Source organism: Sitophilus oryzae, unplaced genomic scaffold (genome assembly GCF_002938485.1).
Source record: "Sitophilus oryzae breed Bouriz unplaced genomic scaffold, Soryzae_2.0 scaffold_1387_pilon_pilon, whole genome shotgun sequence".
Lineage (NCBI taxonomy): Eukaryota > Metazoa > Arthropoda > Insecta > Coleoptera > Curculionidae > Sitophilus > Sitophilus oryzae.
Window position 1 is genome coordinate 622,594 of NW_022146045.1, and position 72,089 is coordinate 694,682.

General features: G+C 30.3%; 3 protein-coding genes across 3 annotated transcripts; all 3 read left to right on the plus strand.

The window, feature by feature from the left end:
• The first annotated feature begins 7,629 nt into the window (after nucleotides 1–7,629).
• On the plus strand, nucleotides 7,630–12,753 carry LOC115875477 (cuticle protein CP14.6-like). Its single transcript, XM_030890945.1, has 3 exons — nucleotides 7,630–7,704; nucleotides 9,513–9,667; nucleotides 12,362–12,753. The coding sequence occupies exons 1-3, from the start codon at nucleotides 7,630–7,632 to the stop codon at nucleotides 12,615–12,617; spliced, it is 486 nt and encodes a 161-aa protein (XP_030746805.1). The 3' UTR covers nucleotides 12,618–12,753.
• A 1,394-nt stretch (nucleotides 12,754–14,147) lies between these two features.
• On the plus strand, nucleotides 14,148–35,943 carry LOC115875452 (endocuticle structural glycoprotein SgAbd-1-like). The gene is made up of 3 exons (XM_030890915.1): nucleotides 14,148–14,333; nucleotides 27,345–27,628; nucleotides 34,776–35,943. Exons 1-3 carry the CDS (start codon nucleotides 14,322–14,324, stop codon nucleotides 35,029–35,031), a joined length of 552 nt encoding a protein of 183 aa, XP_030746775.1. The 5' UTR covers nucleotides 14,148–14,321; the 3' UTR covers nucleotides 35,032–35,943.
• A 2,960-nt stretch (nucleotides 35,944–38,903) lies between these two features.
• Nucleotides 38,904–48,779, plus strand: LOC115875453. The gene is made up of 11 exons (XM_030890916.1): nucleotides 38,904–39,238; nucleotides 39,860–41,726; nucleotides 42,908–43,035; nucleotides 43,755–43,964; nucleotides 44,018–44,062; nucleotides 44,528–44,742; nucleotides 44,987–45,451; nucleotides 45,701–45,765; nucleotides 47,475–47,707; nucleotides 47,760–47,946; nucleotides 48,527–48,779. The coding sequence occupies exons 1-11, from the start codon at nucleotides 39,053–39,055 to the stop codon at nucleotides 48,733–48,735; spliced, it is 3,810 nt and encodes a 1,269-aa protein (XP_030746776.1). The 5' UTR covers nucleotides 38,904–39,052; the 3' UTR covers nucleotides 48,736–48,779.
• The last annotated feature ends 23,310 nt before the right edge of the window (nucleotides 48,780–72,089 follow it).

Consider the following 72,089-nt stretch of genomic DNA (forward strand, 5'->3'; position numbering starts at 1 on the left):
ATTTTTAAGCTTTCCATTGATATTAGTCATAATATATTTTTTTTTCAAAAAAGTACTGAGTTATAGCCAATTCTTGTGTTTTTTGACTGATTTCACTTATATAAATAATAGCTTATATCGCTGCAAGGCGTCATTTTTAAGACGTTTTTTATGAAGTCATAGCCAACTATGATTTCCATTTAAAAAAAAGCATATGTTTGTGTCAAACGTCAAAAGTTACAGGCTATAGAATAAAAAACGTCTCATTAGGGATGTGATTATCTACAACTTTTATCTGAAAACTTTTTGTCTAAAATAGATTATAATGGAATTAGGGACAATTTTTAAAATAGCCAAAATTTGTTTTTTTTTCAAATATCTAGTAACTATCTATCCAACTTTTTCAAAAAAAAGGCGAGTATGTTTATTCCCACGAAACTGCAGTTCTTTTCCCATTGAAACATTGACTCTCTAGCTTCACTGGTTTCCAACATACCCATTACGAACATCGTAGAAAATTCACCCTGTATATTAAACATTATTAAAAAGAATTATTTTGTTAAGCTTTATACAGAAACCAACACTTAAATTCTATATTCCTAATAGTTTTAGTTATTCTAAAGTAAACTACCTAGTCATTATCTTTATATATATTTTTTAAATAATTTTGCAAAAATATTTACTTTGACATGGTGTCGCAAACCAAACGTAATGATTAAAACTCGAAAAACACAAGAGACACATCACTGTTAAAATAATTCCAAGGTTCTGCTCCCATTTCATCACAACTCTCTTTCCTGGCGTATTTCAAATGATACTTATATTCAGAAAAAGATGGCAACATACTAAAATTATAAATGGTATTCATTGTCTGAAAACGAAGACAGGAAAGAAAGTTTGAGTTCGAGTTTCGGTTCTTTCCGAAAATCTTCAGAACAATTCACGTGGGCACACACGTGAAGAGGTATTTTTAAACGATCTGTCCCCCTACTCTATAGTTTCTTTACACTTTAGTTTCGGAGATATAAATTTAATTGGACCTTTTAAAAAAATGATTTTTTTTCAACAACTATTTGAGACAGAGTTTGCCTAAAATTATTTTTATAACTACTACTACTACAACTGGGTAAATGAATTTGTAGATATATTACGACATTTCTTGGAACTTTAGTTTCGGAGATATAAATTTAATCGGACCTTTTAAAAAATTATTTATTTTTTCAGAAACTATTTGAGACAGACTTTACCAAAAATGCTTTTTATAACTACTACTGGGTAAATGAATTTGTAGATATAGTACGACATTTTTTGAAACTTTAGTTTCGGGAGATATAAATTTAATCGGACCTTTTAAAAAAATTAATTTTTTTATTTAAGTAATAATAATAATATTAATTATAATTTAACTAAATTTTCATTAATAATATTTTAGTTGAATCTACAGTTACACATTTGCTAAAATAAGGTTTTATCGTTGGTTTTATTAAAAACATTTTTTACAACAAATTATAAATTTTAAAATTATAAGAGGCATCATTATTAAGCAGAAAATATTCTATTCAAGGATGATTAAAGAAACAAAAAAAATAATACCACTTCTGATATATAATTTTGCTCATTATAACAATTCTACATATACAAATCACTCATTACTTGTTTTACTAAACCATTACATTATCATTAACACTAAGAATGTATTGCCATATAGTAATTCGTTAACAATCATGTTATTTCATTAAGTCGTTTCATGTTTGTGATGTTATCTGTTTTATTATTATTGTTATTTCTTCATCAAATTTTATTTTATGAAATAAAGATTTATTTTTTGTAATAAAACACCGTTGTATTTCTTTTAATCGAATCGTAAAGTTTCAACTAAAAATCTTTGAATAAAGGATTAGCTATAGAACATAACATACTAAGCATTTCATTTATTATAAGGTTTTTATACCTTTTGACATATAATGTAATTACCTCGTTGAATTAATAGAAAATACTCAAGCATCAGAGTAATTTCACAACTAAATTTCGTGACCTATTGATCTATGAAAACTATTTACTTATTATATTTATGCCTAAACTGACAATAGCCTTTTCATATGTTACTCGATTTGGTAAAATTTCTAATTTACCGGTAATTACGGTCATAAGCAATTTGATCATTCATCTACAGGCAAATTTCAGAGAGATACATCAAAATTTTTATTTCGTAGGTAGTACAGTTTATATAACAGAATTTTATTAAGTTCAAGCCTATATAGAGTTTGTTTAAGTATATATTAATTTATCTATTTATTTCAGCAGGTTGAATAATATAAAAATAACATTAAACCATACCCGTAATTAAAGTATATGTAAAGGTAATTAAAAAATTGTTTATTTCGGAGATAGGGGGTGTAGAAGTTTCAGTTTATTTCGTTTTTTCCAAATAATTTATGAACTATAGTCGATATTTGAATGGAAATTGGTGTCTGGGGGTGTTTTAATATGAGAAATTTGATTTCGATGTCAATATGAATCCTACTTGTAGGGGGTGCCACCTACAGGTTCTTTAACTGTTTTGAAAGTTAATTTCAAACATTAAAAACATTTCAAATTTATTTTTTCAGTCTAATAACTCAATGATGACATGTATTGACTATTTTTATTCCAAATATTTTATAAACCATTACTTGTAACGATTTTTACCAAGAGACTTTTTAAGTAATGGCGGAAATGTATGTTTTTACACTCAGTAATTTTATACAGGTACGGACGAAAAGTTATTACTCCTCAAAACAGATAACAAACACATAGGTGGCGCCTCCTTACGAGTAGAAGTCATATTGACAGTGAAATAAAAAATAAAAGCATACACGTCAAAAAACTCCCACACACAAATTTGCATCCCAATTTAGACTAGATCAGATATTATTTGGAAAATCCCGAAATAATTACTTACTAATTTTTATCTGCAGAATATGCTGCCGAAGTTTCCCGCATAAAGTTCGGACCACCCTGTATATAAATAATATAAATATGTATAATAATCTTTTATAAAAAATATAAATATTTTCAGATTTGCATTAAGTAACATTAATGTAAAAAAATTACACTGCTTGTCACTTGTTGTTTCAAATATTTTGAGGGTTTTAACTAAAATACATGTATAGAGCATGTATTTAAAATTTAAAATTCTCAAAATTCTTGTATAAAAAAATATTCTCAAAAAAGATTTATAGCATAATAAAATTAATTTTATTATGCTCTATTATTTCCAAATAAAGCATACATTCTCTAACAAGTCTTAGTGCCAATTACTTATGATCATCCTATCTTAACAAAATATCAAGTATCAAATAAAGTAGTAGGTAGTTGGCTACTAGCTAGTAACAAAGTAGCGATAAATTTAATGATAAGTATAGTATTTATTGTTAGAATTGATGTTATTGAAATTGATGTTATTTATTGTTAGGGTGGATGTTTAGCCAATTTTCCTGTTTTTATTTGTGCTAATAATATTATGACCAAACCAATTTTTTGACGCCTTAACAAAATCTATTTTAAGTTATATCTATATAATTTTGCAAAATATTACCAAAATATTTCTAAATTGTAATATGTTGAAAGCACATCCAATTTCTTTACAGATTGTCCCCTGCAGATATTAGTCCCGAAGTCTAACATTTCCTTATTTTCTTGTCTGTATATTTTAAGTCTGTATATTTATTTAAATTTATAAAACTGTAATTTAAATTAAGAAAGTTTGATGTATTGGTATAATTTATTCGAAGTACGAGGGACGGTCAAATATAGCACAACAGAATTTTTATTTAATAAATTTATTTACAAATGGCATTTCTAATATCTCCATCTGTATACCTATACAATAATATAATTTTTAGCAGAGAGGAGGAATTAGGAAAACATTCTTCATCTAACGTGCTATGTTTGTTTCCTTCTTATTCAATTTAAAATTTTTCAGCAATTTTTATGGGGCGGTTCAAACTTATTTATTATCTTTTCTTTTACTCCATTTAACATAATATTTGTCTCCAAACATTACAAAAATATTAATTTTCGCGACGTAATTAACAAAAGAAAAAAATAATTTTAACACTTATAGATATAAAAGTAAAGCACTTTTATCGTTGAGGTTTTTTCGCAAAAAAAAAACAGATGGTAAAAATCGTTCATTTGCTTTTAAATGTTCCTGTATATTTTAAAAAAAGTTTTAGAATGGCCTGTTCAGCGTTTTTAAATGTTTTGGCCTGTTCAACAGTTTTTAAATTTTCAAACTTGAATAACTCGGTTATTTTGGACTTATTTGAAAAACAGTAAAGAGAAAATCTGTTTCTTTTGTCGAGCCATGAAAATATTTGCACTTATTTAAGACTCACCCTGTATAATTACCTTACAAAGTATTACTTTTACATCTTTTTATATTATTTGCAACGTTTGAGAAATTGCTTAAAAATTATTTGTGACCTTTGAAAAAAATAGCGTGTATTAGAGTAAAAATGACTTTTTGAGCTTCGCCCGTAATATCGTCCATCAGACGTACAGCCTCGCCACAAAGAGTATCATTTTTACTTCTAATAAAACAGTATACTGTTCCCATGAATATGAAAATCGAAAGGAGAAGATTAATTCTATTTTAGTTTTACCATTAATGAAATACATCCATCCAAAAGACACGATTGACAACTGAATATCTTAAATGAAAACTTAAAGAGAATTAAAAAAACCTTTCAAGTACGATTAGTTCTAAAAATGTCTGCTGCTCATCGGCGATTTTATCGTCTTATTTTTGCATCTTTGCATCTTTTTCAATTGTAGCTTATCTGCCTAAGCAAGGCCATTTTTTAGGTACTAATATATTTCAAAGAGACGATAATCAACCCTGACAAACTCATAATTATGTTTGACTCTGCTTGATTGAGTTTTACACCTTTGTTACAAAATACACCCTTTTATATTCATTTTGATTTTATACCAAGATATCATGCACTATTCTGTTCTTTGCAACGAGAAAAAAAACGAAAATGGTTTATATTCGATTAGCCCTCGTAGATAGATGTAATTCTATGTTAATTTTGATTTAAACGATTGTATTTACATATTAAAGAGTTTAAAACACTTCAGTCTTTCACAATAATGTAAATTCCATCTTGTAAGTATTATTGTTTCATTTTAGATTTTAATGTAATAGTTGGGAGAAATCCTTTTATATAATTTTTTTAGTTAGTTTATATTTTTAAGAATATATTTTTAATCAGTAATTTTATTGCTACTTTATTACAAAATAGTAGCTAACTAGCTACTACTTTATTTAAGATTTAAGACGTGTTATTTTGTGATGATACCAGCATACCTACCATTATTTTCTGTATATGTTACGGTTAAGGTCTGATATTCGGTTAATATCGACATTACCCGGTTAATCTCGAGAATAACACACAACAAAACAACCAAAAACAAAATCAAACCCAAACATTAACCTGTTAATGTCGACATTAACCGTAACATATACATGGTTAATTTTGAGGTTGGATATATGGCTAATTTTCACTAAAATACATTTATAGAGCATAATATATCAATAAAAGCGATCAAAACAAAATCAAACCAATAAAAGTGCCTAAAAACAACAAAATATTGCGCATGGCAGATTTGTATATAAACCCATCCATAGTTAACTTAAATTAATTAAAAACATTTTTTAGTAAAAAATATGATGTTTTTTCGACCTCTGTCAAAATCCTCCTTGAATCGTTGTAAAATACTATAAAAATCATTAAGCAAAATATACGTGTGTCCGTAAAGTAACGGATAAATTCATTTAAAATTCAACTGTTTTTTTTTTGAAAAACGCTCGGACACGTCAATCTTAGTTTTTAGTGGCGCGATTTTTAAACTAATTTGCTATTATACAGGTTGACCCAAAAAAAGATATCACGTGACACTTCAATTTTTTAAATGGACTGCCCCGTATATTTTGATGAATATGTATATGTGGGGTGTATATAAGTGTCGCGTGATATCTCATCAAAACTGTTCCTTGTCATTTGAGGAAGTGTAATTAACCAGAATTAACTGAAATTTTTAAAGATTTCTACCGCACCGACCCACAGTGCTTCGTCCCATGGACAAAAATCGAAAAAAAGTTAAAATTTACTAATATCTGAATATATAATTTTATACTTATAGCAATGTTCAACCATCCTGTATATTATTTTTCATAAACAGCGTTTTTTGTTAGCAAATATTTTCACTAAAAATAAATTTTGCGATCATTATCTTATCAGTGAAAAGAATAACATTCATAGTAGTTCTGTATATTATGGAGTTAAACGGTACGTACTTAATTGAAAGCCACTATGGATATTGTTAAACAAGGTATGTGCTTTAAATTTATTTCTAAACAAGTTCGTGATTGTTTAGTTTTTATTTATTTTTTAAGATGATTCTTAAGTGGGTATAAAAATTTTACGTTTTCAAACTACAAAAAGGCATTTAAAAAAAACATATCAAAACATATCGTATTTATTGAATATATGTGTTTTCATATTCATACACTTTTAATTTTTGTATAGTTCACCTGCGTCTGCTTGCGACGAACTTTATTTTATAATACTTTTCAGATGGAGTAAAATTGATAAGCAATGCCGATCTGGTTAATACTTGGCTTGATCATAAGGACAAGAACTCAAAATTATTTGTATTTCAAAAAATGTGTTCTTTATTGGATATTGATGAACCTTCCAGTCAAATGAGACACCACTTGTGCCTGAAAAAGCCCACTATGTTGGAGCGAAACGTCGCTTAAAAATTTTCCAACTTTCAATTTATTATAAAACCTCATACCCAAGAAAAGGAAAAAATAACACATGGATGTGGTCTATTAAAGAGGTAACTATTAATATCCGAACCCCTCATACCAGCAAGAAGAACAGTAACAACGCGAAAAATTAACTTATTAGAAAATGATGTACAGAAATATCTTATATATGAGGATACTTCATCTACCTGTGATTTGGATACTATAAATTTGGAAGATTCTGTCAGCAGTGATTCTTCTGAATCAGAGTAGTTACGATCTATGCATTTTGTTGTCCTAAAGTAAATTTATAGTATCTTAAGTTTTTTTTAATTAAATATAACATTAATGTTTCTTTTTCATTAAAGAAAAACATTTTTATCTTATATTAGGCTTATACTGTAGGAATCATGTTCTAATGTTATTTCAATTCTTTTTTATCACAGGGATTTATTTAATACTTACACCGTTTTCATACTATAAATTATTATTTCCTTAGATGGAACACAGCTCCAACATTTTTATTATTTATAAGATTTTTTTCATAAACGTGGGACTAAGAACATCATCATTTAGTACAATGAGAGTAATCATCATTTGTGTCAAATAAACCTAGTTTGAATAAATTGCCTACTATAAAAGAGAAGTTTTGCATTTTTGTCCTCTAGAGCCATATGTTCGAAGCACTGTGCGACCGCCCCAAATTACTAGATCATTCATCTAAAATCTTATTGACATTGTAGGAGTATAGGTTATTCGGAATCTCTAGCCACGCTTTTTCGATTAAACCCGTTATCATACATAATATGAAGACGACTAAACGAACTGCATATAATTATGTAAAGGTGAACATGATTGTATATATATATTTTAAGGTAACCGAGGATAATCTGCCAGTGGTTCTTTCAACATCTCCAATGAAGGCGGTGAGTTTTTAGATCGTTAAATTCGTGTGCGGTGTTCAGTGTGTGATATAATCGTCGGTAGCGGATTTGGGATTACAGAAACCTTACACCTTAAGTTGTTACAGTCAAAAAAGCGGTTATAATTATAGTTTTAATTAGTTAATTATCAATCTGTATGTATTAAAAAATCAGTGAATATATTTTTTCAACATGTGGGTTTGTAAAAATTATCGATTTTGAATTAGTTTCACAATTAATAAATTAGTTTTAAATTTCTTATTAACACTTGCTTATCTAAAAATATATCTACATTTTAAGTTGAGGAATATTTTGTGCTACAGCAAAAAAAAATAGAAACGTCAACCTCCCTAGCTACTGTTGATGGTTTTATTGTTTATGATGGATTTAATTGTTTATCAAATTATATTTTACCATTTTTTACCTATCTCTTTAAGTTTCCGTAGAAAATGCATTTTCTTGTAATTTAGAACTTATTTATCAATATACCCATGGACTATTGACATTTTAGATTATTTTTAAAGATGTACCAAATTTTTAAAGAGTACAGATACTAATATTGTCGATATAATTCGTTTTGCTAAAAACGATAATATTACTAGTCTGTACATTTTGTACATTTGTTGCTTTAAAAACAATCTAAAATGTCAATATTCCATGGATATATTGATAAATGAGGTCTAAATTATAAGAAAATGCATTTTCTACGAAAACTTGAAGGAATAGATAAAAAATGGTATAATATAATTTCATAGACAATTTAATTGTGCATCTGATTCTCCTAAAATATACAGGGCATTCCATTTAAATTAAAGAAGTTATTGCCGTTTGAATCTAATAATTATTTTAAATAAATTTTTAGACACTCTGTATAAGGTAGTATTATTTTTATTATTGCAACACAATAACTGATCAATAAATAAACTTCATTAAATATTTAGTATTAAAAACATTGATACCCTTGGAGAAATGAAGCTTTAAAATTTTTACTGCAATTTCACAAAATTGAAAATATTTCAAAAACGATAAGGTTTAAGTATAATAAACCTTAATCATGTTCTTCAAGATTTTTTTTTAAATAAGTGCCTTTCATTGTAGTGGATTAATGTAGTTTTTCAAAAAAAAAATTATTTAGTAAAATAAATTGGGTAGTAAGAGTAAGCAAGTAAATATATTTATATTTTTCTATTTTCTAAGGCATAAGCAATATTCACTACCTTGAATATAATACAATGTGATAGAATAAACTTTTAATTCTTTACTATGAAAAGAATTTTAAAAATTGTCTGTTCTTATACACGGGATGTCATCAGATTTCTGGAAAAAGCTTTATATCAGATTTTTTTTTTGGTAAAATAAACATTTAATAATAGTTTTACTTATAACTATGTAGAACAGGATGTGATTAAAACTTAAATATTTCAATATTTGATTTTGAAAGTGTACCCTATTGCTTAAAAATGCTATTTTAAATATCAATCTAGAGTCTCATGATTGTGTTAAAACTACTAATTTTTAATCAAGGGGCCTTTGAAAACTAGGTTTGATTGTTTAATGTTTCACGTAAGTTTTCCTAGCCGGGTAAAACAGGCCCAAATCGTATTTTTAATCATAATTCACTTTTTTCAACTGGAACGAGAATGGCTCATTTGAGCATTCTATTAAGAATAATTTGGTAACAATACTTGGTGTGTGTGTGTTTTGAGTAAAATTGTAGTTATAAACACAGCTAGACACTCTAAATTGGAATTTAAAATATTATTTTTTGTGAAATTGTAGACAAGTAGTTTCAGGTTGCTTACTTTTTACAGGTACTTTGTTTCACGTTATTAGTCCTTATAGGACTATCCAATGCCAGGCCACAATTTCTTCAAAAGGCTGCAAATCAGCTACGTGAGTTGGATAGACAGGCCTCCGTATTAAGAAGTTTTGCTGATATAGAATTTCCTTCAGGATACCGCTATGCGTAAGTATTTTTTTTTGCTGAATGTTACTATACTTCCTAAGCCAACTGAACGCCGTTTTTTTTTTCGATCATACGATACTTAATCATTAATGATTTCTTCTTGTAAGTTTAGTTTAATAATAATTCAAAGAATTACTGTATTATTAACTCGAATTTTTAAAAATCTTTAACATATAAAAATATCTTTAACATATAAAAAAAATCTTTGACATACAAGGTGTCCCATTTTGATTGCAATTGGCTTTATTTCCCTTTTTAATAATTCTTGAGGATCTTGTGGTTTGTGTACTCCAAAGATGCAGAAAAAATTCTCTCCTACTTCTTTTAATTATAAATTATTTAACGATCAACAATTTATAATAGACGAATCCCCTAAAAAACTAAAGTGTTCTTTAATAGTGGTATTTAGACATTTTAAAGGTTTTTTCTTTGTTCTTTGTGTTTTTTTGTTTCTGACGACTGGAGGAGATATACCTCCTGAAACATTAAGCATTTTATATCGGTTAGAAAACTTTGTTTTACTCTATGGTTTTACTAGTAAAATTCCACTGATAAATTGGTCTCCGTTAGATCAATGCAGTCGTGTTTACCAAAAATAACTCTTTTATTTTGTGGATTTTCTTCTAGTCTGATGCATGAAAAAGCTTGGAAAAACTGCAACATTCTCTTCTTATTAATAAACGAAAAATAAAGAAATTGTAACTAAAATGTTAAACTATGATTACATGATTAGACTTCATAGACTACAGCAGTGGTATTGAAATGTAAACAAGCGGCTTTGCTTATTGTTTGCCTCTATTAGGTTCTACTAATAAGTAATAAAAATATTATTACATTGTGCAATTATGCAACTGCATTATACCAAAGTTTATAGAATATGATATATATCAGTTGACCCACTCTTCGCCCGTATCAAAATTTCTCCCGCCGCTCCCCGCCTGTTTTGTAGACTTGGGTCAGTCTACATCCGTTGCTCGACGTGTACATAGCGTTCCATGTTTATTTTAGTTTTGTTTTCGGCCCGACGCATAGGGTGAACCAAAAATAGTGTTTTAGTTGTTTTGTTCAAATTGTGAATAAAATGTCTATTCTTATATAGAAATTTAATTCTACGCTGTGTTTGTCATAACCATTGCACGCAGGCCGCTATCTCCCGTTCGGGACTTAATATCTAACCGACACTTTTCGACAAGTCGGAATTAACTATCTCTGCGCTGTGGTTGTCATTTTGTGGATTTGTCCAACCTCACCTGATGATGGAGTAGGGCTCCGAAACCGGTAGTGAGAGCAGGTTGATCCACATTATGACAAACACAGCGTAGAATTAAATTTCTATATAAGCAGTTAAGTGGCAAGAATCCTTATATAATTTTATTATAATTGTGCTATATATATACCGGGTGCGTCTCAAAACTGGCTCACCCTAATAACTTTTTTATTTTTTCAGCTAAAAAACGAGATTTGGTATGTTAGTATATGACATAAATTAGGATTGATTGACGTTTTCAGTTGTTATCGGTCACTTCCTGTTTCACCGGAAATGACTACAACTTTTGATTTTTAAATGGCACCCTCCGTATTTTTCTTACTTTATTCGATAGAAAATGACTTTCTGAATCGAATGACATATCATATGTCAACTTTTGGCATATTTGCTCAAAAACAAATCGTATTTTAAATTTCAATCTAGAGTACCATGGCTGTGTTAAAAGCACTAATTTTTAATCAAGGAGCCTTGGAAAAATAGATTTGATCGTCTAATGTTTTTAGTGTCTTGTCCTGGCCGGTTGAAAGATGATCATATCGTAATTTTAATAATATCTCATTTTTTTCAAATGGAACGAGGGTGGCTCATTAACATATTTGGAAAAAGCATTTTTTTTTCGAATAATTTGATACCGCGCACTTGGTATTTCAAGTCAAATTGTCGTTATGAACCGTATGTTATAATTTCATATAAACCATATGCGAAAATGTCAAAAGTTGACATATGATATGTAATTCTATTCAGAGTGTCATTTTCTATCGAATAAAGTAAAAAAAATACCGATGGTGCCATTTAAAAATCAAAAGTTGTAGTCATTTCCGGATAAACCGGAAGTGACCGAAAACAATTGAATGCGTCAATCAATCCTAATTCATGTCATATACTAACATACCAAATCTCGTTTTTTTATCTGAAAAAATAAAAAAGATATAGGGGGTGAGCCACTTTCGAGACGCACCCGGTATATAGAAAATTATGAAAGCGACTTTTATGCTGCAAATTCATTTTCAACATGTAAATGCCATGATAAATTGTCGTTATATTTATTGTCGTGATACACACACAGATTTAAATTTAAAATGCATTTTTTTAAGAAATAATTTCAAAAGTTGACATGTGATTATATAATTCTATTCAGAATATAATTTCCTAATAGATAAAGTAAAAAATGCCGACGGTACTATTTAAAAATCAAAATTTATAAGCATTTCCGGTAAAACAGGAAGTGACCAAAAGTAATTGAAAACGTCAGTGAATTCTAACTTTATCCTATACTAACATTCCAAAACTTGTTTGTGATCTAAAAAAATAAAAAAGTTATAGGTAAGAACCACTTTTGAAAAACACTCGTTATAGTGGTAACCTGAAAGATTACGTTAAAAAAACAGAAATTTTAAGTGATATAAAAGTTAACGATATCTTTACAGCTACGACACCAGCAACAATATCCACGCTGCTGAAATCGGCGAGCTGAAAAATCCAGACACCGAAAAGGAAGCCCAAGTTGTCGAAGGTCAATACTCCTACGTTGGTGATGATGGAAAAGAATACAAGGTACACTACACCGCTGACGAAGATGGTTTCCATCCCACTGGAGAGCACTTACACGGAGCTGGTACTAAGAAGAAATTGGGAATTCCATCGGCAGCTTTGGCATCTTTAGCTGGAGGTGGTTTGGGCTAAAAGGGAGTTATAAATAGCTAAAGAAAGTTTTGTTTAAACTGTAATATACGAAAATCTCACTGCCAATATCGCAATCCAAATATTTAAATTAACTGTTTTATAGTTTAATAAATTGTAAATATATTTAGTAAAAAAACGAGTTTTATGTAAAAATAATTGTCTTTTTAAAACAGACAAAAAAAACTCAATCTTATATAAAGTATTTTAAGTTAACGTTTTATTTTTTGCTGCCAGGGCTAATAATGACGGGGCCTACTTTGTTCATAATATAATATGATTATACAGGGTAAGTCTGAAATAAATGCAAATATTTTCTGTCCTGGTCGATCTCGATAAAAGTAACATATTTTCTCTTTACCATTGTTCAAATAAGCCTAAAGTAACCGAGTTATTTTACTTTGAAAATTAAAAAAATGCTTTTTGCTTAAATTTTGAGAATCGATCTTTTTCTGGGTTTTCATTCTTGTAAATTATCAAAAAATTATGTTTTTTAACTAAAAATTTAAAAAAAATCCAAAGAATTGTTCAAAAAATTACAATTACATTACATTACATTACAAACACCCTGTACATTGCTTTTCAGAATTAATTCTTGCGCTGACTTTTAAGCCAAAGAAATAAATATTACTGAAAAATTTGATTGCTTACTTTAATGTATACAGGGGTGTCAAAAATTGCTGGTCCATTTTAATCACAAACAATACAGGGTGTTTCATTTGAAATATCGAAGTTTTTATATAAAATAAATCCTTAAAATAGATCATCAATTTTGTATTTCTATGAAAACATTTCCAAAGCACCTTTTTCCGTAGAATTTAATGGTTTAAGTATATATTTTTTTAAATTAATAATTTAAGAGTTATCAACAGACAAATTGATTTTTTATTTGAAAATTGAGCTCCAGACACCGATATTAGTTTTCATCTATCTCCTATAGAAATGGGTGTTTCCATTTAAAAGCGTCGAATTTGACCCACCCTGTACAGGGTGTGAATAATCTATTCATTAAAGCATGCATACTTAAATATCTTTAAATATTTCTTAATTAAATAAATATTTTAACAACCAAGGATTTACATTTAACCTTAATAATATATGCCTTTTTTGTACCCAAGAATCCAAAAATGAAATAAAATACCGCGTGTTCTATAAAACAAATATAACTTTGGTATGAATCTTAGTTCTGAAACACCCTGCATATTTCAAAATAATTTTAAATTGAGCTTATTGCTTCCCCACATATTGCCATAAAACATTTTTTTTCTACATCTTTCCGTTTTCGTATAATCAACCGACGCGAATGAGGTTCGCCACCCTGTATGTTTAAAAATATTTAAATGTTTTTTAAAAAAATGTAAAATAATTACATAAAATGCACCTGAACATAAATAAAATGACTCACATTAAAAGTGTAATTTACAGAACTGCAGTAGTACGAAACCGCAAAAATACCAATATATTAATAAACAATCGAAACCGGATCAAAATCGCGCCAGTCGGTAGTACCGACAGTTCATTGATAAATATCATGGCGAACTAATTTGCCCAGACCCCCTTATCGATGCCGGGGATCTATAGCATCATGGTACCGGGAAAAAATGCCCGGATTAAATCGATAGAACGTCTGACACCTGCGGAAGGTATATAAGATAAATCAGTACCAAAAAGAACAGTTGTCAGCTGGTATTTCAACATCGTTCTCCGATGATGAAGGCGGTGAGTCGAAACGTTTTTTAAATAGCGTACTCGCATCCATAGTAATTATGATGCGGATGGTTCATAGTGCGTAGTGCATGGTATACAGGGTGGTTTTGTACGTAAGCTGTTTTTGTAGAAATTAATGTGAAGTGATTTGTGTACAGAAGTGCGTAAGGAAGATTAAGTATATATTTATATTAAGGAAAATGTAACACATAGAAAAACAACTTTTGCAGCGCAGATTTAATTATTGTTTATTAGTTATTCTCACAATTTATATAAAATTATTTTTCATGAAGAGCATAAATTAAAGCACCTATTTATCTTTGAGGAAAAATTCAGCTCACTAACAAATTCAAAATAAAACAAAATTATTCATTTCCTTTTATACAAAATGATTTTCCGATAAAATAATATTTTATTAATTTTTACATACATGGTTCAGCAATAGTGCGTCGGGCATCTGCAGCTCCTATAATAAAAAACTTATGAATTTTGTAGTCCAGACATAAAGTATGTATTAGAATGTATTTGAGGAAAATATTTTAAAAAACTCGGAGTGGATCCCGATGATTTTTTTTAAATGGAACACCCTGTATTTTATTGCATTTTTAGCTTCCTTTATGATCATTTTACATTACCCTATCATATTATTAAGTATGGTTTGATAGTTTCCGAAATATTAATTAATAAATTAACAAATAGCATCAGCATCAATGCGTTTTTTTTTTAGAAAAATTGTTAAAATACAAGGAATGTCCTAAAATCAAAACTATACTAGGAATTTAGTATAGTTGGTCTGTACTTACTTTGCTATAAATATCGTAATCTTATATCATATAGGGTGTTCAAAATTCTATGCTAAACTTTCTAAAACATTAAGTAGTTCTTCTTAGTTTTTCTTCGTTTTTTTTTAATGCAACACACTGTATATTATTCCTTTGTTAGATGGAGAATTAGAAAATAAACATTTTTTGTATTTAAAGTATTTCAAAGTTTTTAACTGTTTTGCTTTTGGATATTCGTAATATATTACATGTGGGGTTTTCAACATTAAATTTTTATCAAAGCTAGGATGATTTTTAACTGATATTTTACCGTTAAAAGAGCCATATGTAATAATAAAGCGAATATTTGCACAACCGCTAAAATATTAGAACACTTTAAATACGAAAAATATTATTTTTTTAATTCTTGCTCTAACAAAGAAATAATATAGTGGGTGATCCATTTAAAAAAAAATCATATTTTAGAAAATTTCCTATAGAATTTTGAACACCCTGTATGGTTAAAGATTATTAAAATAAGTACAGGCTAACTATAGTAAATACCTAGTATAGTTTTGATTTCAGAGCATTCCTTGTATTTTTAATAATTTCTTTAGGAAGACTGAAAAAAATATTTTTTTATCTATTTATTAGTATTTCTGAAACTATTAAAACATATTTAATAATATCTTTCGATTATGTAAAGTGATCAGACAGGGCGCAAAAAATGCAATAATATACAGGGTGTTCCATTTAAAAAAAATAATCCCAATCAACTCACACTTTTTTGAGCCATCCCGTAGAAGTTAAAATATTTTCTGGAAATACATCCTAATACATACTTTAGGTTTGTACTTCAACAAAATTCTTTTATTATAGGAGCTACGGATGTCCGACGCGCTATTGCCGAACCCTGTATATCATACGATTTAGTATGTCCAAAGTATGTCTGACAACGTATATCTTAATAATTTTGAACGTATTATATTATAAATAAAGTCCACAGTAAGTAACTGTATCAGTTGTATCACTATTGAGTCTATTCTATAATTATAATTGTGATCCGATTCATGTACAATTTTGGGTGAACTTGTGTATCACAAAATAAAATACTAGATTAACACAATACACCAAAACAACTTACTTTAAAATCTGAACGTACGTTTCGCTAACCATGTGAGCATTATTAGCAGATTATTAAAATTGATTTTAATCATCTACTAGAAAATATTGTAATTTTCTGCTAATGATGCTAACATAAAATTAGCAAAACGCACCTGCACTACATTGGTTGACGTATTCAACTGTTTTCAGTCACTTCTTGTAAAGTGACCACAGCTCGGTATTTTTTTTTTTTTTAATTTCAAACCCATAAGGCTGCGCATCTTCTTATTTATTCAATCAACCATAAAATGTTTTGGTTTATTGTGGTGAACTATTTTTGCGGTGATTATACTCCATTATTATGGTACTGTTTCTGTTCAGCATTTTTTCAGATGCCGATAACATCAACTTTTACTTACTCATAACCGGGAGAGTTCAAAGCACTACGGTATGCATATATACATGAATATATTCACACATTCCCTGTGCGAAATAAAAATAATCAGAACAATGAATAGATGTTTTAAAAAAATACCCTACTTTTTGTCAAAATTTGTGATTGAAGCTGTTTTTTAAAAGCTAACTATAATTTACTATTTACTTAATATATAATAAATTAATATTTTTAAGTAATTAAAAAATTAATTAATATTTTTAAGTTGTTCTCTAGAAATACTGCAATAATACCATACGATAGAAAAAAAAGGCGTCAAATGGGGCTGGAGAATGACATTCGATGATAATTTTTGGCACTAAAAACGGATACCTTACAATTTTCACGAAGGAAAAAAAGTTATTAAAAAGAAATTTTAGCGAAATTTTTTTTGGAATCAAACTTTGGAAAACACTTTTCTGGAATGGTTTAACAAATAAGTCAGGAATGTTAATCTTCAATATGCATCTTTTCTCGAGAGTTTGTTTTTTGGTTCATCTCAATAGCTTTGTTTTTATTGAATATATTCGCTCACAAGAAGATACAGAAATATACTCCCAATTTTTAGTTCTCATAAAAATATGACCAATTATTTTATTGTAGTTCATAATATATACAATAAAATATTTTATTGCGTATGTATGTAAGTAGTATATTAACTGTAAAATCGGAATCATTTGCGTTTACTTTAAATGATACAATTAATGTAAATAATATTTAATTTTTGTTGTCGCGCTTCATTAGCGTGCAATTAAACTACTTTAGTATAATTAATTCACACTAATTATCACCATTGCGACACCACATACTGGTGAACCTATCATCGATCAAACATCTAAAGGGTGTGGCATTTTACTACATACTACCTGACGTCTTTTACTGTGTCACCCTTTCTTTTTTGTTTGAAATAATGTAACATTACTTCCTCATTGTATCAAAGATTAACCTCCAGGCACTACATGTGATTTGACAATTTATTTTAGGAACGGAATGGTTTAAATTTAGCTTAGATATTGATATGCAAATTTATTAATTATATGACGTTCGTTGACAAGGACGGAAGTTGATCGATTTACGTAATATTCTGTACAGGGTGTCCCAATATTTCGTAGACATAGAAGTACTACTACGCATTTTTGGAATAAAAATAAGTTCATTGATTTATTGGACATAATTTACCTCTATACAAAAGTGCTTCGTTTGTCCACTAGAGGGCATCAAACTTTAAAAAAATAAACACATTTTTTCAGATATTTTTCATGTCATTTCTATGTCATTCCAATTTGAATAAAATTTTGGGTATCATGTTTTGCTAAGTGCTCTAACATTTGACTTTCACAAAAATCAAGAAAAAGTACGGGAAGAAATGTTAAAAATTATTTATATCATAATTATGCAAACTCAGAGATATGAAAAGGTGGACCAATTGCATGGACTTCCTTAATCACCTGACCTATCCATTTTAGATTTTTTATGCGGTATGGTTGACAACAAGGTTTACAAAAGAACTTATGAATTAAGAGAGGCAGTCGAAGAGACGGTACGGGAGAAATTTAATAAAGTCGACCGGTTGTTCTGTGAGAATATCTAGTAATTCAGTTTTAAAAAGATGCATTTATGTAGGTACTCAAAACAATGGCGTTATTAGTTTGTGTAATGTAAATTGTAATGAACCGTTTAATAATATATTCTGTCTCTTTATAAGTAATAAATCATAACAGAATAAGAATACTATGCCAACTAAGTGAAATTAATCAAAAAAGATAAAAATTGGCTATAACTGAGTAATTTTTGGAAAACAACATATTATAGCTTATATCGCTGAAAAGCTTAAAAAATGGCGCTTTTGATGAAGTTATGGTCAACTATGGTTTCCATTTAAAAAAACATATGTTTGTGTCATATATCAAAAATGATAGGCCTTAGGAAAAAACGGAGGACACAATCACATTAAGGATGTGATTATCTACAACTTATATCTGAAAACTTTTTCTCTAAAATAGATTATAACGGAATTAGAGACGATTTTTAAAATAGCCGAAATTTTTTTTTCGAAATATCTAGTAAGCCATGAACTTTTTCAAAAATCTGGAAGGCGCATATTTATGACCCCACAAAACTGCAATTCTTTCTCCATTTAACCGACTCTCTATCATAAGTAGTTTCCGAGATAGCCATAGAGAACATCCTAGAAAACTCACCTTGTATATATGTCACAATTATAATTTTAAATAACTAATCTAATCCATAAAATGCTGCTATCAATTATTAAAACCAGAAAGATAAGACAGAAGTGGTACAATGTATTTAAGAAAATCAATAAAATCTTTAAACATGTTTATTAATCTTAAAAAAATATGCGAAGGTGAAACTAAACTAATTACATACATTTTATAGCGCATTAAGTAATGTTATTAATCAATTAACCTATTAATAAAATAAACAATCGGCACCTAAAGCGATAAAATAAATCAAGCAACATCATCTTCTGATCTTCCATAGTTTACAAAAGAGAATAAAACCATTTGTTTTTCTTCTTTTTGCCATGTCACGATTTCAACATCATAATGATAAAAAAGTAAATGTAAATCGTTTTATAATAATTCATTAAGATATTTATCGAAATAATTTAAAATGCACTGTTTAATCTATGGTTAATCATATTATGATCTAATTATATGATTAAAAGTGGGTTTGTACCTAATTTGGATGATATAACAATGCTATTAAAAATACATATACCGTATGATGAAAGAAATCCGATAGTTAAGCAGCCCTAAAAGCGATCAACTCAGTAGCCATCAATTTGAAGTTGGTCAAAGAATGCCTAGAGTGCCTAGAGAAGCTGAACAAATTAGGCAAAGAAAATAAAGTCCTCCTACTCTAGATGCCCGTTCACCAAGGGATGAAAGAGGAAAGGCAAAGGCAGTGAAAAAGGAAACGATCCAACCTAGAAGTCTCCATCCATAAACTAGAATGGGAATCATCCAACGGTCTAAGGCACTCGAAAGAGTTCCTCAGAACTGACGACCGACAAAAATCAAAAACCCTTCCTATTGTTGGCCACCCATCCGTGGCCATTCTCGTGACCGCCTTTGCAACGCCGCAGAAGGGTTCTGGGCCTATGAATGGCATTGATGAGCCTTGCTTGGCCCTTTCATCTGCCTTTTCGTTACCCTTGTGACACTCGTACCCTGGCACCCAGGCCAATGTAACAGTGCTACATTCGCCGAAAGTATTCAGAGCACGCACACAGTCCCACACTAGTCTAGAATTGACCTCCGCGGAGCCGAGTGCCATTAGCGCCGCTTGGCTGTCTGTGAAGATGGCTACAGAACGATTTGTTCTTTGTTGCCTTATTATTTCTTCTACACAATAGTGGATTGCCGTATACTTTTACATATAAAATGACAGCGGTCCTCATTTTCAAGCCAACTCTGAGGCCGTTATCTTTTTATCGTATTTCGGTATTTAATATTTTATTATAATTACAATGTTGATAAACAATGATTATAATTTAAATAATTAAATCATATTATGGCAGTATAGTGCTAAATAAAGAAAGCCAGAACCAGGGTCGGACTGGGCTAGAAGAGCCTGGGTGGAATTGTGAGGGGCGCGGGTGAAATTTTTTTGCGCATTTTTTTGCCTTACGTTTTGATTAATTTTTTCCTATATTGATTTGTTGTTAGTATTTGAATTCAGGAAACTACTCGTAATGCAATACAAATGTAAACTTTCTTAATCAAAAAAAAAGTTTTGGGGATAACCTGAAAATATTACCGTCATTTTTTTCTATTAAACTACAACATTGAACCAGAACTTTTTCTTAGTAGATTCTTAGTAGTGCTGCAATTTATAATAATTATTTTCATCTAAATTTCAACGAGTACAATCTAAATATTCTCTGACACAAATTATGAGAATTACCGTCACACTTGTTCCCTATTTTCGTATAAAATCAAGCATATTTAACTATTTTAGAGAGCTTGCGATATAAACAAAAGCTACAACGTGATGCCTAGTACCATTTTAAACGCAAAATGCAGCAGTGTTTTCTACAATTGTGGGGATTATTACAATTTATTATTTCCGTGTATTTAAGAATAAATAATGAACTATTATACGTGTATGTCCTAACATAGGGGAGGCCGCGAAGGCTGGGGACCGGCTGGCAATTGCCACCCTGACTATATGGCCAGTCCGACCCTGGCCATAACATCTTATTTTATTCTTGTAATTCTTAAAATAAAATCAACAAATTATAGAAGAAAGAATAAGACTGCTATGATGAATGATAGAGTTAAGTACCCTATATAAAACAGGATGCACCGGATGCATATTACAGTACTGTGACAGTACCGTGACTTAAATCTAAGAACAACTATTAAATTTGTTGATTACATTACGATACCTCTCAATGTTTAAATTACTCATCATTTACTTAAATCTATACCTACGAATTTTCCAAATGAAAGTTATAATTAACCTAGAAACGTTTCTTCACAAATTCGTGTCAAGTTAAATGTCACGATATTTCTGTCAAAAAAATCGGAATAATCAAACGACTTTTGTCTAAAATCTAGAACAATTCGACCTCTGCCTAAACCAAAATGGTCAAAATCATTAAAAGCCATTCGATTTCATAATACCAGTTTGGTATTTGATATTTGCCTCATCTTCCACGATTTATCATTATAAGGAAGCCCGTAAAAGAAGTCATGGTTCTTATTAAGAGAACGAATATCTGAAGATGCATGATTTGTGTATTATTATTGATAGTAAAGTGCAAAATTGGAATTTGTTTTGCAATTTAAATGCACGACTAGTAATTAAGTTTGTAAATAGAACCATAAGTCTCTCGATATTGTAAATATTTCATTAATTTATATGGAAAACGTAAAGTAACAATAATTATATACTATATTCATTAAGTAAATGAGTAAGACTTTAAATAAACAAACTAGTAAAAAGAAAAAAACGTTTTATTGTCATAAAGCGGGCTTTGATTTTGACAGTTAAAAGTATTCAAATATTTTATTATATTACATATTTATTATTTTCCGTAAAATTTCTTTGTCAACATACAAAACACGCTTTATCATAAAGCCTTTTGATCATCATATATAGACAGGGTGTCCCAATATTCTGTGGACATTGTGGAATTTACCTCTATACAAAATTGCTCCGTTTGTCCCCTAGAGGGCATCATAAAAAAATACACACATTTTTTAAGATATTTTGAGAACCGTTATTCCGATTTGAATAAGATTTATCTCTCATAAGATTTCGGGTGACTATGTTTTTCTAAGTGCTTTAACATTTGACTTTCACAAAAATTAAGAAAAAGTACGGGAAGGGTAAAAACTACCCCCATCCCTACATACATTTTAGTGTAAATATTTTCCAACTCCACCATCGACAGATTTTCTATTCATAAAATGGGCCCTCTAGTATTTACTCCATTTTTTCTCTTGTAAAAAACACCACATCGCATAGTTCTTGAGAACAAATTTTTTGGAGAATTTATTTTTCCAAAGCAGACCTACAAAATATACAGGGAGTTTCAATATTTTGTAGACACAGAAGAACTACGTAATTTTTAAATCAAAATAAGTTAATTGTACATAATTTACCTTTATACAAAAGTACTTCGTTTGTCCGAACGTTAATTAATTTAAAATTTATTAATTTTTTAAGCTTTTCATAAAGCTTATTGTCAAATATAATTATAATTTGTGATACTAACATGAAATTCCATATTTTCGCCAGCTAGATTATTAGAACATACTTAATAGATTTTATGCGCCTCCATATGGGACAAAAAAAAACATTTTTTGGAAATTAGCTTTGGAAAAATGTTTTTTTTAAGTTTGTTGTGTTTATTGATATTAATGGTAAATTGTATCCAATGAAATGAATTTCAGCACCACACCTCTGAGGAATGGGGATTTCCCGGTTTTTCCTAATAATATAGCTAATTTGTGTACAATTATAGTTTGTCAATCAGCAAGCAAGGGATGATTTTCAAAAGAAAAACGATAAAAAATGTTTGGAGTTTTTAAATGCAAATAATATAAATGATTTAAGTAATCAGTCAAGAGACAATTGAAAAAAAATATTAACATAAATGAACACAAGCAAAGAAAAAAAAACATAAGTAACTTAAAATTCCCATCAAACAACATAAACAAAATTAACTAAATTTTAAATATTGTGTTTATATAGATATAATTAATATATTCATTACCGTATAATAATTATAAGCAATTGTATAATAAAATAATGTATTTTACACCTGTTACGTTTATTGTAATTTAAACACACAACATAAGCAGTAGCTGATTTCTTCAAGAATCATTAACGCAACGTCCTTGAAAAAAAAACACACACCCATCTGCAAATAATGCATTTTTTACACTGCGCTCGTTTACGCAATTATTATAATCCTATTATTTCTTAATACATCAAACAAAATACTAATAACAGTAATTTCTTCCTTATCAAGGAAATTATATACATCACAATATATTTTTTTTTCACTTCCTGTATTTATCAAACAATTTTATGCCTGTGAGAGAAACAATAGTTTAACTGAAACCATAGATTAATGTTTTAATCTTATTAGGCATGAATGAATACAGCTAAAGGTCACGTTAAGATTTTCCAACATCTATAGTACTATTCCCGTGAAAAAATAAAGCACAAGCAGCATAGCTCTTAATCAGAGATTTTTTTGAGGTAATTGGCATTATTTTGAGAATTTTGAATCAATGCACCAATAAAATCATTACCATACAGTTTATGGCTCAACGACTAGGTAAAACACAATTTCTCGAAACCAAAAAACAAAGATATCAACATTTAAATATGTTTAATATCTCTTCACCGCTATATTTTTGATAATAGACAAAAATTGTCTAAATTAAAAAAATCCGTAATTGGTTAATAAGGGCAGCGTGGTAGATACAAATTTAGAGAGAAGTTGACGAATATTTTCAACTTACCTCAATTACTACCGAAAAATATTATATTTTCAATTTTGTGTTGCTGTCACGCCTTTTTGTCGCTAACTTTCAAATACGAAACTAATGTTCGGAAGATTTTAGTATTGATTATCCAGAGACTAATTGCTTCATTTTATTAAATATGTTAAGTCTTTATTTAGTTTTTATTTATTTTTTTAATTTAGTTATTTAGTTTTTTTTAGTTTTTTTTTTTGTTATTATTATTATTATTATTATTTCTGTCTTTATTTTATTAAATCTGTTTCAACATATTGACTTTGTGAGCTGCAGCGTAGGGGGCCTCAGATGGGCGTCGTATGGGCGTCAATTGGGCCTCAAATAATGGACAATATTGTTAATATAAATAAATAATATCCAAAATGTTTAAAACTCCAAAAATAAAGTTCGTAGCCATTACACAACCCATATGTGCCACCGAGCATATTAATAAAGTATACGACACAGAAAGTTTAAAAGTAATGTATTAAATGTTACGATACATAAGCTATATATTTAAGTAGAAGAACCCAAGTCTATGAAACATTTATGAAAAAAAAAACAGCATTTTTTAGAGATGCAAGATAAAAATATGGAAAAATTGATGTAGAAAGTGTACGTAATAATCGTAATATTACTGATTATTACCTAAATCACGTAGATGAACATTTACTGAGTGCAAAATTGGAGTTAAGAACATTCAGTTGAAAATTTATTTAAGCCAGTGTCTTATTATCTCTAGTACGAAGTTTTTTATGCTAATTTATAAAAATAAACTTGATTTTTTTCCAAAGTATTACATTTTAATAGTATTTTTAATGTTGTAACAACTAGCTGTGAAGCGGAAAGTTCATTCTCCAGGATGTCCTAAATAGAAAGCAAATAAGAACCCGGCCAAATGTTGATGATGATGACAAACTACTTACAATGTAATGTACCGTTGGTGTGTCTAACTCATATAAACTTAATATTATACTTTATTGGCCAATTTTATTCCCATACCTACATCATTACAGAAAACAGAAACCATTTTTTGGGTTGTTATTTGAAATTCGTTATTTTTTATTGAAGACGAATAAGACTTCCAATAAATATTAGCACTGAACCCCTAAAATTCACAGTGTGTATTTAAACCACTGTGTTTTAATATCTTTGATCCAATTTAATGTAGGAAAGAAGGTGGCAATAACACGAGACTGGACTTCACCCAGGTGCACTTGATGTTTTACCAACTTACTTATTGATCTTTAGTTCGATTTTGAGGCAACGAAATAGCAGCACAGTCTATTTTTAACCAGACTTACTATCGTTTACATGGCAATTAGATTGATTTTTCCTTATCTCACGTCATATAACTAGTCGATTTCTGAGCTTCATTAAATAAAATACGAGACTAATATGTAATATAACTACTGGCATGTGTACAAGAATAGGCGCAGTATTTAGGCGCTCACCAAATAGCAAAGATGACCAGCTGATATTATATAAGCTGTAGATGGTAAATGTATGAAGCTGCATAGTGTTTCCAACGTTAATTTCCATTCCCTTCGTCCTACGTTCGACTGAGATGTATGTTGTCTTCTGAAGAAGAGAGGTTGCTGAATAAAAGAGGTTGCTGATTCTTATTCTGCTTGTCCTCAAGGTGTTTATTTTATCATCCCAGCTGAAGAAAACAAGTGAGAAACCTTTGGGAGTGTTTCATTTTTACACTTTAGTCAAAGTCTATATAATTGTAATATATATTTGACTTTGTTTAGTATTAGTTATTGTACATACAGGGTGGCCTATTAGTGCGAAGAAGTTCAATATCTTCACGCATTGTTATTGAAGTTATGAAAAAAAGTTTCATTCAGATGTTGCATGGTTTATAATGGTGTATATCCTAAAAATATTTGTTGTATACACGATGTCCCAAAAAAAAGTTATGATGAAGTTTTAAGTTTAAACTGCACCCGCCATTTTTCTGTACAGATTTGGATTCAGCATAAAATTCTACATATAGTACGCTATTTTTATTTCCTATTTACTGAAACTTTGGTTGAAAACATTATATCCGATAAGTGGTTAAAACCTAAAGTGAATTTAGGTTTATTAATACCTTAACTATATTTTCCCCTAAACACCAAGGATAACAGAATAAACCCGCGAAGAAAAAATTGCATTATCCTCTACAAGGTAATTTTTATAGCGTCGCCAACATTGCAATATTTAAAATGCTAAATCTCTATTTTTTTAAATACAACAACGTGTGTATTAATTTTTGTTTGGATGCATAATTTAGGAAAACTTTAAATACAATAAATTTTTGTTTTTTAATTTTGCATCCAAACGAAAAATAATATACACGGTGTGCATGTATTTAAAAAAAATACAGATATAGCATATTAAATATTGCGATTTTGGCGACGCCATAAAAATACAGGATAGGATATGTATGTTTTCATTCGCGGATTTATTCTGTTATTCTTAGTGGGGGTTGTAATGGGCCACCCTGTATATCTGTATCTAAATCTGAATGGCAACTTAACCGACCTCCACCACTTTGCTATGACTCAAGGTTCGCTTATGATTTTAAAATAAGGTGAGTGGATACAATATTCCTTCTTTAAAAATACCAACCCATTTTTTTAAATAATTTGTTTTGATACCAATAATTTGTAAATAAATCTTTTAAAAATATACTATTTGATAAGTCTGTATTAGTAATTCAAGCTTCATTCAGAACCTCGTAGTTAGTGGAATAAATTACACTGTGTAATTTCAATTACACTTTATACTTTTTAGTTTACGATCATTCACAATGTATAAATAACAGAATTAAAATTAATAGAATATCCTAGCAACGGCTTCCAGTAGTCAGTCGTATCCATAGAGAAAGCCCAATATTTAGTTTATAAATCAATAAACTTTTCATGTCTAACCAAATTTTGTCTTGACGGATGATAATCAAAGGCCAAAATGACATTCGTCGCAAATTTTGAAGTATAATTAGTGGAAAAGTTAAAAGTTTGTTAACTAATTAATAATTTTCCACTAATTGAAAATTCCTACCACTAATTTTAACGTTCTGAATGACTACCACTAACTTAATTAACTTAACTATCACTAATTTTGACGTTCTGACATTCAAGTTACAGAAACAAACTTCTACGCTAATTAAAACCACTAATTTATTCCACTAATTAGGAAGGTCTGAATGAAGCTTAAGGACATTTTGTATAAATATATTTATCGATCAAATCAAAGAGAGAGTTGTTTATTCCTAATTATTAAGATATGATATCGATTAAATATTATATAATAATCAAAATCTATGGCAAACTATTAGTAAATTATTGTTACAAAATATGCATTATAACGCTAGACACACATCACCGATTTGTAAATAAATCTATTAAGATGAGTGGTTAATAAGCCCTCCTAAACCAAAATACCACATTGTCTGAGTAGAATAGATTGCCTTGACTCTAATTTATCTACGAGATCAATACCGATGCAAGATTTTGTTATATAACAGTGATTAATATTCCTGAAGAGGACAACAGCTTGTGTACGATACCAATACCCAGATAACGTCGTAAGTCCATTAAGAATTTACGTCATTTTCACTTTCACAAACTCAGATTTTTATTCAAATCTTGATTCAAACTTAACTTGAACCAAAGAAGACTTAATTTGAAATGTAATTAATCAGTTGATTAACGATGTATTTTGTTCGCAGGTTCTTGTATTGCTCGCCTTGTTGGGCCTGTCAAAGGCGCATCCTCCTTATTTGTACCCTGTAACAAATACTATATATCAGGTTCCACCAATAATACACTATCAACCTTTCGTACCTCAGCCATACCCTCAACCATACCCTCAGCCACACCCTAAGCCACACCATAAGCCACAGCCTCAACCACAGCCTCAACCACAGCCTCAACCACAGCCTAAGGGAGAGCCTGAAGCAAAAATATTAAGAAATGACTTCGATTTGGATAACTCTCAAGGCTTCGAATATGCGTAAGTAATTAATTTAACAACTATTCATTATTATAATTTAACTAACTACTTGCGCAAGCAGTTAGTGTGTCGATCTGCGGTGCGAGAGATGGGATGGTACTGGGTTTGATCTTTTGGCAGTACGGTCGCTTTATTTATTTAAATAAAAATATTGATTTATCTAAATAGAGCGACCACCTCAAGAAAGGCAATGGCAAAAGATGGCAAACCACCTTGAGTATAATTGCCTTGTACAGCCTCTCAAATAGTGCCGTTCGGATTCGGCGACAAACTGTAGGTCCCGTATATTTGTGAAACACTGATGACACACATCACAAGTACATGCGAGAGGTAGCCGACGCTCTGTATAGAGTATATCACTGTAAGAAGAAGAATTAATTTAATTAATGTGTAAATAATTAATTTAAAATTTTGTATATTTCTCAATATCCATATTATAATAAACGCTTAAATCTATGTATAAGCAGGTACAGAAGTAAATTTATGTTTTTTTGTACTTTTTATACAGGATGTTCCATGCAAACTGTTTCATAAGCTGCGACGTCACTTACTAAAAATTGACATAAAACTTGTCAAAAATTAACGCTAATTATAGACAGATTAAAAATGGATAGAACGTTAAAAAAATTGAAATTACACCATTTAAAAATCATTTTTATTAAATAGAAAAATTAATTAGAACCTTCTTAAGGCCAAGTGGCAGTAAGCGGCATTAAAAATGAAAAAGGGTACGGACCAAATAAATCACGTCTAGAGCTTGACCTGGCCAAAATTATCATCGATTGTCATTCCTCAAATGCCTTTGACGCCGTTTTTTTATCGTAGGGTATATTATTTTAATTAAGATAGATCAAATAGTAGTGGTAATAAGGTAGGCTAATAAACGTTTATTATATTCCTAAAAACTCTTAAAAATAGAATTGATTTTCTTATGTTTTTAAAATATTACAGGGTGTCCCAAAATTCCGTGAACAAAGAACTACTACGTATTTTGGGAACCAAAATAAGTTCACTGGACACAATTTACTACACAAAAATGCTTCGTGTGTCCGTTAGAGGTTAGAAGAGGGCATCACTTAAAAAAATAAACACATTTTTCCAGATATTTTAAAAACCGTTATTCCGATTTGAATAAGATTTTGGGTGACTATGTTTTGCTAAGTGCTTTAATATTTAACTTCAAAAAAATCAAGAAAAATACGGGAAGGGTGAAAACTACCCCCACCCCCACATAAATTTTATTATAGTTATTTCGCAACTCAATCGATGACCATTTTTTTTCGTAAAATGGCCTTTCTAGTATTTACTACATTTCTTGTCTCTTGTAAAAAAAACGTCACCGCGCATACTTTTTGAGGAAAAATATTATTTTTCCAAAGCTGACTTCCAAAAAATGTTTTTTACCACATAAATTTTAATTTGTCGTAAAATCTATTACGCTCTGATAAATAGATATTGGCAAAAATATGGAATAGTATGTTCGTATCACAAATAATATATTTGACAATAAGCTTCTTAAAAAGCTTAAACAATTAATAAATTTTAAATTAATTAATATTCGGGTTTATTTTGCAGCCAAGACAAACGAAGCACTTTTGTGTAAAAGTAAATTATATGCAATTAACTTATTTTGATTCAAAAAATACGTAGTTGTTCTATGTCCACGGAATATTGGAACTCCTTGTATATTTTGTAGTTCTGCGTTGGAGAAATAAATTCTCCAATTTTTTTTCTCAAAAACTATGCGATGTGGTATTTTTTACAAGAGACAAAAATGTAGTTAATATTAGAGGGACCATCTTACGAACAGAAAATCTGTAGTCGGTACAATTAATCCAGTAAAATTGTATCGCCATACATGGGGGTATGGGAGGGGGGTAAAAATTTAAAAAAATTGTAACTCCAAAATTACAGTAGCTAGCGAAACGCGGTTTTCAATTTAAGATTAGGAATAATATTTGCAACAAAATTTCTAATAACATCAAAATCAGTCAAAGTCGCAGTTTTTGAGATAAAAAAAATTGAATTTTTTTTCCACGGAATATTAGGACATACTGTATAATTCCAATTCCTGAAGATATAATGAAAATAATAAATGTAGGAATACATCAATTTTTTTCATTAATATAATATCAAAATCGCTGTTTTGTGTGTGTTTGAATTTATATCGTATTGACAAAGTCAACATAACTAAAGAGAAACTAATCAAGAAAATATTTTATACAAAAAAACCTAATGCGAAAAAAACACATGACGAAACTATTTACTCACATTACCTAAAATATCATCAAAAGCTAATTTGACAGTGGGCTGGCGATGAAAGTCAAAAATTATTTGATCGCCTAATAATTTGTATTTACTTTCCATGAATTTTTCTCTTTCATCTCCTCGTCAAATTGATTTCAAATTCATAGACGTCTTCAAAAGTGTTTCACCGAACAATTTTACTTTCGTTGGCGTGTCTATGCGTCATTATAAATCGGTTTAGGTGAGCGGGAAATTAACAGTTAGATCGAGAAAAAAAAGAGTGAACTTGAACGATGAATCTGTGAAAATGTTTAATGCTATTTAGGATGAACAGGAATTTTATGAAGGTCACGTGCGACCTCGGTATTTTAAAGTGTGTGTTTTCTGTCTCTAGTGCTTCTTGTTCTATTGCTATTAGCTCAACCACGTTAGATTTGTTCAACAAAAAAAAAATAGAGAGTTGCAGAACTTTTGACGCAGTTAGTCCTATTTGATAAGTAAATGACAAAATCACAGTTTTGCCCAAGGTTACTATATTAAACAGGTTGCCTCGTAACTTTTGGACCAATAGGAGCGAAGCGGTAACTACTTACGTCACAGGTATGCTACATAACGTATAAGATCATAGATAAAGAAATAAAAAATAAAATGCAACGGACAAAAATAATATTACATAACTATATACAACTTTTGATTTTTAAATTGGCACCCTCGGTATATTTATACTTTATTCGATAGAAAATGACACTCATGGAGAATGACGTATCATATGTCAACTTTTGACATTTATATTTAAAAAAAAATCGTATTTAAATGTCAATCTAGAGTGTCATGGCTGTGTTAAAAAACTAATTTTTCATTAAGGATGAAAAATTGGAAATTTAACTGTCAGTGATAGTTTAATGCATAAGTCAAACACATTTTGGACATATTTAATTATTTAACATTAATTATTTTTATTCCATTATTATTTTACTTTTTGTTTTATTTTTATAAAAAAATCACTAAAGTTTGGTACACTATTTTTTACAGTCAGTATATTTTGTAGTGTAATACGAATGTCGTTTGAATTATTCCATTTCATATCATGGTAATAGGAATAAAAAAAGATGATGCGTCTTTAGAAGTAAACCAACGCTTTTGTCCTTGACTAATTGTGTAATCTTTAAACGGAACCGTGACGGAACCACATTATATCTTTTGTAACACAAAACTCTTCTTAGATGGTGTGGTTTGAAATTACAATAGCAATTTTTTTTGTTTTTTTTTTATACGAAAATGTCGCGAATGTTTTGGTTTGGTTTGGTAAAGGAATTATTACTATTTTAAAATTTGCAGAGTACATCATGTCCCCCAATTGGCTTTACAATAGGAAAACTTGTTTTATTATTATCAAACATTTTGAAAAAAGGCATTCTTTATAAAAGTGTGTATTTTTGCTTATCCTAAAATGGTTAACCTCGCTTATACTTGTTCAAATTTACATACCGTTTTAGAGAAAAATATAGCATATACCGGGTGCATCTCAAAAGTGGCTCACCCCTATAACTTTTTTATTTTTTTCAGATTACGAGATTCGGTATGTTAGTATATGACATAAATTAGGATTTATTGACGTATGACGTATTCAATTGTTTTCGGTCATTTCCTGCTTCACCGGAAATGACTACAACTTTCGATTTTTAATTGGCACCCTGGGTTTTTTATTACTTTATTCGATAGAAAATGACACTTGACATTTTCAAATATAGTTTATTTGAAATTGTAACATGTGGTTTATAACGACAATTTGACTCCAAATACCAAGTGTGTGGTATCAAATTATTCATAAAAAATGCTTTTTCCAAATTTGCTAATGTGCCATCTTCCATTTGAAAAAACTGAAATTTGATTAAAAATACGATTTGGGCATCTTTTAACCGGCCAGGACAAGACACGAAAAAAATTAGACGATCAGAACTATTTTTCCAATGCTTCTTGATCCAAAATTGGTGTTTTTAACACAGCCATGGCAGTCTAGATTGAAATTTAATTATCTAAAATACAATTTTGTTTTAAGCGAAAATGTCAAAAGTTGACATATGATGTGTAATTTTTTATCAAATAAAGTAGAAATATACCGAGGATACTATTTAAAAATCAAAAGTTGTATTCATTTCCGGTGAAACAGAAAGTGACCAAAAACAATTTCAATCAATCCTATTTTATATCATATAATAACATACCAAACCTGGTTTTTCTAATTGAAAAAATAAAAAAGTTATAGGCGTGAGCCACTTTCGAGACGCACCCAGTATATAAAATATATAATAATTTGATGCGTTGATATGAAGATGCACGCATAGTGATGCGTCAATGCGGTTTGTCAGCCCATAATCACTGTGCGTTAATGCGGTTCCTCGATGCGACTCGGTAATTCGTCCGTAATATTTCTATCGATGTTTCCTCCAAAAATCGACTTCTTGCCGAACCGCGACACAACGCATCAATTCGAAGTATCAGTGACTAGGGGGTTACAAGACGAACCGCATGAACGCATAGTGAGTATAAGCTTACTGAATTTTAAATTATTATCTTTTTAGACTAATTTTTATAAAAAAAAATAAAATAAATAACAAAATATGATTCAAAATATGTTTTCAAGAATACGATAATTTTGGGGATTTTTTACTTTAGTTTGAAAAGATTTTAATGAAGACGCAATGACACAACAAAATCTTGATTTGATTTAATGATTGAATGAATTTCAGTTAATAAAAAGTGCCTATATTTTACGTACCTCTTGGCTCCTTTGTTTAAATATTGCACTAGCATAGCCTTGATTATCTAATATAGCGGCATATTTGTTGTGTAGTATACTTTTTATTTATACAGGGTCGCTGTTATGTTTGGAAACGGTTGATTATTAGGTAAAATCTACAAGGTACCGCAAAAAGTTAATACAAAAATTATAGGGGTTTTAAATGTCTATGAGCGAGTAATAAATTTATTTATACAGGGTCGGTCATAAAGTCGTGGCACATCAAAGTTTCATTTTTTTAAATAGAACCCCCTGTATATTACTGCATATTTCAATTATTCGTTCAATTCTAAGGAAAAATCGAAATACACCAAACCTAACCAACAGTTTCCGAGTTATTGACTTTTGAACATATCACTTAAACAATTTGATTGAATTAATTTCGATATATTCAGTTCCATTTAATGATGCCATTCTGCCGAAACTGTGATACTGTTGTAACGGGGTTTTAAATGTCTATTGGCTACTAGTAAATTTAACTATACAGGGTCGGTCATAAAGTTGTGGCACATCAATTTTTTTTTAATGAAACCCCCTTTATATTATTTCATTTCTTCCTTCAATTTAAAGCAATAATCGTAATACACAATGTACATAAATTGAAGAATTGAATTGTTAAACGAAAATTTTGTAATTTCCAGACTTGATATAATCTCATTTTGTACATCTACTAAGGGTCGGCATTTCTGGTCTTGGGTACCGGTTTTCATGTGTACGAAGAATACGGTCAACACGCTTAATAAAATAAGATGTACTGAATAAAGACAGAAGGCGAGTATTTTCCCAAGCGCATGGAATCTAACATCAGATTAAGTAGTATGTAATAAATACTTCGTATTTTTGCTCACTCCGACTTACTAGATTGCCATAACGACTCACTCCTATACATGTAAACGCCGACCTAAAGGTTTAGAATTAGAATAAGTGGGAGGGGGGTTAATCTCTGCGACCTTAGAGATCTATTGTGTCCCCCTTTCTTGAGTTATAACTCATCATACAGTCCCAGGACTTCCTACAGAGACCCGTGTCCCTCACAGTCGAGGAGCTACGACCCAGGCCGGGTAGACGAAACGGTAGCTTGTGTCGCCTGTTGGGTTTAGAGGTAGGAGGTAGGCTCCCGACCCTTGGAGGAGGTGGTAGCTTGTATGCCACTTGCGGAGGATGGTCTCACGCAAGTGTCAGCCACCTCTCCTGTAGTTCTCTTTGGGTTTGGCCCCTTGGAACTTTCATTGTTACTGTTCCCAGTGTCGCTAGGGGGTTTCCCCACAGCTTCACCGGTGATGTTTTTATTACTATTATTATCAGATCTCATAGTGTTCCTATGAGTCGCTAGGGACAGTCGGTCCACTTCTACAGAGCCCCGCATGTAGAAGTAAGGGGTAAAATAAAATGGGGTGCTCCCCGGTGCCCCAAGGTTGAGGCTGTCCGTAGCCCCGCCCGGTATCGCTATATGTCTTGGTGCAATTCCCTAGCCACGACACTACAGTCAGGGACAAGACGATGAGTGAGATGCTTCTTAGACCAAGCCAAGTGCTAGAGGGGATGCCCCCCAGCACCTGACCAGGAGCTTCCCCACCAACGACAAGGTCTTGCATCTCCTAGGGGAAGGACCTAAAGGTTTGCTTGCCAGCGGAGTATAAATGCTAACTTGAGAATTAATGTCAAATATTACTAAGTATCACAGTTTCGGCATCGTTAAATGAAACGGTACATATCGAAATTAATTAAATCAAATTGTTTAATTGATATTTTCAAAAGTCAATAACTCGGAAACGGTTGGTTTGAGGTACATTGTGTTATTTCGATTTTTGCTTAGAATTGAAGGAAGAATTGAAATATGCAGTAATATACAAGGGGTTCCATTTAAAAAATTAAACTTTTATGTGCCACGACTTTATCACCGACCCTGTATACTTCAATTTATTACTTGCTAATAGATATTTCAAAATCCTATAACTTTTGTATTTAACATTTTGGTTTGGTTTTTCCTAATAATCGACCGTTTCCATATATAACAGCGACCCTGTAGGTATTTATATTACCATATAATTTAAAAACTGCTTTTTTAATTTAGTATGTTAACAAGTATCCTTCTTTTAGGTATGAGACAAGCAATGGAATCAGCCACGCAGTCGTCGGAGATGTCAAGAACCCAAGCTCCAATCAGGAATCGCTAGCAGTGGAAGGACAATACAATTACATGGGCAATGACGGAAAAATGTACACTGTCCACTATACCGCCGACGAAAACGGCTTCCAACCCAGTGGAGATCATCTCCATGGAGCAAGTACGAAAAAGAAGCTTGGAATTCCTTCAGCAGCGCTAGCTTCGTTAGCTGGAGGTGGTCTAGGTTAAGAAAAAAACGATAAACGAAAAAACTCGAATTTTCTGTAGTCATGTGTGTACAGTCCACTGCCAAGAGGCTAGTTTAAATGTAGTTTCTGGTTTTTCATATACTAGTCTTATACAAATCAAATAATTTTATCAAGTGGCAATACAAGTGTAGATGTCAAAATCAAGCGGGCTTTGATTTTGACAGTTAGTTAACATGCTAAAATTTCTCTAACGAGTCGGCAGGAAAGATTTTCATAAACAACATTCAAAAATGTAATAATAATCGCTGTTACATGACAGCGATGTAACAGCGATTTTTTTTGCGTGCAATTTTTCATTATAATAGTTTTTTTGATCATACAAAGTTATAATACAGTACCTGTATACTACGCTTGCTTCTGAAATATTTGGATTATGATGTATTTCTAGTTAACCTTAATTTGTAATATTTAATAATTTGACAAACAATAAAATATTATAAGTATGTACTTAATGTAAAATTTAATGTCACTGTTTTATTACATTAATTATATTCTCAGCTTTTTATCTATAATATCTACTATTTATACAATAAATGTTTAATGTTATAGACAAAGTTTATCACTGCCGCAATGAAAGAAAAACTAAACTGTATCTAGACTAGTCAATCTAATTGATCATGATTTTATTAGATATTTGATTCTTGAGTAGATATATACGGTCATAAATATTATATATTTATATGCATAGAGGTAAAATGGCTACAGAAAATACAAAACTGTACAAAACGTTATATTCATTTATATAAAAAGGATATAAATGTGACATCTCATTCTCATCTTACACAATTCTATTATTTAAATCTAGAAACTGCCGATATTACTAATGTTATTAGGTGTAATTTATTTATAGTAACTTTAAAATATTTTTATAATAAATATGTGTTCAAAATTAGTAGACATATTTTTATATAAATCCGTTTCATTCAAATCCTCTGAAGATCTCTATGTTTAATATCGATTTTTAGCCTAACGCGCCATCTACAAGACATCAACCTCATATAGAATTATTGACGTTTTCATGTCATCCAAAAGGAAAGAATGCATGAAAATGGTTCAAAGGAATTCGTGGAAAATATTTTGCCTAATCAAAATTTTAATAGATGGCTGCAATAATAATTGAAAGAAACCTAAAGACTAAAATTTAGAATAAGTGAAACAAATTTTAAAGCAACAAAAAACGAAAATAAACAAAAAATATAAAATAAAAAAAAGAAGATATGCTATAATCTGAAATTTATTTAGTGGGCCTTAAAAAGTAACTCAAAATTCTGTTCATAATACATATACTGACCAGCACGATAAACCGGTACATTAAAATTGTTATTTATTTTAAAATTCAGCATATTTTGTGCGTTTTGGCCAATTTGGATAATTTTTGAGCAATATGTAGCTAAGTTATTTGACTTTTTAATCTCTCTCTCTAAATTAAAAAATGTATTATATCCTCATCTGCCAGTTATACTAGGAAAAACAAAATATTGTTATTTTGACAAAAATTTGGGACATCCTGTTTAATGATTTAACACTTTAAGTATGCATACCAAGGATTTAACATAGTAAAAGAAATTTTAAATATCAAGGTACATTTTCTCTCGATAGTTTGATTTTTGGTTGATCCCAATAGCTTTATTTTTATAGGAGATATTCAACAATGGCGACAATGATTACAATGGTCATTGACGGATTCAGCACTGGGAGAATTTTCAGGTCAGGGGCTTGGACACCCTAAGAAAGAAAATTCTACTCCTCCAACTACCAGTGGATGACATACCAAGAATTTACTTGAAACTTTGAGAAACACCTCAATGTAGTATTGAGCAATAAAAAGGATTGGAAGAGAGAAACGTTTGCTCAGCATGTAAAAGACCATACCATAACGTGGTATATTGATGCTTCCAAAACCAAACCAGGGACAGGGATAGGAGTATTTAGGTCGAAAACTGGAAAAAACTGAAAACTGAACACTCCGAACCAATGGGCACCTACCCCAACATCCTTCAGGCAGAAATCTACGCTATCGAAAAATGCGTACAATTGATCTTAGATAGGAACTATCAAAAACAGGAAATAGCCTTTTTATCCGATAATCAAGCAGCACTAAAAGCGATCAACTCAGTAACCATCAATTCGAAGTTGGTAAAAAAATGCCTAGAGAAGCTGAACAAATTAGGCAAAAAAAATAAAGTCCTCCTACTCTGGGTGCCTACTCACCAAGGGATAGAAGGCAACGAAAAAGCAAACGATCTAGCTAAAAAAAAGCGAACACTCCACTCCAGAATCAACCCCAGAACCGTCCACAGAGTACACAACAGAGTTTTCGTTTAACTAGAATATTGACCGGCGGAACAGAACTTACCGAAATTTTATTTATAATTTTTTAAAATGTTGTGCGTGCCATTTTGTTAATGTCAATTAATGTAATTAAATGTTTGGACATATGTGTGTAAATGACAAAATATTGTTGCGGGCCGGTGTGGACTCGACCTAACCTCACAATATGGCCCGCCCTCGGATGACCTTAACATCGCATAGACACCGCAATGATTCATTCGTTCGAGAAGAATCGAGTCCCACTGGAATGGACGAGTACATACGAGAACATTCGAAAACCTTCTCTACGCACCTAACGATTATTGTATTATTAAAAGTAGACCAAATACCAAGAAAAAGTTAACCATAAATATAAAATAGAGTTTATTGTATTTTGAATGTCACTGTCATGGAAAAGTCACATTATTATTACCTATATCATCAAGGTGCATCGTTTCATGATAGTTTGATTTTTGATTCATCGCAGTAGTGTGTTATTTGCTAGAGATATTAAATTTGAAGAAGATATGAATAGTTAATAACAATCTTGGCACTAAAAACAAGCATTTGCCTTTAATCCTAATCAACACACCTACGTGTCATTACAAAATCAATAACTATGATATAATTTTTATTGATTTTGTAATAACACTGTCATTTAAGATATCTAGTATTGTTTGTTGGCAGTTAGTCTAGGAAGAGAGGTTTTTTTAAGGAGAAGAAGTTTTAATGGGCTATTGTTGCTCTAATTTAACATGCTGAAACTGCTAACAGACAGTAATAATATGCCTTTTCAATGACAGTGACATTCAAAATACAATAAACTCTATTTCATAGGTATGTTGATAAGACCCAAAAGTTTATTTTTTAGGCATGATTTTATTTCTAAAATTGCTATAAATCTTTAGTGTCTTATTCAAATGCAAATATCTGCAATAAAATTAAAGCTATACAGATGCATCAAAAGAAAACTACAGAGAAAAGATGTTTTTTTTTTCATGATAAATTGGTTATTAAATTCCTAATTTTGTTAAACCATACCACATGCCACAAGATGTTTCAAACTGTTACCAAAATATCAACAGTTGTTTTTCCACGTATACTACACCGATTAAGACTTTAATTTTTAATTTACATAAAGCCTAAAAAGCGAAGTAGTTCGGCTAAAAAGTAGTTGAAAGTAGCGAAGTAGTTGCTTAAAAAATAGTCAAAATTGCCCTACTAATAGAATAATCACAGAATATTTTCTAATTTTTATTCTATGCTTTTAAATTTAAATTTTAAGGTATCGTTTTTTTTTCTTATTATAAATCATACTTTAATTTTAAATAAAAAATGTGCTGTTTGATTTGTGGTATGTAAAATACAGAACAGTTGCATCCTGTTGCGGTTAACATTGCGGTTAAAAATTTGAAACATTAAAGAAAGTTTGTAAGATAAAAGTCTGGTCACTTAAAAATTTGATAAAACCTTTTATTTCCTTCGTACAATTAGATATTTCTAGCACACTACGCTTACGTTAATTCTATTGCATATATAATAATAACATCATAGGTAGTATATTAATAAAATTTGCGTATACACCCTATGACCAAAATACAATTAACTTTTAATAATGTTTATCTTTTCTTAGTCTATATTTTACATGTTTAAACGTTAACATCAAATTATTAATTAAAAAGTGAACCGTTATGGCTTGTTTTGGAAGGACTTATGTGGTTAATGAAGACAATGGGTTCTATAATGGAAAGAAAGTAAAACGATACAGAGACTCGTCTTTTCGGTCAATGATAACATTTATGTTATTACTTTTGGTGTTTTGGATGTTAGTGTCAAGTGCTATATGGGCGATACAAAGTTCAAAAGATGAAAAATCGGTAAGCATAATATACCTACCGTGTCTGCAAGAAAATCTTCATCAAAAGGAAGTGCATATATATTAGTTTTACACTGCATATTAGAAGTGACTATTATTTATTAAAAATTAAAAAAAAATATAGTTTAGTTTCACAATTCTACCTTCAAAATTTGGTCACTACAATAATTGTTATTTTTTTCAATCAGTCCTTGTATATAAACTGTTCCATGTCTCCATGCAGAATTATTTTATATTACTCAATCTAATAACTACTTATTTTACTTCTACTTACCCCACTACTTATTAATAGTCTCAAATAGGATGCAAACCCCCTTCTTGGTATACAATATTTATAACAGTTTAACAAAAAATACAACATAGTATTATTATCTTGATATTACCTAAGAAACTGTAGTTAAACTGAAAAATTTAATAAACAAGGTCACTTTTCAACATTTTTAATAATAAATATAAAATTTAACAGGTAAGCTAAGTAGCGCAAGTATGTTCTAAAAGTAATTTTATCTGTCCTAGAAAAACCTAGAAAAATAAAAAAATCATTTGATACAGACTTTTTGGCGGCCACCGTATTTATTATCATTATCTTTCTAATAACTAACTTATGATTTATTGTTAATAGAAATCTCACTCAAATTCCTCAAAAGAAGAACAAGAACTTTTACAAGATAATATCGAAAAATTTACTGAAAAGATCGTTTCATCTAGTACAAATAAAATTCCAATAACTGATAAATTGGAAAAAGAGACTGTGTATACTGACGAAAAAAACAATTCAAAGCAAATAACTAAAGTTTACCCTAATTCAAATAATACCACTAGTACAAAGAATCCTAATATTAAAAGTACAATACAAGACAGAACTATACAACAAATGTTTACAACAAAATCATCCGATTTATCTACGCACAATCTTATTTGGACTAGTTCAAGTAATTCAGAACAAATAAAGACAAAAACCACAGTTTCTAATATTAAAGAAGTAACTTCTCAGTACTCAACAGATTATAATATAGGTGAACCAGAAACTGTTACAAAAAAATCATCTAATTTATCAGAGAATTTGGGCATCTCTACAACTACAGAAAATACAGTTAAAACGTCACCTAAAAGTGCAACTAAGGAATATTTGGTCAGAAGTTCCTCAGATTTTCCAATAGATAAAACAGAATTTTTTGAAGTAACATCACCAAAAAATTATTTTGAAAATAAATTGTCCACTTCATTTGGTTCACCAGAAATTGAAAATGAAACTGATATGACAAGCCAAAATTATGTTCAATCGTCTACTGATACAAGTCAAAATACGTATACTCAACAAGAAAAGCTACAAACTACCGACAATGTAATAGAAAATGATTATATACAATATTACAGTGAAAATATTATTAGAAGTAAGTCAACTGAAAGCTTATGGAAAATATCAACAACAGAAGAGAATATTGCACAAGAAAATATCCAATATAGAACTACTAATTTGATACAAATTTTAACTGAATCAACCATCAGGGATCAAGACATAAAATATATTGAGAAATATACTGAATCCACGGATGGAGAGTCACAAACAACGACAGAAAGACTTAAAAATATATCAAAGAATATAACAGGAAATACATCAACTGAAAATAAATATACTGTTCCTATCACAACTGAACAAAGTGACCTAAAAGGAAATACCAAGTTTGTGGTTGAAAATTCAACACATCAAGGAAATTTCGTATCTTCAAATACAGATTCAACAACAGAAAGGGGTGAAAGTATAAAAGAATTAACCGGATATACAGAGAAAAATATATCTGACTTTAATTTAGAGGACCCAACTACTACTCAAAACACTATTAAATATCAAACTGAAAATAACTTAGACAGATTTGATGAATCTTTAGAAAATATTTCAATAACCACTATGTCTTCTGCACGAAATTTGACAAGCAGAGATTTCTTTATAGAGAAAACTACACAAAGCATACTGGGAAACAAACCTGAAAACCTCGAGTCCACTACAGAAGAAACAAATTTTGAAGATGGTTTTAAAACCACAAGTAACTCTTTGCTGAATATTTTAGTATCTGAGACAACTATACAATTCAAATCAGATACCAACAATAACAAGCAAGGAATAACAACTTCACAAGAAGCAAAAACCAGTGCCAAAACTACCAGTAAACCACTTGTAATTCTAAAAGAACCAACTGTGCAGAACGTCACAGAAAAAATAAAATTGTGCGAGACAGCTGTCTGTAAAGGTAGAGCTAGTCAAATATTAGAACATATAGATTATTCTACTGATCCTTGTGACAATTTTTATGAATTTTCTTGTGGACGCCATCCAAAATCTAAATCCGATAAAATAACGAAAATTTTGCTCGAAGCTTACTACAAAGAACAAATTCCAAAAGGCGGAAATATGAAGATGTTTAGAAATTTCTTTGAGACCTGTGTAGATTATGAAAGGAACACTTGTTTGATGGAGAAAAATAAAAATGGTAAGTTTATTATTATTATTATATACAGGTAGTTTTCAGGACCCTTCAACCCCATTTTCACTTCATGCAAAAATTAGTTTATTTTCTTATTATCATCACTCTGTATATTTTACAACATTATTTAAGAGCATTCTTATTCTTAGTCACAAAAAATAGATCATATTTCACCTTAAGAAATGTAATTAGATAAAAAATATATTCTTTTATAAAACTTTTATTTAAATATACAGAATAATTCTCTAAAGTTTTCTTCTCAATAAAGGTGTTTTCCAAACTAATTTTACTCAAAAAGTTGCCATAAAAATCACAATTTAATAATATTGTGTCAAAATCTGTATATACCAAGTAGAACAATGTGCTTTTCAAAACTAATCACTCTAAAATATGATGTAAGTATACAGGGAGGCAAAAACTAAATGTATTTTTCTCATACACAGGGTGTCCCAGAAATAAGTGCAAGTATTTTAAGGGATGTTAAGGGATCTCGATAAAAGGAACACATTTTCTCTTTATCGTTTTTCAAATAAGTCCAATCCAAAATAACGGAGTTATTTTACTCTGAAAATTTCCAAAAAAAATGATTTTTGGGTAAAATTGTGAGAACCACGGGATCTTTTCTAGATTTCCTTTCGTGTAAATTTAATCTACTATCTATGTTGCCATATTATCAAGAAATTATGTTTTTTAAATAAACACTAAAAAAAAATTCAAAAAATTTGGAATTTAAAAAAAAAATTCGCGAAAAAACCCTCATAGGCGTGTTTCTGAGGTTGAACTGTACTACCAGTTAAAATACTTGCATTTATTTCTGGGACACCCTGTATTTCATAGCCTTATTTAGCATAGCACATATCCTTTCTTAGCCTTTCACAGCCTGTATGCATTTTATATTATAAATAAAAACAATTTCATCAAACCTAATATTTTTATTTTTTTTATGTACTTTTTGTAAGGCAAAAGTAAAAGATTAATCATTTGAACAATAGAAAAATAGATATTTTCGTAAACTTCAACACCTTTTCCATCGATGTTGAAATTACTTTAGTTAAAACATTATAATTAAATTTTATTTTTATTTCTTTACCTTTCTGATCTGATTATAATAAAACTACTCTGTATACAGGATTACTCATATCTGTAATTCAAAATATTTTTTAACTACAATATGTTCGCAATTTTAGTTCGAAATATGAATATTCGTAAGGATGATTTGACAATTTTATTAAAATTTTTGCTATTACGACAATCCACTCCTTTATTTGACATCAAATTTGGACCAATTAACAATCAGAAGAAGTATGGAATTCAGGTAAATATAATTTATTTATTTCTGAATTATTCCTTGATAATATTTTTATATTTTTCTTTTTATATACCTTTGATAACTTGATAAATACGATGCATTTATTATAAAGTTAATTAGATTAATTATCTCTATATATTATAATTATTAAAAATATTTGTTAATAAAAAAAATAAAAACTATTTTTTTATATAAATTTAATTTACGACAATATGGTGGAGTCTCTGTATTGTCAGATTAATGGTTTAAATATTCGATATCTTATGATATACAGGGTGTCCCAGAAATAAGTGCAAGTATTTTAAGGGGTGGTAGATATCGATAAAAGAATAAAAGAAACATATTTTCTCTTTATCGTTTTTCAAATAAGTCCAAAATAACAGAGTTATTTTACTTTGAAAATTTGCAAAAAAAGATGATTTTTTGCTGAAATTTTGAGAACCATTGGATCGTTTCTGGATTTTCTTTCTTGTAAATTTAATCTACTACCTATTATCAAGAAATTATGTTTTTTAACTAAAAAAAATCCAAAAAATTTTCAAAAAAAAATTTTCGCGAAAAAAAATCCATAGGCGTGTTTCTGAGGTTGAACTATAACTACTACCAGTTAAAATACTTGCACTTATTTTTGGGACACCTTGTATAACAATCACTTTAAAATATCTTAGTTTTACGACATTTGAACTAAATGAACATAGAATGTATTTAATATTATTATTTTTCAGATATTACCTCCAAGCACAAGCTACCAAAATGTGGGTTTAAAAAAATGGTCCCTCAAACGACACATTGAAGAGATTTGTTATGCAGCGGATCCCAGTTTAAATTATAAAAAAGAAATTAACCTACCCAAAGTTTATAAAAGTTTCAAGACCTGTCAGAAAGATATGTTTAAAAAAATAACAGAAAACTTTTTTTCTTCTGACAATACATCGGTAAGCTTTTATGATTTATAAGTTTATTTAATTTACATTAGAACATGTTTTAGGTCGGAGAACAAAACAATTTTATAAATTTCTTCGCGCAGATAACGGTAAGTTTCTAAAAAATATAAGAAAACTATTATTGGTATCCTAAAGGTGCGTACAGACCTGACGAGACGAGCGCGAGACGAGAGCGAGACAAGAGCGAAACTGCTTCCATCCATTTTTTGAGAGACGCCTACCATGAGCCAAGCAAGCTATGTGTATGTATATTGTATAGCATGCCGTAATATCTCACACAAGATTTCTTTCATCGGTCGTCGAAATACCGACAGAGGACGGATAGCAACGATACTCCATGGGTTGTTTCGCAAGACCCTCGCGACACCTGTCCACACTTGACTCGTCTCGTCAGATCGTACGCACCTTAAGAGATGTCCAAAACAAACACCTAAATTAACTTTCAATAATAAATTTATCTATCTTGGAGTATTACAGTAATTTTCAACAACGTAAAGTCTAAATTCGAAACTGAGAGTTATATTTTTTTGGTGGTTTAACACCTTATTTTTTAGTCTGCTGTTTCCAATTTCAATTATCAACACGAAATTCTGAATAAAAATTATGTTCAGACAACTATCGCTGAATTAAGAAACAAATATGGAGATGTAGTAAATTGGAAAGACTTGTTTAAGAACATAACTTATGGAGAATTCGATGAAAGTACAACTATTTATATTTTTATGGAGAAGAACTATTTTCATCCACTAATAAACCACCTTAAAATAGCGTAAGTAGTTTTATATATTAATTTTTTATTTCTATTGATATACCAAGTAACGACGAAATCGTCGCGACTATAAACACGGGCGTAACATCAGGTTTTCACAGGTTTTCACTTTAACATTTAACAGAATTTAACAGAATTTCTAAGGTTTTTATTATAGGAGCTACAAATGCCCGACGCACTATTGCCGGATCCTGTCTAGAACAAATCTAATTTTTGATAATTAATTAAACATTTCATATTTTAGAGTTAAAGCTAACGAAACAAAGATTCTAAATCACATAGTAACGTACTTCCAGATGGAGCTAGAAAAATTCCTTTTGAAAGACCTAGATGACAAGGACGAGTATTGTATGGATCAAGCCACAGAATTGATGCCTGAATTAGCAAATCAAATTTTTATACAATATACACATCTGAAATCATCAGATTCTGATATTATTAATACCGCATTTAATGATACAAAAGACCAGTTCTATTGGTTAATTGATCAGTCCCAGTTAGAGGAAGCAAATAAAATCGTAATTAAAAATAGGCTCGATTCTCTCAAACTAGCCCATTTCTTAGATGCGAAAGATACTCAACAATTTTCTGATTCACTTTTAGAAAATGTATATGTTTCCAAGGATCATCTATCGAATATTTTTATGCTAGTTGAAAACAGAAGAAAATATTCGTATTCTTTACGTAATCCGATGAATACATTTTACTTGTGAGTATACAGGGCGATATTTTTGTGAAAAGCTTTATATCGAATTTTCTATTTGATATTTACATTTCTAGAAAGTATTTTTTTTTAAATTCTATTGAATTTATTATACATGCATAATTGTAATTCATCTAATTCAGTAGTTGTCTAACTAACATTAGAACAAACAATCTTACACAGCACTATGGGATACGAAACAATTTTTTTATTTTACTTATAATGATGAAATCGTTAACCCTCTCTATGTTTCAGACACAATTTGATGGACAAACCGTTTGAAAAATATCCCAAATATATTTCATACAAAGACACTATTGGTAAGGATAATATGTAACAGTATATTATGTTCTTATTACATACAGGGTGAGTCTTAAATAAGTGCAAATGTTTTCAAGGCTGCTAAATCTTGATAAAAGAAACTTAAAAATATTTTTCCTTTACCGTTTTTGAAATAAGTCCAAAATAACCGAGTTATTTTACTTTGAAAATTTCCAAAAAAATGATTTTTGCTTAAATTTTGAGAACCGCTGGCTATTTTTTTTTCTTTATTATAATAGTTATTTTTTCTATGATTAATTTAATTTAGTTTATCTTTAAATTTTAAATTGCCGCATATTTCAAAGTTACTTTCAACCCGAGGCGAAGTGTGGCATATTTCTTTTGAAACGTGGTACAACAAAATTGGTACGCGCCGGAAGTCTGAACTTCGAACATAAAATTCATTTAAAGACGATTCCTGTTTAGTCTTTGATTGTGAAGATTGCGCTGAGAAGATCAAGATCGATAAGGGAGCCCTCTGATACTGTCTGAGACTAAAAGCCTCTGAAGCTGTCTGACTACTAAAGGTAGGAGTAGGTTTCTCATTTCTTTGTGCGGTTTCTCCCAGGGCAATTAACCTAAATTACATAGATAAAATAAAACCAGAAAAATCAATCTAATCAAAATCTTTTCGGGGTTTTCTTTCTGGTAAATTTAACCTACTATCTACCGGGTGCGTCTCAAAAGTGGCTCACCCATATAACTTTTTTATTTTTTCAGTTAAAAAAACGATATTTGGTATGTTAGTATATGACATAAATTAGGATTGATTGACGTATTCAATTGTTTTCGGTCACTTCCGGTTTCACCGGAAATGACTACAACTTTTGATGGCCATTTAGACATCAAGCCTTCGGTATTTTTTTACTTTATTCTATCGAAAATAACATTCTGAATAGAATGACATATCATATGTCAACTTTTGACATTTTCGCATGTGGTTTATTTTAAATTGTAACTTGCTGTTCGTAACGAAAATTTGACTCGAAATACCAAGTATGTGGTATCAAATTATTCGTTTGGTTTGGTTTTTCCAAATATGCTAATGAGCCACCCTCGTTCCATTTGAAAAAACTGAGATATGATTAAAATACGATTTGAGCATTTTCTAACTGGCCAGGACAAGACACTAAAAACATTAGACTATCAAATCTATTTTTCCAAGTCTCCTTGGTTAAGAATTAATGTTTTTAACATGGACCAGGCACTCTAGATTAAATTTTAAAATACGATTTTTTATTAAGCGAGAATGTCAAATGTTGACATATGTCATTCTATTCTGAATGTCATTTTCTATCGAATAAAGTAAAAAAGTACCAAAGGTGCCATTTAAAAATCAAAAAACGTAGTCATTTCCGGCGAAGCAGCAAGTAACCAAAAACAATTGAATACGTCAATCAATCCTAATTTATGTCATATACTCACATACCAAATCTCATTTTTATATCTCAAAAAATAAAAAAGTTATAGGGGTGAGCCACTTTTCAGATGCACCCGGTATATGTTACCATATTATTAAGAAATTATGTTTTTAACTTAAAAAAAAATTTAATTTTCAAAAAAAAAAGTTCGCGAGAAAACCTCATAATGTATGCATGTTTCTGAGGTCAAAATATACTACCGCTAAAAATATTTGCACTTAATTAAGACTCACCCTGTATGCATATTCTTTAAGTTATATATTTAACTAAGCTTTTAATTTTTTTAGTGATTCCTAATGCTTTTGTATATGAAGTCTCTAAAATGAAGGACAACAAGGAACCAGAATATATTTTACAAACCTATATGAAATTTTATTTAAGCATAGAAATAGCTTTATTTTTAGATGAAGTTCACGAGAATTTAAAATCATCCTTTTATTCAAACTTTATCAAAAATATAAATATATACTTATATCCGGACGATACCATACAATTTAATAATCAACTTATATCATTTAAGGTAAGTACTTGATTTAGTTGAGGTAGCCTAACTGTGATATAATATGTTTTAGTTACCAGAAGATAGTAAATGGGACTCTGTAAAAGCTCTGTCTAACAGAAATAGAATTTCTGATAACCTAGCTTTAAAAGTGGCTTTTGCAGAAAGTTTTAGCGAAAATATTAATAGCACGGGAGTTTTACCCTGGATTTCAAACGATTTTAGTGCAGAGGAGCAATTTTTTATTATTATAGCACAAGGTAATCTTTGAAGTGTTTTATAAACTGCCTAAATTAATATGTTCGTAATATTTAAACTATTACAGTCATTAAAGATTCACATCAAACATCTTTTTGTTTATTATCACTATAGTCCTTGTCTTTACATTACAACTGGAAAACAATTATGGTAAGGCAGACCTTCTTTAGACAGCCAGTCGACTGCAAGTTTTTGAGTTGGTGAGGTGCTTCACGAATACCTGTCAATGTTAAAGCCCACTTGTTAACTATGTTAAGAATATAATAGATCAGTAATATGCCCAGAAATTTTGAACTGTGGGTTGGATTGATTAACACACTAAATATCTTATTTTAATATGCGGTCATTTTTTTTAAGTTTTACTGGCACTCATTCTAATTTATTGTGGAGATTTTGAACTTTGTTCCATCTATTTTTTTTCGAATTGAATTGTATTAAAACAAGATTGTATGAAAAATTTGATTAAGGAAAGCTTGTTACAGTAATAATGATAAAAGTATAAAATAAAAAATGCCATAATTTGTAAACCTTAAAAATATACGCTGTCTATAACATAATAATGCCAATTATTATATATTTCAGAATACTGCCAGAAAGAAAATATTATTGAGTTGGCTCAAAGTTTGTATGAAAATCCACAGATGCCACCATTATTTCGATTGTACAGTCTTTTAACCAATTCTGATGATTTCCATTCACAATTCGAATGCAAGCCTGGCACCAAGATGAATCCAGGAAATATTATTACGCAATTTGACAGTTTCACTTACGAATACGAATATACGAATTGATATTTTTGTAAATTATTTTTTTTTCTATAAAATCATTTTGTTTTTCTGTTTGTGTTTTTATTTATATTTTTTTTTTATTTTTCCTATTTTTGTCCTAATTTTTATATAGTAGATTTCTACGAGAACTACTTTATGTAGACAATATATTGAATTCAAATTCAAACATTTACACTCAGATGCAAAAAAAAACGCAGCGGAAAATTTTTTTGTCAACTTTAAAAAGTTATATTTTTTTTATTTTTAGCACTATTGCCTTGATTTTTTCAAAGCAAACTGTATATAAATATGTCAACTTTAATTCGTAAACTCAGTTTATTATAAACTTCAGTATTTGACTTATTATACAGGGTTAATCGAAGAGTTGTTTGTTACCCTATCTTTCAATACCCTGTGCAATAATTTCGTGAACAATTTTTCCTAAAATATTATGTGTTGATCAGAACCATGTCCCCTGAATATTTTGGTTTTTTACTCATTTCAACACATGCCTTAGTTAATTTTTAAGAGCAAAATCCACTTGCCACACACATTTTGTAATATTTTCAATTATCGTTATATTTTGGTGTTATTCTTCATAATGACGAGGTGGCTTTGGTGATTATTGTTGTGTACGATTGAATATAGTTCTTAGTATCGAAGATTGTGCAAAAGTCATTGATCTTGTTCAAGATGGCCGAAATTATGAATATTCGCTTGGTTCTTGAAGAAGAAAGGGAAAATATAACACAATATATATTTGCAGCCTCGTTAACACTATGAACCGACAGTTATAGCAGCCGGGGGAGACAATACAAAGTATTAGAGTATTTTTTTACAAGTTTTTTGCTTGTAAACTCAGTAATTACAGTTATTTTTTTAATATCCTTAGTTCTGTTAGTGTTACTAATATTTATTAAAGTCAAGCCTTTATCGTTACTCTTTTTTTTTAATTTTGATATAGAGTTCTAATCAGTGTCGATATGACATTACGACAGTAGTCAACAAAGCCACCTCGTGATATTGAAAAATAACATCATAAAATAATAACAGTTGAAAAAATTGCAAATTGTTGATGGCAAGTTCATTTCGCTCTTAAAAATTAACCAAAGCATGTGTTGACATGAGTAAAAAAACAAAATGGTTCTGAACGAAAAGTACTGTTTTAGGAAAAGTTACTCACGAAATTATTGCACAGGGTGTTTTAAAAGCACCTTCAATTAACACTGTATAATGCGCCAAATACTAAACTTAGCCTATCACCCTCAAAATTTATTTATCCGAAAGACGTGTTCAAATAACCCATTTTCCGTTCGAATCGTTGATTAATGAGGGCGCAGCGGATGGCTAGAGCCCGATACACCGTCGAAATTCGGTCTGTATCAGCGATTTTGGCTTCGGCACCGGCAGCCAACGCTACAAAACCACTAACTACCGCTCCGGCGTCAGGCTAATAGCTGATCGGTTAATAGCTATTGACAGCGGCACACACCCCCGACCGAAGCCAACGTTTAGATAATGATTTATTTATTCAAAGTAAACGAGGTATTATTCAGTTACTGTAGGTCCCTTTACAAAGTGTATTAACTTAACAAATGCTTCAGTTCTAGTCTGATAAACACCATAACCTACCTTAGTAGATGTAACACAGTTTCAAAAAGTTAAAAAAAATATTGTCTATAAAAAACTCATCTTATTTCAACCCTGATAATGCTAATATCACTAGGCAACAGCCAAAATGTATCTTAAATAAAATTAACAAAATCTTACTATTTGGAATGATCTTCGCCTGGTGGTCACTAGTTTCTTAGAAAATAGAAAAGCTGATGATTGCGATACGTTAGTTATAAGTATAAACATGCATTCATTAAATGGGTTGTAGAATGTAGAATGTTTAAGAGGCTTTGACAAAAGCCAGTATCTGAGACGGCTCCACAGAGGCCAGCTCTCCATCTTCGACATCAGCCGTACCAAAGTTTATGGCACGAACTAGTGTTGGAAATAATCGGATGATTTCAATCCTCCAGTACTGATCCTCGAGGATTCCAATAATCGGATGATCATCCGAGGAACATCTTCGGTCATAAAATTCTCTCCAAGACTACTCCAAGCCCTAATAATATAATATCTCGATCGATCCCTGAATAATGCTCAGTACGGTTTGTTAAAACAGTGTTGCCATGTATCTGAATGACTTGAGTTATATTGTAATAAATATAAAAAATTATTTTAGTCAGGTTTATTAATAATTTTTCATATTTTCGTGTATACATATTTGATATGAGAAATAACATTTTGATAGGTTGCGCTTAAAATCGTACTTATTTTGTTTCTTTAACTCTGATTTTGAGATTTATCTGGAAACCGTACAGACCTAATGTAATCAAGTAATTCGGAAAATTACTTGTTTTAACTTGAAACGATTTCAGTATAAATCGCAAATAGCCTTGTATTCTCAACACTCCTCACGGTTTTCCACACACATTTGTCAATCCTCGAGGATTGACAAAAATCATCGAAACATACCGAGGATTTGAATGCTCGAGTGACTGGGTATTTTTCACTCGTGTGATCCCATCACTATCACGAACTATTGTCGTCTCGGCGTACTCAATGATAAGGTGTTCAGGTGATGGTTGGGTTGGGTTCGCCGTTGTTTCTCAGCTCCAACCTACTGAGGTGTTCGTTGAGGAGACAGTATCCTGTTAGAAACCCCGTGACAATCCGAAGATTGTTTTTACTTAAATCAAGGAAAATCTTTCATTTTTCTCGGTCGTAAGTTCTGACGAATTTTTTCGAGTGTCTTAGACCGTTGGAGGATTCCCATTCCAGGTTATGGATGGAGTCTCCAGGTTTTTCAGTTCCGCTTTAACAATCTTGGTTTCCGCTTAGAAAACAGAACGGTTCTGGTCCAGTTAGTCGAGTATCCAGTTTCTAGCTATATCGTTTGCTTTTTCATTGGCTTCTATCTTCTATTCCTTGGAGAATGAGAGGACTTCTTTGCCTAATTTGTTCAGCTTATCTAGACATTCTTTTATCAACTTCGAATTGATGCTTACTGAGTTGATCGCTGTTAGTACTGCAAAATGGATTGCAAAATATATTTAAGATTCATTTTCTACACTCACACCTGGACTTTTCTTATGATTAATCCGAAGCTACTGTTCAATTTGTAAAGTTTGAAACTTTCGTCACAGGTTGTCATTCTCTCTCTTATCCATGTTTATCACATGAAATGGAAATTTTGCGTCAAAAACGTAAGTCCATTATATTTCTTACATCGTACGATTATTTTTTTCTTTTTACATACGGATCACCCTCATTGAGTATAAAGGATCGTACTTCCTTGTATAATGTGCACGAATAAAAAAAGGCAAACATCGTATTTGTATTACTCGCCGAAATCGAACAATACGGATCGCCGACTGTCAAAGTTGTCGTTAAATTTTAACGACTACGAAGAGGATTTTTATCACTTTTCGATATTTTTGTGGGATTTTCTGTGTTTATTTAGTTATTTGCATGTTATTTATAATTTAATTTATTATTATTGTTTAATATTTCGTTATTGTTAGTTAAAATAGTCAGGAAATATGTGAAAAGCAATATGGCGCCGAAAATTATGACGAAAGTTTCAAACTTCGCAAATTAAACAGTATAAGTGACGAGTACAGCGAACGCTTATATCAAGACATATTACAATGGAGAAAACGTACCAGCGAAATTGGAATCCTTCCATGATTGCAGACTAATGTTGGACTATTGTTTGTGATGCTCCAGAAAAAGTTCACAAACAGATTACAAGAAAACACCGAATTTAGTGACTCAAAAATATAAAGGTATCTATTTTTTTCTTATTTTATCGAAAATAAAATTAAAAAAAAATTGTTCTTCAAAACTCCAATTCAATTAAGTTTTCAACTTCATTGACATTTTCGTATTCAGCCCCAATAAACTAAAATTTGTTGTCCAGTGTATTTTAATAAAACGTAGAGAAGTTACACCAGCAATCGTGCCAATTTTCATCTTCATTCGTATTTTAATTTGGCATCTCCCTCTATGAGAAAAAATATCTCATTTAAAACTATCGGGGAAAATAACTGATCATCTCACCCCAGGTTCGGCTTTATTTTAATTACGTCCGCCGCCGTAACGCTCACAAGTTATTACTAATAAATCTAAACCCGCTATAATTGTTACTTCACGCTCAGTTGCATCGTGATTTATCGGCCACGCTTATACCGAAATGGAATTAGGCCGGGAGTAGAAAGAGACGGAGACACAGATAGAGAAGGCGAAAAGTGAAATTTTAGTGTGGATATATTTTTATTATTAGTCAGTAAAATTTGAAATAACTCTAATTTGATATTTTCAATTAAAATGTTATATACATTTCAAACTAAAAGCATCCTTTTAAACGACTTAACGAATATTACAGTTGGGGGTTCGATCCTTTAGTGTTACCGTTAGCGATGGGAACTATCGAATGAATTAGACTATCGAATGGTTAATGAATGAATGATTTCAACTATCGAATGGTTTTATTCGAATAAAATCATTCATTCATTTGTATACTAAAGCATATGTGACAACCTCGCCGTGCGACTAAATGGTTATCGTTGAGCCACGACTATCGAATGCTTTTGATAAATGAAATTTAGTATTCGTTTGATTTTATAAAAATGCGTCGGTGCATTATTAGTTCTTCCAAATTTTTATAACTTCGCCGTATAAATACTGTGCTATTTTTGCGTTTATTAAAATAGTTAAAATACTAAAATAGTAGTTATTTTTTAATTTTATTTATTGACGATTGTGTGCATGTGCAGGTGGTCAAAATTTTTCCGAAAATTTGTGTGGTTTTCCGTAGTCCGATCTTTCAATTATTTAATTTTATATGGTATATGATCTATTTTTTAATGGGAAATTTTGAGAAGTAGCAAATTTTTAAGAGAGATGAGATGAACTTACAATTAATTTTAAAAATACATATTTGTATTTTAGATGTTTTAATAATATGAATTAGTTGAACTTAATAATCATATTTAAGTAATGTGGTTGTATAATCATATTTAAGTAAATGGTTATCGAACTCAAACTATGGGATGAGAAAGTTAAAATGAAAGTTTTACACGTGCCAATTTAAAAAAAAAGTTAACGATGTTTATATTTTGTTTATGCTAATTCTCTTACATGTAGTTTTTTGCGAAGAAAAAATATTTCATTTATTTTTTAAAGTAAATGCCAGTAAAAGTAAATATAATTTTTAAATAGTAATATAAAGCATCTATAAATGATTTTAAAATTTGTTGTTAATATAACAAATTAGTTCTGTAATTATTATTATTTAATAAACCAACGTTGCCAAAAAAATTAGAGACTATATTATTTTTAAATAGGATCTAATATAAATAATTTTGACATCTAATTTGTTGTTTATATTTTGCTACTACTTAAAAGAAAATATTTATATGAAATGATTTTAAATTTTGTTGTTAATAGGTATAACAAATTATTACTGTTATTATTATTTATTAAACCAGTCTTTGCTAAAAAACATTAAAAATAATTTTCCTGCATCCAAAATAACAAGTATTATTGCAGTGTAACAACAGAATATTAAAAAAATGCAGAATATATAGTATGTCTATATATTCCCTAATTAAAAAAGCCAAACAATAATATTCTTTGCTAATATCAACTAATACCAAAATATGGCAACAGCGCCTTTCATAATGTATTTTCTGTGTAAATACTAGCACCTCAACAAAAAAAATAATGTGTCCTTATCTATATCTGAGTCCGCAAAATCAAAGATGCCGGCTTCTTTCATAGCATTGCCACCGACCGCTGTCGGGTTTCTCGAAAGAAACCTACGTCGCCGGGCGACAACTAAAATTCAGTTAATATTTATTATAATCGATCCTGACGAATGAATGAATTTCATAAATGAATGAATTTTATAAATGAATGGTTTTTGCTGCCGAATTACTAGAATACAATATTTCAAGGCAGATGACGGATCTATTCGATAATTTTTATTCGAATAGTTTTCAACGAATGTTTTCTTACTAACTTTCGAATTATTCGAATGAATTGCAACTATCGAATGTTTCGATAGTATTCATTCGATAGTTCCCACTACTAGTTACCGCTATCAAGGGTCAGGGGCGGATACAGAAATTTATTTTAGGGGGGGCCTAAATATAAAATAATGCAAAATATGCCTTTTATGGCGCCATTTTTAACCCAAAAGCCTAATATTTAACACAAATTACCATGGGCCCTAGCCCCATGGGCCCCCCCTCTGTATCCGCCACTGTCAAGGGTGTTATACAATATCAAAATTAAACAATATCAAAATTATACAATATCAAAATTAAACACTAATTCACCACAATATGTCAAAACACTTTAATATTAAACCTTTTTAGGTGCAAGTGGCAAAATACCCAAAGGATTTTTGAAGAGATAGATAGATAGATTTTTTAGAATCTGCTGCAGAGGTATAGACATTTTTAAGCAATAGATTTAAATTCTCTAGAATATAATCGAACCTCATCTCAGTGTTGTTTTAATATGTAAATGTGAACGTGTATGGGTGTGTTTAATTGTATTTTGTAAATAAATAATTTTTTCTTAAAATAAACGTACTATATCGACAATAATAGTATCTTACGTTTTAAAAATTTGTTACATCTTTAAAAATAATATAAAATGTCAATATTCCATGAGTATATTATTATACATGAGGTCTGAATTATAAAGGTGCGTATTCATTATCCGCACGAACGAACGAACGAACGAACGAATGTTCGCTAGTGGTATGAACGGGGACCGCACGATAGGACCGCACGAGAAGACCGGAGGCATTTGTTGGCGAACGCCTTTGATGTACCGACTCGAAACGGATGGTCGAGCGAACGAACGAACGAACGGCCGCTTGCGTTCGGTCCCCGTCTAAATATACCGCACTTTCATTCGTTCGTTCGTTCGTTCGTTCGTTCGTTCGTTCGTTCGTTCGTTCGTTCGTTCGTTCGTTCGTTCGTTCGTTCGTTCGTTCGTTCGTTCATTCGTTCGTTCGGATAATGAATACGCACCTTAAGAAAATGAATTTTCTACGAAAACTTGAAGAGATAGGTAAAAAATGGTGTAAAACAATTTGATAGACAATTAAATTATGCATCGAATTCTCATTAAATATACAGGATGTTCCATTTAAATTAAACAAGTTATTGCCGTTTAAAGCTAGTAATTATTTAAAATAAATTTTTAGACACTCTGTATACCTAAGGTAATATAATTTTTATTATTGCGCTAGAAATAGAAATACTTTAGTTCAATATTTGGTTTTAAAAACTTAAATACACCTAGAGAAATGAAGCATTAAAATTATTCCTGAATTTTGACAAAAACCTAAATATTTCAAAAACGGTAAGATTAAAATTCAGTAAACCTTAATCAAATTTACCTTTATTTTAATCGTAGGAACTAGAAATGTAATAATATACAGGGTGTTCCATTTAAAAAATTACAACTTTGATATTTTTTATTTATTTCGGACACTCTGTGTCTTGTAAAAATATTTTTAAATTGTAGCTCTAATAGTCCTTCAACGAACCCAAAACTGACAATTTGCAAAAATCTAATCGTTTAGCTCCAATACTCCGTGTCGTATTTGGTGAACAACCCTGTATTTATAATTAATTTATTTTTGTTTTCTAAAATATTTTGATTAAAAGAAAAGATGATAACCACGTGACTGAAAGTATATTTGTTATGAACTATTGCTAGTTTTAAGAAGCATATAATAAAAGATATTTTTTTAAATCAATTTTACAAATATAAACACTTTATTTAAAGAAAATTTATTGCAATGTCTGACAGACGAAGATCTACATTTAAATAAGCATAATTTATTATCATTCTCGTATCATATATGCAACAAAAACATCTGTTTCGATGTTTTTTATTCGATCTTTTTTACGACTCTCTATCGGAAGAAAGATGGAACACCATCGCCGGAAAAATTTATTTCCTCTATCTTGGCCGCATGAATCAAAATCGCATAAGATATTATAAAAACATATTTCCCGCTTCACAAATTTTATAGTTGCCGTTTTCCCTCTACCCCATAGGGCCAATTTTAACCCTCGCTTTTCTTTGAACGGATTTCCGCATAACTTCCGAAAATCACTTTCAGAATGCGGACGCGCGCTTTCGATCGAACTTTTAAAGTATGGCCTTAATAGAAATAAATCGACTCTGAACCAAATCCGATTCAGTTTCATCAGTTTAGTGTCTATTTAAACGATACGTATTGACAGTGATGGCCAAAACATTTGAAACATGATAATATCTTATAGACAATTTCTGTAATTTAACACAACTTAATTATCGTCAAATATTATTACATTGAGATGCTTTTATCTGTCTAAAATGTTGCGACGCGACGCCTAGATACAAAACAGATATTTCCTGTTTTCAAATTTATGCGGTAAAAATATTTAGATACTTGTAATTTGATAAAAACGCATGGATTAGAAGAAGAACCAACAAAAACTTTGATTAAATATTCTCGCGAAGTTCAAAACAAGTTATATCCAATCAATGTAGTATTGAGCAATAAAAAGAATTAGAAGAGAGAAACGTATGCTCAGCAGTTAAAAGAGCATACCATAACTTGGTATACTGATGCTTTTGCCAAACCAAAACCAATGCAGGAACAGGGATCGGAGTAGTTGAGTCGAGAACTAATAACTCCGAGCCAATGGGCACCTACCACCTACCCTAGCATCCTACAGGCAGAAATCTACGTACAACTTATCTTAGATAGGAATTATTGGAAACAGCCTTACAATAAATAGTTATCTTATCTGAGAGTCATGCAGCGTTAAAAGCGATCAACTCATTATCAATCAATTCGAAGTTGGTCAAAGGATGCATAGGGAAGATGAACAAATGAGGCAAAAAAAAACAAAGTTCTTTTACTCTGGGTGTCAGCTCACAAGGGATAGAAGGTAACGAGCATACTATATCTACAAATTCATTTACCCAGTAGTAGGTATAATAAACATTTTTGGTAATCTCTGTCTCAAATAGTTTCTGAAAAAAAAATATTTTTTTAAAAGGTCCGATTAAATGTATATTTCCGAAACTAAAGTTTCAAAAAAAATCATACTATATCTACAAATTCATTTACCCAGTACTAGGTATAAAAAACATTTTTGGTAAACTCTACAAATTCATTTACCCAGTAGTAGTTATAAAAAATATTTTTGGTAAACTCTGTCTCAAATAGTTTCTGAAAAAAAATTAATGTTTTTAAAAGGTCCGATTAAATTTATATCTCCGAAACTAAAGTTTCAAAAAAAGTCATACTATATCTACAAATTCATTTACCCAGTAGTAGTTATAAAAAACATTTTTGGTAAGCGATTTAATCACCATAACCAACAGTAATAACATATACCGTATTTTTAATCATAACTAATTTTTTTCAAATAGAATGAGGATGGCTCATTAGCATATTTGGAAATAGCATTTTTTACGAATAATTTGGTACATGTGATTGGTGTATCATTTTATTCAGATCATCCATCATTCATTTCTTCATTTCGAGTCAAATTGTCTTTACTTTTTTGGCCATCGTACTCTACACTATGTCCCCGGATTGTCTTTACAAGAGGAAAAACTTTTTTATTATTGATATTTTGAGAAAAAATCATTCTTCATAAAAGTTTTTGCTAGTTCTAAAATGGTTAATCTTGTTTAAACTTTTCCAAATATCCGTACCGTTTTAGAGAAAATTAAAAAAAAAACATGAAAGATATAGTTGAATTTTTTCAAATCCTAAATATTAAAAAGCGTTTTCTATGGTAATATAATTTCGATTTCATTCTTTGATAGATCATTATAATTAATTTTGATTAACGTCATATTTTTTGATGTTTATTAAAGTATCACATTTCCCGAACTATTATCACCATTTCGGTAGCATTGAACTAAAATTTAAATTGCTATTTTTTTTAATTGAAAATGTCAAAAGTTAATATATTATACGTCGTTCTATTCAGAATGTCATTTTCTATCAAATAATGTAAAAATTACCAATAGTATACCATATAAGAATTAAAAGTTTTAGTGATTTCCAGTGAAACAGGAAGCGAATGAAACTAATAAAATACGTCAATCAATCCTCATTTATGTCATATACCAACATACGAAGTCTCGTTTTTTTTATCTGAAAAGTCTCTAGGGTTGAGCCACTTTTGAAATACACCCGGTAGATTATCGTTTAAAGAGCTGGTCCAAACTTTTAACTCTTCAACATGTTTGAATGACCCTGATCATGTTACGCTAAAAAGTAAACATGTAAAAATGGTTTCAATTTTAATATTTATTTGCCAAAGTAAAACAAAAAACGTGCAATTAAAAAAACGCCTTTTATCCTTTAGAATCTACTTATCCCACAAAATTATATCGATAGCTTCGCAATCGATTTAACTTTAAAGCGGATCTTTTATCCCTCCGTCTCGTCTCCTCTCCGAGACCTCCTCGATACTTCATAAATATGATGGGGTGCATTCGAGCAGATCAAAACGGAATTGCACTTAAACGATTTATAGTTTTATATATCGCGGCCGGACAATTTCGCCCGTTCCCTATAATTGATTTAAGTAAATTTCCGTTTTTCGGGGAAAGCCCGACGGGGAGACTTCTTATTCTTCGCCGTGTTTTATGGATTTTCGGATTCTGGAGATTATTTACGATCGTTTTGAGTATCTCCGAGTCTATTCGGTATTATTATACGCTAGTAGTAATTTATACGAGTCGGATTTATATATTTTTGCGTTCCGTTTTTATTTTTATACGTTTTATTGACTGTTCGATGCTTTTGGTTTGTTTAGTGTTGTTTTTGTAGTTTTAGTTTTTGGAAAATAGCTGAACTTTTATATAGAAATAATGAAACTCTCCCTACGTAGGTATTGTTTACATATTTAATAACATCCCCCAAATTTTAATGAGACAGATACAGGGTAATATTTAACATAAAAAAATTATGATCTTATCCTATATAAAAACAAATTTGAATGATTCAATTTAAGGTTAATTCAGGCTTTCTTTTCAGCCACTTGAGGTTTGATTGAAAGTGGCTCCAAATTTGTTTATTTTTATCAGAACCCCCTATGTATAATGCCATATTATTATACTTAAATTTTTTTTTTTTATAAAATTTCAATTTTATGACAAAAATTACAGTTGCAGAGCGTAACATTTTTCAACATTAATGCATCATTTTTAAAGGCTTGTTACTCTACTTAAATTTTTACAATAATTTATTAAAAAACAAAAACAAAAAACTAAAACCATAAAAAATCAATTTTTTAAATAGAACGATCGTTTTTAATATACCTATGCGTTCGTATTTGCGTGTTAATATTTTTCTATTAGTAAAATGCTTCTCCCTTATTAATATTATAAGGTAGTAGTTATTCATAGTATTCATGTAGTATATTAATGGCTAATTATATATAACTAACCATGAGTTCATTAATCTGAAATAGCTACCTACTTACGAGTACTAGCTTATTTAAATTGAAATATCTTATATTTTTTTATTAAGGAGTAACTAAGAGTTTAAAATCGACCAACAAATTTAAATTTTTGAAAATCGTATGAAATAGATTGCTTCAAAAAAAATTCAAATATTTTGAAAACTATTATATTTAGAAATAGATAACTTTATATGCAAAGTTATTTTCACTTTTGATGACAGATAAACTAAAAGAAACAAAAATTCATTTTTTCCATTAAAAAAAATAAATGGAAAGGATTTATAAAGTTTTGTTGACGTAATAACTGTCACATTTTTATAAACACCATCTAAAAATTTTAGTAAAGTACGCAATAAAGTTTTTACAAAGAGATTATTTCAAAAACGCCTAAACTAAAGATTCTAAAACTTCTAATCGACAAAAAATGCTATTGCATTTAAAAAATAAAAGTTAGAAAATTGCATTTAAATCACAAAAATCAAATAATACGTTTCTCCTATTTAATTTCTATTTAAAATAAGCGAATTGCCAGTGACTTCTGGTTAAGCCATTTTTCCCCTAAAGTGGGAAAAAATATCACTATAAATTCAATATACAAATTTCTATCTAAATTAGATCTTAAAAAAGTTTTAATAAACTAATTGCCTGAGAAACTCTGTACTGTATTAAATAAAATAACACAATACACTATTTTTTAATAATCAAAAAATGATTATCGCATTATTGCAACTTTGTATCACCCCCGGAGTTAAGCACTATAGCTGCAATTTTCGTTCTTTTTTTAGTTTATTGTTTTTAATTTTTTTACTTTTTTGTGAGTTTTAAATAAGTGCAATTATTTTTAGGGGTAGTATATATAGTTTGGAATTTTTAAAAAACAAATGCAATTTTTTTAATTTGTAGTTAAAAATCATAATATCTTGATAATTTGGCAACATAGGCAGTAGATTAAATTTACAAGAAAGAAAATCCAGAAAAGATCCAGTGGTTCTCAAAATTTAAGCAAAAAATTGTTTTTTAACTCAGTTATTTTGGACTTATCTGAAAAACGATAAGAACAAAATATGTTGCCTTTGTGGAGATCTACCAGCAATGAAAATATTTACACTTATTTAAGACCCATCCTGTGTATTGTTAATAAAAAAAATTACAAAATTTTCAGTTGTGAAAAAAACAATCCTCTGACAGTAAGAACTATAGCAGCAATTTTTAATTTCTGAAATTTTAAAACTCTACAGCCTTATAGACACTCTTTATTTCTCTTTCTGTTTTTCCACGCCAAACCATAAACCTTCACCAAATGCCTACCGGGTCCCGTATTTTCGGCGCTATTTCCGAATCAAACCGCCCTATTTACCTCGTTTTAATCCTGCCCCCTCTCCCCGCACCCCTCACCCACCGTCGCTCCGGGGTGCTTATTTGGGATGCGGGCGCCACCAACCACTAACGACATTGTTATAGTGTCACGGAAAATACTGGAATCGAAGTCGTTACTTTATATTGTTACGAGCCTGCCGATTTCCTCTCAATAAAACGTTTTCCAGCGACTGAATAAAACTACGAAGAGAGAATTTTTTTCTTTGGGCTGAAAAACGAATTTAGTCGTAACTGAAAAACAATGACGACTTTTTCTCAAAAATATAATAAATATACATACTGAAATAATTTCAGACTTTGTCTATTGTCATTATATAAAAAACACCAGGCAATTTTTGGCATGCACTTTTGGCAATTATGAAAAAGTTCGGAGTACCCTACAAATTTCTTGCAGTGTATAAAAGCCTCCATAACAACAAGTCAAGAGTACCACATCATGGATCACTGAGCGATCCATTCCTAACAAATACAGGAGTTAGGCAAGGATGTGTCTTAGCGCCTCTCCTATTCAACATATTCATGGCAGCGCTCTCCATTATAGTGGACAGCAAACTGCAGGGGAGAGGATTGGGCATTAGATACAGATACGACGGACGGTGGTCTGTTCAACATAAAACAACTCAGGGCAAAAACACGTACAAAATCATCACAGAACTTTAATACGCTGATGATGGCGCTCTAGTTGCAAAACCATTACAGCAATTACAAGAAATGTTGAACACATATACCTGGGCATACAAGGCTTTGGGTCTTAAGCTAAACATCGACAAAACTAAAATCATGTGCACTCCCTCAGAAGATCACAACAATGCTATAAAAATCTATTGGAATATGTAGCGGAATTCAATTACCTCGGCAGTTTACCTCGGCAGTCTGACATTCAGCACAGGATTAGCAGCGCCTCAAGAGCGTTCTGGAAATTAAAAGACAGTGTTTTCTAAAACCATGACTTAAGTACAAAAACGAAACTTGCAGTGTACCGAGCAATAATAATCCCCACTATGTTGTATAGGAGCGAAACTTGGGTGCCGTACCACCGATGAACGCATTAAACAAGTTGCAACAGAGACACCTTAGACAACTCTTAGACAACGAAGACAGCTTACAATAGAACCAATGGAGAAGAATTGTAAACTCGGTTAACAGCGACAACCAGAAGTAAAGAGGCAACAAAGCAATGAGATTTTTGAATGTCCGGAGTGCGGTAGACAGATAACATCACGTATCGGGCTTTTCACAGATCACAGATAAGCTCATGAAAGAAAACGCCTTGCGTATAGATAATATTAAAATACGGAACGTTCTATTTGAAAAAAAAATATTACATTAATTTCAAATTGTTCAATCGCTTCGTATCGCCCAGTATAGCGATGAAATCATTTTTAGAGTATGTGTTACTATCTCCCGCATATTTTATAAAAAAGATTGACGTAAAAATCTGAAATAAAATATTTTAACAAAGTTTGAGATCAAAAACTAAAACTATAGCATATTGAAAAGGAAACAGAGTATAATTCTTAATTAAATTAATTTACACGTATAGCAATTTACGAATTTTCTCCGAATCAAGAAGATAAATCTGGGGAAAATTAACAGTCAGTCGGTGAAGACGAATGGCTATATTTATCCCGTAATGGAAACAACAATCCCAGTAATCACCGAGGCTTTTTCATTTCTCACCACCCTACTAGAGGCGTACTTTTTCCCTTCTTGTATAACCTAATCATTGAGTTGCAGACATTAATATAAAGCTATTACTATTCTATTGCGCCCGTTTAGAGCACCAACGAACTCAAATATTTAGAGAATTTCGCATTTTCGCAACAACAAAATATTTTCTAAATTAATTAAAATTTTCCTGTAATAAAGTTATTGTTTTATTTCAGTTTATTAACAGTACTACGCTTTTCAAATAGTTTTTCTATTATATTTTCAAAAATAATTCTTTTAAAGCACAGGATGATTCAAATTGAGATAACTTATTTTAAAATATATAGATTTATAATAATACACCAATGCCTGGGGCATCTGTAGTTCTTATAATAAAAAACTTAGGAATTTTGTTAAAATACGTACTAGGATGTAACTTGAGGAAAATATTTTAAGTTCTACAGGGTGGTTTAAAAATGATTGATGTAAATATCATAATTTTAAGTTATACAGAATGTCCAAAATTCCCCGCGAAACTTTCTGAAATATAAAATATCTTTCCTTCGTTTTGTCGGTTTTCAGAAGGCTGAAAATGTATTTTTTTATTTATTTATTTGTGTCTCTGAATTTATCAAACCAAATTTAATAAAATATAAAGCACTAGAGAGGACTATATAAAGTTATTAAAAAAAACAAAAATGCAATAATATACAGGATGTCCCATTTAAAAAATCATTTTGACTAATTTACACTTCTTTAAGCCACATATTTCTTGTGCAGTACAAGTAGTAGTACAGTCTAAAATTTTTACGATCATGCGTGCTTTGTACGATAACAGATAAACAATCCTTATGAGAAATTTCTCTACTATTTTTTTTACTTATCAAAGTCAAAAGCCCCTTAATCATAAAAGTTTTTGATCATACATGGTAATTTACATCACAAATGGAAAATGGACATTGTCCATTGCAGTGACCAATTAATTAGAAAGCAGAAATATACAAAACAAATTTGAAAGCATGCAATGTAAGATTCATTATTTTCTTTTTAACTATATTTTTTTACTGCAATAAACAGTAGATACATATCAAGATACGTTACCGCCAATACTTATACGTATCTCCATTAGTGACTTTAAATAAAAACATTATGCAAAAAATTAAAAATAACACAAACAAATAAACAAAAATAAACACTTTTTATATCTATTATAATTCAGTGACACCTCTATGTTTATGAACTCGTCGATTGATACAAGTTCCGCCTTTTAAATGCGCTCTTCTTTTGCGCTCAAGAAACTCGTAATTTTTACGATTTAAAACCAGAAAGTGACAGTTTCAAATTAATTTTTTTTTTATAAATTTGAATGAGTTTTTATATCTTCTTGTTCACTTATATTACTTATGCCGACAAGACAGCAAAATAATTAAACAAATAAATAAATATTAGAAATCAAAAAAATTAATATTATAAATAAATATTAAAAAATATAACACAATTAACGTAATTAATTCATTAAATGGTACGATTTTTTCAACAGATACGTCTATAAAAACAGGGGTCGTTCTGTTAAAATGACATTATATCCGATTATATCAAATTAAACTTCAAAAATAAACAATTACTACCTGATAACAATTACGTAATGAGGTAAAACCGAAAAGCCTCAAACTTTCTGTACATGAAATTTTTTTATTTGTTTCTTATTCATCTGAAAAAAGTTTGGAAATAATTTTTAATCTGATTTGAGGTCGACAAAAAAGTAAAATAAACTTATAAAAGAAGTTTGGCTGAAGAAGTTCTGTTCTAAACAATATAGTTCTACAAATTTGTGTCTCTTATGATATTATAAATTCACAATAAAAATATTACAATCATATCATAGAAAATTATGAAAAGTAACATTAAATATCAATATGAATTAATTTTAAGTACGAAAGTTATCTGTTAGGATATACATACGTAACAGCAAAACAAAATCAGAAATTCCAATTTCCTTTTAATTTCTTAATTGACGTATATTGAAAATGCAACATTGTATTTTTCGACCAATTACTAATTATTAGTCCTAGACTAAATTTGTCTATTTTCAAAAATAAAATGTTGTGGGCGGTTGTTAGAGAAGAAAATGTCATATTGAAAATTACTTGCATCCATTATTTCAATTGATCTTAACATTATCGTAAAAGCCATATTATTTATTAGTTTTGTGGTACAAAACAGACACGGCGAGTCATAGGGTCCGCTTTAAAGATCAAAATCAAACACTTGCTGTTAAAAAATAAACAGCCTTGTATTTTTTTAATAAAACATACCCTACCGATACGACATTATCCAATCTATAACCGTAAAAATAGGTATAATTTTAACAAAAAACCGACAACATCCCTTCAAACGAAAAGCAGTGTGGAGAGCTCCGTTCGAACGTGACGTATCAAAGATCTCCGTGGTCCGTCGAGCCGTCACGGGGGCAAAAAGCAGTGGCGGCGCAGGGCAGAGGGGGAGGAGGGACATACCCACGACCCTCGTTAGATGTCCGACCGATAAAAAACACACTTTTCACGGTCGCGTCGCTTCGCCACCGCGCTGTGAACACGCATAAGATAATTTTGAAATAGTGCCCTGGGGCCAGTGTTTATGGCCCGGTCAAGTGTTTTTTTGTTCAGCGGCGGCCGTGTCAACATAGGAACGTGCCCCATCGTGCTATTTGTATTCTTTTTTGGACTTTTTTGAGTCCTAATTTTTAGGTATTAAGAGATGATAATTGTTTAACTTATGGTTCAAAAATAAAAAGATTTTTTAAAGGATTGGAGCTTTTTCTATGATTTATTTTTTAAAAAGAACCAGAATATGTTATAACTATAAAAACTTGAAAAATGATTATAAAGAAAAATTTTAAGCAAAAATTTACCTATGTTAATGAGTACAGTATAACCATATTATGTCTTAAGGGCCAATTACCTATAAATATTGTATTATCGAATGTAATACCACAAGATGTTTCGGGATTACCGAATAATACTTTTACCTGACACGAAATGCGTTACCTCCTCCTTCGGCGTCGTAGTGTTGCCGGTATCACATTGAGTGTCAATCAAAAGTATTAGGTAATCCCGAAACGAAAAGTACATATATCCTTCTTATTTTATACATTTACCAAGTCTTTCTTTTGCCATTTTGTAATAAGACTTGACGGGATATTTTGTGGAGCTGACAGAAATGACTTCTAAATTAATATTTCAAAAAATGACCATTACAATATGGCCACCAAGCGATAATCACTTAAATGATTATCACTTATTAATCACATCCTTCTATATAGGAAAAATATACATAGAGTTGTATAATCACAGAAATGTCCTTACACAACAAATTTTTTTGTAAGCGGTAGTTAAAACAAGAGAAAAAAAATAGATATTCAAAGAAATTTTTTTAAGAAATGTGAATCATAGCATCTATAATTATGAACATAGCGATTTACAAGCAACAATACAGAAATGGTACCATTTTTTCAACAGATACGTCTATAAAAACCGTTGACATTCTGTCAAAATGACATTATATCAAATTAAACTTCAAAAATAAACAATTACTACCTGATAACAATTACTTAATGAGGTAAAACCAAAAAGCCTCAAACTTCCTGTATATGAATATTTTTTATTTGTTTTTAATTAAAAAAACTATAGTGTACTTAAATAGTTGTAATTTGTAGACAGAAATGTCCTTACACAACAAATTTTTTCGTAAGCGGTAGTTAAAACAAGAGAAAAAAAATAGATATTCAAAGAATTTTTTTTAAGAAATGTGAATCATAGCATCTATAATTATGAACATAGCGATTTACAAGCAACAATACAGAAATGGTAAAATTTTTTCAACAGATACGTCTATAAAAACCGTTGACATTCTGTCAAAATGACATTATATCAAATTAAACTTCAAAAATAAACAATTACTACCTGATAACAATTACTTAATGAGGTAAAACCAAAAAGCCTCAAACTTTCTGTATATGAATATTTTTTATTTGTTTTTAATTAAAAAAAACTATAGTGTGCTTATATAGTTGCAATTTGGTTTGGATATACCCATAGGACTTTTTTGAAGATATGAATCCGCCACAGAGATATAGACATTTTTTAAAAATTATATTGATGACTGATAATAAAAGCAGACACGATCAGAATTTGCTACAATTTTGGAAGCGTTGAAATATGTTACCTTAACTAATATTTAAAGAAAAAAATTTCATAACATTAATGAGTACTGTATAATCGTCTGTCTTAATAACTGTCCTATAAATATAATATTGTATTAACACGGAAGTGTCCTTACAAAATAGATTTTCTTCTTATTACGTATACAAAAAACACAAGAGAAAAACAGATAGATATTCAAAATTTTTTTTTTAAATAGCAATAAAAAATGCTTATCATACCATCTATAGTTATGAAAATAATCTTAATTCAATATATTGATTGTCAACTTCGTTAAGTTCAGAAAAATTATTTTTATAATTAACAACTTACAAACAACAATACAAAAATAATACCTACTATCTCATAAATATTGTCAAAAACCAAAATAAAGGCCCGACTTGGGATTACATATATTTATTCGACGTCAAAAATGTTTAACAGATTTTGAATAAATATTATACAGGGGTCGCATTAATAGAAGTTAACATCAATTATAATTTCAAAAGTCAAGCTAACGACTTTTTTGATAATACGGTATTTTAAAAAGTCTAGTGTCTAGTCTTTATTTAACTTCTTAGTTAAACTTCAATATTTCGATCGCTAATGTTATTTAATACTTCATATCTACCCTTTAAAAGGGTATAGTTTGAGAGATATTTAACTTTATCAAAACAAGTCGTTCAAAACTTTTAGATATTTTATTCTACACAGCTTGGCTTAACCGAGCACGTCAATTTTGTCGTTTCATCCTTTCCGCATCATTTACCGCCAGGTGGAGTTCCAATCGAGCGCATTAAATTGACAAGTGGGAGATTAGGAAACCGGTAGCGCCATCTCGTAGTGATTAATGGCGATATAAACAGTTTATAAACCAGAGGGAAGCTTAATTAATATCACGTCACACTTTGGACCGCTCCGAGTTAACGAGAGAGAAGAAAGATATTTCCTCGATAGATATACTAATTTATAGAAAATTAAAATTTAACAATTATTATGTATACTCTCTGACAAATATTTGACACGCATCAGAAGATTGTTACTCAAGGCGTTTTCATTCATTAGCTTTTCTGTGACTGAAAAGCCCGATACGTGATGTTATATCTCTTTTTTTTGTTTTCTTTTGTTGCCTCTTTACCTTTTGGTTGCTGTTGTTAACTAACTTGTCTTGAGTTTACAATTCCTCTGCATTGCGTTATATTTTGCGCTGCTTTCTTCCACTGATTCTGCATGCTTATTCCCTTTAAGTTTTCATGGAAAATATCGTTGTATCTTTTGAGTTATCCACCATGTTTTTGACCCTTTACAAGCTCACCGTAAAGAAGAGATTTCGGTAGACGGTTTTCTTGCATCTTGCATACGTGACTATCATGTACTGACCAATTATGTACTAGTTTCATTGAGAGACAATTATTACAAAAAATGCGGTAAATAAAGTACAAAATAAGCTCTAATTTAGAAAAAAAAAACATATCTATATTTAGAATACCATATAATGAACTTTTATACTTTTGTGAAAACCGCATCTCTGTATTTCTACTCATAAACGAGAAACCCTATAAAACACACGAAAATGGGACACCCTGTACATACAAACTGAACGTGTATAATCTCAGCACGAACGCATATTCGTGCGCACTCAGCTTGAGTGTGCTCCAGATGTGTATGCCCCTTTAACTAAATTTAATACTTTTAAAACTACGCGGTATACTTCAATACTGAATAATTTATTCGAAGTGTATGCAGGATGAAAACAACTTTTAATTAAGAATGAAAATTTATGACAAACTTAATATATATTTTTTAAATGCGTATTAGAATGTCGATGGTGTTTGTCGCGACTCAAAGGAGAATTGAATAATTCATAAGCTCGGGGTTTTCCCGATTGGAAATGGCGATACCAGCCGAGTACCCAAGTCAACGGGGCGAACTCAATCGTTTTCTCGTTAGGAAATTATGTATAAAAGCAGCTCTCAATGCGTTTGTTCGATGTGTTTCAAAAGATTTACGCCATTCAAATTGTAAAGTGTATATTTTCAGATAAATCAAATTGTAAATTAAGACAACAGAGTATGTAAAACTCTTAAGCAGTAATTTTGATATTTTATTAGATATCCCGTATATAGAAATACTAAAGAATTCTCCATAAACGATAAACTATATTTCGCCTCAAAACTCTAAATTCTAAGTATGTTATAATGGTGTCATTTCTATTTTCTTTTTCTGTTTCTTTTTAAAATATATTATTTTCTCTTCTATGCACACTCCAACATAAAATCACAACAATGCTAAAAAAATCGGGGAAGAACTACTGGAATATGTAGCGTAATTTAATTACCTTGGCAGTTTGAATTCGGAAAAGGCCAATATCGACTCGGAAATTCACCACAGAATTAGTACAGCGCCGGCACGTAAACGCATTAAACAAGTTGCAACAGAGACACCTTAGACAACTGTTAAGAATCAAATGGTACCACGTCCCAAACGTATCGGTCCTCAAAAAGCTAGCTGCGAGGGCGCTGAAGTCATCATTACTAAATCCTGCTTAAGATGGACTGGTCACGTGTGCAGAAATTCAATAAAACCCCCTACAAAAGTCTCTTCTTTACAGTGAGTTTGTAGACGGTAAAAGGAAACCAGGTGGACAACTCAAAAGGTAGAAAGATATTTACCACAAAAACTTAAAGGGGATAAGCAATATAAGCATGCAATGGAGAAGAAATGTAAACTCAGTTAACTACGACAACCAAAAGGTAAAAAGGCAACAAAGTAATAAGATTTTTTAATGTCCGGTGTGCGGAAGACAGATAAAATCACGTATCGGACTTTTCAGAAAAGCTCATGTAACTGGCCCTCCATAACCATCTACTTATGCGTGTCAAATACTCGTCAGCGAGTAATGGTAGTAGTAGTAATAGTATTCTTTGATGCTTCCGGTTTAACTGGAATTGTCGATGTTACAAATTTACGTATTTGAAATGAATAACACCGTTAATAATTATACCGTTGTCAATATTCGTTAACGTCGTTGCGAAAATGCAATTTTCTATAATCAAATGAGTAAAAAAGGTCATAACTAGACATGTAATAAAGGAATAATTGTTGAAAAGTCTGTACAGGATATTCCACTAAGAATAGCTGATGATAAACAATGATAAATTTCTAGAAATTATTCTCAAGGTCATAGAATAGCCGATAAAGGGCTCAACTGCGATGGCAAATACAAAAATGGGATTTTACAACATTTTGCCTAAGGGGTAAGTCTGCCAATACCAATGTTGTACAAAGTTTGTAAGGGGTATTATAAATCATGTTGTCATTATCTTCAGTAATTTTTTTTTCCGTTTGAACCATTTTGGGTAAAATATCTGGTAAAATAAAGTGGTGGGGGAAGATTAAATCTATTTTTATTGAAATGTTATACCAAAAACAGACCTTAAATATATATCCTTCTCGTATATAGATCTAACCACCAATAGGGTTATAGCATAAGGAAATTAGCATTCTCTTACCCACTGTTACCATATTTTACAGGTTTTCATTTGTCATTATGTTTTTCTTAAACTAAAAATAGCCTGCCAAGGATTAGAATCTACGACGTCCAAATTGGTAGACAAAAACTGTACCTCTACACTACCGAGCACCCTAAAAAATACATTAAAACAAATAAAGTAAATATGCACATAATCTATATTCAAAATGTTCAAAAATGGATACTCTCCTTTTTCCCAAGCGTCAAGCAACGGTCAAGATAAAACGAACGTATCAGCATAAACGGTCAAAAATATATAACAAGGGCGAGCGGGGTTCAAGCAAATCGCGTTAGGATTCTTTGAAAATTCTCCTTTTTCTTTTGAAAAGGCCTCCGCGCCGTACGTGCCAGTAAAGGCTCAAAGACTGTTTCCAAAGTAATTTGGCCAATTGTAGAAAATGACCATTCTAAAATATATGCTCGGCTACATAAAGTTTGTTTTAAAGTATAGAGGACTTCTGGATAAAGATTCGGCGGTATTTAGGCATCTAAAAAGAATAGTATTTTTTTATACAATGCCACCAAATTTAGAATCCTGCAAGCAGATAAGTAATGTTTGCTTTTGTAGCAGTTGAATTTTAATCTGATCTTATAAGGGCTTCGCATCTAGCTATTCAAAGATTGCCTCAAAGGTCTCTCAAAAAAAGTTTTAGAGGCGAGGTTGTACGTTTGACATTACAGGCGATGCACAAATAGTCATATTTACCCCGAATATAACATGGTATTTTTTTCAAATTATGTCAAATAAATAATAATTAAACAATTTTAAACGTTGCAAATAATACAGGGTGGCGCACCTCATTCGCCTCGGTCAATTATACGAAAACGGAAAGATGTAGAAACAAAATATTTTATATATTTACCTTGTAAGTAATTTATCGAGAAACTATATATTATACACTTGTTGAATTTGACACTTTATGTCAGTTTAATAATATATTTTCATACTTTTGTACTTAAGCTTAAAAGTGCTTTACTTTTATGTCTAGACATTCAAATGATATTTTTAAATTGTCAATCACGTCAATCACGTACCTCGCAAAAAAATTTAAGGCATGAACC

Coding starts and splice junctions, on each gene's coding strand:
- LOC115875453 (XM_030890916.1), top strand. CDS start 39,053: ATGGCTTGTTTTGGAAGGACTTATGTGGTTAATGAAGACAATGGGTTC. Junction 44,063..44,527: donor ATTTCTTCGCGCAGATAACG/GTAAGTTTCTAA, acceptor CTTATTTTTTAG/TCTGCTGTTTCCAATTTCAA. Junction 47,947..48,526: donor TTTTATTATTATAGCACAAG/GTAATCTTTGAA, acceptor TATATATTTCAG/AATACTGCCAGAAAGAAAAT.
- LOC115875452 (XM_030890915.1), top strand. Junction 27,629..34,775: donor TCTCAAGGCTTCGAATATGC/GTAAGTAATTAA, acceptor TCCTTCTTTTAG/GTATGAGACAAGCAATGGAA.
- LOC115875477 (XM_030890945.1), top strand. CDS start 7,630: ATGATTGTATATATATATTTTAAGGTAACCGAGGATAATCTGCCAGTG. Junction 7,705..9,512: donor CAACATCTCCAATGAAGGCG/GTGAGTTTTTAG, acceptor TACTTTTTACAG/GTACTTTGTTTCACGTTATT. Junction 9,668..12,361: donor CCTTCAGGATACCGCTATGC/GTAAGTATTTTT, acceptor ATATCTTTACAG/CTACGACACCAGCAACAATA.